Source organism: Parasteatoda tepidariorum, chromosome 9, assembly GCF_043381705.1.
Source record: "Parasteatoda tepidariorum isolate YZ-2023 chromosome 9, CAS_Ptep_4.0, whole genome shotgun sequence".
NCBI classification, from domain to species: Eukaryota; Metazoa; Arthropoda; class Arachnida; order Araneae; family Theridiidae; genus Parasteatoda; species Parasteatoda tepidariorum.
The window spans coordinates 2782570-2844061 of NC_092212.1; the positions used below are offsets into that span (position 1 = coordinate 2782570).

Here is a 61492-nt window from a genome sequence, read left to right on the forward strand (position 1 = left end):
ATACGATTATATATATATATAATCGTCTCAAGTGTGGCGCACTTAAGCTATTGCGTAGAATCGTACGAAACCTGCTGTATAAAAGAATCTTAAAAACAATCCAAACTCAACTATGAATTTAAAATCAAGCTGCAGACGATAAATATTTCGGTTCCATTTATGTCCTGCTTCTTAACAAGGAACAAAAAAATAAAAATCTGAATCACGTTTTATTATTACGTCCCATTATCTTTGATGACTGTTATCACGTTTATGACATTCATAAAATTTGAAGCTCCATTTCATTTACTTTTTTTTTTATTTCTTCTAAACAACCGGCGAATAAAGAATAAAAACCGCGTACGCCATTCGAAAGCGGAGAACGATTGTTTTTTATGGTAGCCTAGTAAATGATCGAGTCTAAACGCAACACTCGCGCAGAAATATATTTTATGTGATTAGGCTTAGTACGATGTTCAGAACAAAAGGTTTGACTAACTGATTATAATGGGTATATGCGTCACGCAATTCAGACACATACACAGATAGTTAGTTAAAAAAACTATTTTTGCTGTAAATAATCTTGCAAGCTACGCTATTTCCGTTTTATATATAAATCTTGGAATAACAAGGACACACTAGTTATACCCTTATTATGTAAAAATTTAAGCGATATTGGAATTCATTATTATTCTGAAACATTTTTAGTCAGTTATTGAAATTTTCAGCTCTCAACTTCTTTGGGAGTCCAACTCCAATTTATGCTCTATTAAAAATTTCACCGAAATTTTCACAGCAAAAATGCTAAATAAATGTTATTTTCAAATTATATGCTTCTTTGTTTTTCATGCATGATTAGAGTTAAAGATGTTTTATTTGCAATCTTATTATATACTACTACAAAATAGTTGAAGAAATGAGTGATTAAAATGTATTTATTTTAAATATTGAAATTGTGCAAAACTGTTGCAGGAAAAGAGTTACTATGAATTTATAAACATCTTAAGACAAGAAGATTTTTTAAATAATTAGATAATATTTAAAAACTGTCACAAATATGATACGTAGAATTCATTTGCATATATATATATATTGCAACTTCTTTTTCGAAGGAGCCGGCTGGACTCGCGTTCGTGAGAACGGGAGTTCGAATCCAGCAGGCAGAAGACTCCCCGTATAGTAAATGGTGACTAGTGCACGTTAAATATGCCAGGTCGCTAAGTCCTCCATGTTCCCATAACGAATTATGCCTCTAGGGGGTACTGAATTGCAGATTGATCTTTCTCTGGTTCAGGTCAAAATTACGATCTGTGGATGAATGAATGGGGCTGCCTTATAAACGGTTGTGACGTATGGGTGTGATGAAAGTCCAATTCTTGGCCATAGATGGCGCCACTAGAAAGCAAGAACAATTGCTCCTTCTCTGCTTTAATGGCTGACGATAACAGCATCAACAACTTTTTTGAAGGAGCTGAATAAATTTGTATTTGGAATTTATGTATCTTTTCAACAGTTCTTTCTATCAAACATAAACTCAAAAACGTTCTAATATTTTGTTCATATAATAATTATAAATATTTTTTTAAGTAATTTTCTTAAAATCAGTTTCTTCTTTTAACTGGACCTAAAGATTTCGGAGTCGGAAAAAAATCACTTCGATTCTTTACATAGCTCACAAATACATAGCTGTTTTCCCAAAAGATAACTATTTCTTTCATATTTATTTATTATATATGTTACTGTGAATGACCGAAGTTGATTTCCACCGGCGAAGGTTGACAATCACATATTCGCTTTGGTAAATGTCCTAAATATATACTAGGTCTAGTTAAGTGCCACTGCCCGGTATGCCCTACATCAATGTTTTTTTAAGACCGAGGGCCACTGCCCAGTATGCATTTAAACCGGTACACTGATGTTTCTCCTAATCTATCCTCACCTGATATTAAAATATCGAATCATAATAAGATCAACGAATAAATTAATATCAAATCGGAATTAACAAATATTTCGGACATTCATCAAACCGAGTGTGATTGTTGACATTCACCGGCGAAAGTCGACATTGTTTTTGTTTCGATCATTCATGTTAACATGATGAAACATGAGCGGAAACATTATTATAAAAAGAAAAGGTGTTTCACGACCCACGAGAAATCTGAAATCTTATGATAGATGACGATTTTTTTTTAAATCAAATTATCCGCATGAACAGATTCTTCGAATAACTCAGATAATGTAAGAATGATTCGGCAATTTTATCTTTGTTTAGTGCTTAAGCATATGTATGCGATTACTTGCATGTGTGTGTCGCTAATGACGGGACATGATTTTGCTGTATTTACATACAAATACATTGATAACATTATTTTATCTTAACTGTTTACATGACGTGAATCGTCACCAAAGAAAGCAGATCCAAAATGATGTGTGTTTGTTGAGGAATGAATGCACAAAATGAATGGATTCTAAAAAAACTGGAAAAAAAAAACTTTTAGCCTACCCTTAAAACGTTATTGAATCAATTATACATTTTTGAAAATTTGTCACGACTATACTTTTTTAATTTTTTGTTTTTGAGGTATTATTGTAATTCATATGTGACAATCAATAGAAAAACCAATTTGCTTCCTCGCTGTAAGGGAATTTTTTTTTTCTAGTGAAAACGGTAGTTTTCTAGTGGTGGAAGAAAGTTGCTCTAAAAAAGATATATTCGTAGAGAAATGATTGGACTAAATGAGCGGATTCTCAATTATTATTTTTTTGAACATCAAATGAAACGTAACTGTGTTAGGGACACATTCTTGAAATTATTTTAAAATATTATGGGTTGATATTAAGGGACAATACTGAGCCATTTCTACAATAAGTACAGCTCTTAAAGTGTCACACCCCTCTTTTTTATAACTATTTCCCGGGCTCAAAAATTTGCTTCATATTATTTCTTTAGGTATGGTATGCTATAATATAATACCTTACCGAGTTTGAATAGTACAGGGAGTCATGGGGCCATATATATATGTTTGGCCGATAGCTTGCGGGTGTATAAAAATCAAACGTGGACTGTAAACTATTTATTTTGCGGGTGCGCTGGTAGCGCTGCGGAGCGTGTATGCTCTTTTGTTGTTTCACATCAACTGGCTCTTGGCTGATAACAATGACGCCAAGAAGCCAACGGGCGTAGCAACATACCGGCTTCAACATACCGGGCCACCTTGAAACATAGTTTCAAAATTTGCACATAAATTGACAAAAAACAGAATTAAACTATACATCTAATAAAAAGATAATTATAAAAACTAATGCAACATACATAAAATTTAAATATATATAATTATAAACAGATGTATAGATTCCTTGGTATAAACCGGATAACTAACACAAAACAAAAGAAAAGTCTAAAATAAAATAAAGAAAGTTAATCAGTCAATAGGTAAAACTGACAGTTTGTGAATGGGTCTTTTATAAGTTCCAGTCTCAGTTTTGACACTGACCACTCTTACCTTAGCATCAGCACTAGGAAAAACTTCTTGTATACGCCCTAATTTCCACTTCAAAGGTGGAATATTGTCCTCTTTAATGAGAACTAAATCGTTAATTTTCAAATTAGGCTGTTCTCGCAACCATTTGGGGCGCTGCTGTAAGCTGGAAATATACTCGTTAACCCATCTTTTCCAAAAATTCTGGAAAAGTTTTTGAGTCAACTGCCAACGTTTTAATGGGGATATGTTTTCGCTTAGAAGGTTCTCTTCTGGTATAGAGGAAAGAGCGGTTCCCACAAGGAAATGTCCTGGGGTAAGTGCTGAAAGCTCAGCGGGATCGTCCGATACTGGACACAAAGGACGAGAGTTCAAGCAGGATTCAATTTGTGCAGTAAGAGTTAAAAACTCTTCAAGGGTCAATTTATGATCACCTATTGTTCTTTTCAAATGCGATTTTGCGGATTTCACAGCAGCTTCCCAAATTCCTCCAAAGTGAGGTGCTGAAGGTGGGTTAAAGTGCCATTTAATTTGCTCATCGGCAAAATACTGATGGATGGATTCTTCTTTTTGAAGAGATTTAACTACTCGATTAATTTCCTTATTTGCAGCAACAAAATTTGAACCACAGTCTGAAAATAATTCATTTGGTTTTCCTCTTCGCGCAACAAATCTTTTTAGAGCTGCAATAAATGATTCAGCGGTTAAATTTCCAACAACTTCGATGTGCACCGCCTTTGTCGCGAAACACACAAATATACAAATGTACATTTTAACTGATCTAACTCCACGTCCAGNTATATATATATATACAGTAAATAAATAACAATTTTTTCATTCTAATGGTATTTTACGCTTTTTGAAATGATGTATACATACATACTTAAACATTGTGGACCCCCTAATTTGTCTATAATAAATTCTTTTCGTATGGTACTATAGTATAACATAACACCTAACCGAGTTTGAATAGTTTACGTTAATACTAATGATATTGTATAGATATGAGACCATGCATATATACAGTATATGAGCAATAATTTCTCCATTTTTAAAGGTCACGTAAATAATACTAAGTTTGTTTTTGAAATTATTTTAAAAATGTATACATTTTTTTCTTGTTTTTTGTGCTATTATACTTCAGTTTTGATTATCATCTACCAAGTCAATTTGCTTCGCTATGAGAAAAAATTTTTTTCTAATGGTAGCAAAATTTCTGTTCTAATGGTAGCAAGCTTTACGAAATTAGATAGTTCGACACTACGTGTAAATAATTTAGAATTTCATTAACTCCCTTTTGTACCAGCCATTTCGTCAAGAACGTTGAAAAAAATCGGCCTACTCTAAATTCTGCTAATTTTGTTTTTTCTACCACTTGATAACATATGTTGCAAAACATCCATTATAATATTGGGACATAAAAAATAACGAAAATCTCTTTAAATTGGTGACATTGACTCACTCCAACAAACAAATGCTGACTATCGTATATTCACTAAACAGAGAAAGTATTCTCTCAGAATTTGCATTGGCCTTGTCGCTCACTAACAGTTTATTGTGGAGCAATATGTGATGAAATCTTAAAAACAAAAAAAATTTAAAAACATATTTGTTTTTTTCCAAAAGATGAAGTGGTAGTCTAAATGATCTATAATTTATTTTTCAAAAATAAAATTTCCATGATATATTAATAGTATGAATATTTATACTCGTATTTGAAACAAGGCAGTGTGTGCCTGTTTTTTGCCAAAAATATGCTATTTTCATAATTGCTGTGAGTTAGCGATAGTTACTCATGAATGTTAGAAGAAGCTTAGCCTATCTAAAGCTAGCGTTGTCTATTATTTAGAAAATGGAAGAAAACGTCAATATGAAGAAAAGCCAGAGTTTGGGGAAAATGAAAAATGTTTGTGGTCTAATTTTTTAGTAATTAAAACCTTACTCCAATGCTGCATTATCTGCAAGTTTGTAAAAACTAAGAATAAGGCAGTGAGTTTCATAATTTTTTATAATTTATAATGTTGCCAAGTTGGCTATTTTCAAGAAAAGTTAAACAACTCTTAAAGAGCTGCGGTGGTTCAGGGTATAGAGCGTTCACCTCCCAATGAGGTAGTCTTGGTTCGAATCCCAGCGATGGCTGGTCGATACGACTACCCCGGTTCACTTAAAATATCCTCAATAGTAAACGGATCATGGGTTAGAGTCCTCTTACCGTCAGGCTAACAGTGTTAGGTTTTCGTAGTTTTCCTCTCAATTCCCAACAAATTACCGAAGTCAGGCATCACTGGCTGATCAGCCTGCGTAAGGACCGAGGGTGAGCGGCATCGGTCCTCGTTAAACTGTTCTACCGTCAAGTGCTCAACTTCGCGCGCCAGTTGTCGGGCAACCAAAGCAGCGCAGCCATCTCTTCAAAATTGTGATGGCATGTCTTCGGATCATCCTCAAGGATGTTTCCCAGACCGTCGCCAATAGCCCGTTGTGCAGCTGTAGTGAGACGTAAATAAAGCTGGCCTATCAATTTTGATCCTCTGCAAAAAGGGGATGGCTTCCCTGCTTTGGTAGCTCGACGGCCTCCCCGCTAAGTTGTGCACTTTACGGGTAGAACAGTTTGACGAGGACCGGTACCGCACACCTTCGGTCACTGACAAAGTGTCACTGACAGCAGCCAGTGATGCTTGACTTCGGTGTTCTACTGGGAAGCGTGTCTTTACGATTAGTCTACTGCCGAACTGAAATGACAACAAAGCGTTTCTGAAAAGCAATATCAACAAATAATAGGCTTGTCTTGCTTATAGCTCTGATGTCATGAAAAGAATCTAGGATAGAAAACACAAATCGATATAATTTTATTTTATATTGTAAGAGGAACTGCTCACTACACAAGAATAAATGTACAACTGAATCGGAATGAATCTATGATTTAAATAAAGATTTGCAAATATTTAACACAAATATCAATAGAACATTCTTTTTTAGAAGTGATATGAAATTTCGTTTTAATACAGAAATAAGCTTTGGCGACAAGTGTGATATGCAATGCAGTTTTGAAATAAAAGCCTTTAAAATGAACACACACTAAGGAAGATCTAATGATTCAACGTGATAAGAAATTGTAGAGTCCTGCACAACCACGTGATTTGACATAACCATGTGACCAGTTGCAAGTATCCAATTCGTTCGGATAATTCGGGGATATCTTTATAAGTAAAATTTCGTTGTGATCTTTATTCAATTCGTTGTCTGAGACAGTAGTATTATTGGGAATGGCGATCGTCATAGTATGACTTTAAAAGTGCCAGTTAAAGAGTGTTTTTAACCAAAAATCATTTATTTTTAAGGAAATTTAATTGTAACTTATTTTAGGAATAACCGAAATCGAATCCATGTGAAAAAAAGGTTAACTTCTTTTATTTATGAACAAAGTTAAGCAACGTGAGATGCCGGCTCGTTTCAAATGCGCATAGATTATAAAGTGTTCTGCAAAAAAAGCCATTAATTTATCTTTTTAAAATCCTATTCAAAAGTGAAGATAACAGAGTAAATAATTCGAGGCCACAAATTAATGTTTAAGCTAATAGAAAGATCCAACACAATCTAACAAAAAACTACTGAGGAAATCATACTGAAAACAACCAACTTGATTTCCAACAAAAACAACGGAGTCGAAATTCGATAATTAGAACACCCTTAGAAGGGGTAGAACTTAAAAAAATTTAGTCACTAGTTCAAAAGACAAATAATTCAAACAAGCCATGGTGGTTCAGGGGATAGAGCGCTCGCCGCCCAATGAGGTGAACCGGGTTCGAACAGAGCAACAGCTGCTCGATTCGAACTTCGCACCGACCCTAGTGCTGACTTAAAATACCCTCAGTGGTTGACGGATCATGGGTTACAGTCCCCTTGCCGTCAGGTTCACCGTGGGAGGTTTTCCTCTCCATGTAACGCAAATACTAGTTAGTTCTGTCAAAAAGCCCTCCACGAAGGCAAATTTCTCCCAATACTCGATCCAGGAGTTCCCTTGTCCTCTGGATTGGGTTCAAAATGACACAGAGCTGAACATGAGTGGTCGTAAACCCCAAAGAATTGGGTCGGCTGTTCAACGGCGGTTATAAAATTAAAAACATATTTCAAACAGACAGTGACAGCCTATCATTAAAAGTGAGAAAAATAAAAAAGGAACTAAGTAAGAGTTTAAAAAAATCTTCAGAATTAGCTTTGGTTAACTGAGATTTTCGGATTAAAGCAATTCGGATAATTGAGATTCTACGCGATATCAGCCTTCTACATCGATTTCTGGGCTGAGGAGCATTATTAACTACTTTTTTAGTCCGAGTCAAATTTGTTGTAATGGACCATAGTTCATTTCGATTTTAGGTTTAATCAGGCAATCTGTTTTTTTGCACTTTCCTTGATTCGTTACATTTTTGCAGCGGATTTTCTTCTTGATGGCCAAAATATTGACGTCCGGCTGTTTTTAAAAAGTATATTAACAAATATATATATAATTGACGGTTTTTGAATACAGCGTTTATTCTTCCAAATGAGATGGAAGTAAAAATGTTTCAGTTGAGATTAAACGTACATTACTGATTTAGATATTAAATTACCAGAGTTTAATAAAGTCCGTTTTCTCAACTCTTTAAATGAATCATTATATATAAATATATTTTTTTACAAAGGGTTAGAAAATAATGATGAAGGGCATTCGCCACGGGATAGATGTAAAAAAAAAAATTTAAATAAACGTTGTTGAAAGATTCATTTTGTTCAGACTAAAAGTTTTTACTTCAAATAAGAACTGCAAAGAAAAGAAAATAATACAATGAAAGCAAAAATATAGGTATGCAAATAATACTGAACATTAAAGGCAGTGTGAATACACAATAATGTAAGTTTACACACAAACAATATAAACACATCATCATGAAAGTATAATTGTAGAGCCACATATGTGGATAACATGTGGGATCATAAAATTCATAAACATTGAAACAAAAAATTCATTAAGACATGACCGATTCTACCTTACAAAATATTGCTTTTTATTACTTCTTTTGAATATAATATATTTTTTATTTTACTTCATCATTTTTCAAATCTCCGTGAGTATTACTAAGTTATTATTTTGAATTTTCTAAAAAATATTTCCAACTTTTTTTTTTAATAGAAATGTTTTTATACCCCTCCCCCCAAAAAAATAATAATAAATGCAATAAATGTATAAACAAAACAACTTAAATAAGCTGCATTATTATTTGAATATTATTTTTTTAGTTTTTCAAGTGAAATAAACTAATATCTCTCGCTATTCCACTTTTCACTGTACTATAAAGAATAATTTTTACGAGTCCCACTTATTCTATTTTCTCCTATATAAAGCAGTATATAATGGATGGTACTAGATTCAAGTGATATGGGGATATTGTTTTAAAGTAAACTTACATCATATAGGATATGCAGAAGAGGAATGGGAACATATATAAAATTTTTAACCATACATAAAGCATGTACATTATATAAGTGACAAATAGTCTACATTGCATAGAACGTTCTATTTTTGCATCAAAATAGAACTTTTTTCTACATATGAATAAAAAAAGACGTACATCAACGTGAAAAAAGTGTGATGAGCATCGATACATACATACATTTGATTGCTAAACAATCACAGCATAAAAGTATAATAGCTATATAGATACACAATTATACTCTTTGTAAGATTACCCAAGGTTACGCCATTTCCTCCCTCAAGCGAAATTTCTCTCTCTTTTTTCCCTTATGGCAGCAAGAAGAGGAAGCCATGACAATGAGGAAAGTGTGAAGAGTGGGAAAATCGCGTAAACTTGGTGTTCTATTTGCAAAGAGTATAAAGAATAACCAATTGTAAAAATGAACAACAACAGACACAACCATTTTGCTTTGAAAATAAAATTTGTGACAACATTGAGCAAATAAAGAGACTAATATAATAATTCAAGATAAAACATGCAGAGTATTGCTTTTCTTTTTCTTTCTATATACAACGCAAAGCGCGTAATTAAAGTATGTATGCCAACTTAAAGTGTACGTTTCATAAAATAATAATAATTTGTAAAGAAATAAGTTACATAATTTTAGGTCTACAAAGTAATTCAAAGGCTTAATCATAAGCACAAGGTGTTCCCTAATAACTACCCTTATTATATAGTTTTGAGTCTTCGTAAAGAATTAAAGCAAAAATAAAATTATTAAAATGGGATTTATAAGTTAATATTTAAGTAAGAAAAAAATTGTTATTTAAGTGAAATAAAAAAAGCTATGTGTTTGGTCTTGACTTATATTATAGATATATACATGTTACCGTGAATGGCCAAAATCAGGAAAATGTCGACTTTCACCAGTAAAAGTCAACAATCACATAGTCGCTTTGGTGAATGTCTGAAATTATTTGTTATGCCCGTTTTGATAATAATTTATTCGTTGATATTATTATATTCATTCGATATTTTAATATCTGTTGAGAATAGATTAGGAGAAACATCAGTGTTCGGAGTACCGGTTAAATGCATACTGGTCAGTGGTACTTAACTAGACTTAGTATATATTTCGGACATTTACCAAAGAGATTATGTGATTGTTAACAACCAACAATTTCGGTCATCCACAGTAACACATATATATATNCACCAATTTTTCACAAATTTTTAGAAAGGGAGTATTTTATAATTAAATAAGTTTGTATTGGTTATTTTCAAATTTACATAAATTTTTTTTTAAAAATTTGAAAAAAAGATAATTTTTAAAAAAACTATATATAATTTCCTAAATTAATATAAGGTTAGAAAGAGAAAGAGTATAACACAACAAACAAAATGTTGATTCATTCATAGCATAGAAATGAGCTTCATAGTGAAAACAGAAACCAATAAAAAAAAAATTATATGAGATAATAAAATAGATGTAATAAAAAATATGATTAAATATTTTGTTCGCTGCAAACGACGCCATTATTGCATTATTTATTGTGTCATGTGACACAAGCATGTTAAAGAGCATTTAAACTGACTACTTTTAACATGCAAACCAAGTTTTCTTTTTTAAAGCTATCATATTTCTTGTAAAACTATTGGACAAACATGTTTGTACGCAACAGAAGCCAGGTTTATATATTTTATATAAACAAAGATTTTGTTCAAAAAACACAGTAGTACTATACTAGAGTATAGGTGATAAATATTATTTCATGTGAGCTGGTATTAAAGATAAAATTGCAGAATCTCGATTATCCAACCAAATTTTTTTGCATAACAAATGCTGCAGTGAAATAGATACTATTACCCTCAAAAACCTTTGATTCACACCCTGAAATTCAAATTGATGAATCACCAAATAAAGGAATCCCAGGGTTCCGTGAAAGAGTTAAAGGGAAAACTGTAATTAGATTTAGATCTAATCAATAATCCATTATTTTTATTGTCTTCATGAAGTTATATTTAAAGGTAATCAAAATAGTTATAAAGTAGTTGCAATAAATGAAGTTATATTCTATGCCAAAGAGAGATATAGAAATTTAAATTATATAAATATAATTTTAAATGTGTATAAATTTTTTTTTAGAAATATATAAAAAGAAATGTTTAGCTAGACTAGATTTATCTCCAAGATTGCGAATTCAATTGTCGAACATAAAACCTAATTTAAGAATATTAATAGTAAAACGATGAAAATATTTCATTTATTTTATTAAATATAAAAAAGGATATTAGTCAAAATAAAGTGTCTTTCGATAGTTAATCTGCACACAATTGTCTTTATTTACTTTAATTATGAAGTCAGGGTTCTGGGGGGAAGAAGCTCGATTATTTAGGATTCTGTAGCCGAAAAAAATTAGGACCCTCTGGCTTAGTTAGTGTTATCTTTCAATTAAGATGCATTTGGTCCTTAACTCTTAGCCCAACAACAATGTCCTCTCAAATGGGACATCGAAAGTATTCACTCAGAAATTAAAATTTTTTATAGATTTATAATTTGCAAAATACATTATTTTAGCTGGTTATTTAAAAAAAAAAAAAAAAAAAAAAAAAAAAAACTTATTTTTTATGATTTAGTCCTTACATTAGTTTAAATAGCATATTAAAGTAGTTAAGAGTGAAAATAATTGAACTAAAATGATTCAAATCAAGTCATCCTGACAGATTTAAATCAACTGATCATGATTCAAAAAATGCGTGTGAATAAATTAGAAGGCTCAAAGAGAACTTTTTTTCTCGAACAAGATACTTCTTATCAGCATTGATTTAACTTGCTAAATTGTGGGGATCTCAGACAATGTCTCAGATGGAATCATTTTAGAGTGGAAGAAGGTTCTAAGTGCATTTGGCATAAAACAATGGACCCCTTTTGACAGCATATAAATATGGCAATAGTGCAAACGCGAATGAGCGTTGGAGAGTTTAAAAATTTTGCCAGTATTTATCTTGCAGACAAGAAATAAAGGCAAGGCATTATTTCCTCAATCACAACTTGAAAGCTAATTAATTGAAATGTCAACTTAAGAGAATAATCGAGATTCTCGCATTTAACTAACGAATTTCCTCAAATGAATGAAGAATACTCCAGGAGCTCCTCAGAGAACGATTTCTTGAATAATCAACAACATGAGCACCCGGTACTCAAAAGGTAATAAGAACCCAGCTGAAAGTCTTTGAGTTCGATTCAGGCAGCAGCCGTTTCAGAGCTGTAGTCTGTTCCGATGGATTGTTCCGGTTGTTCCTCGGATGGTTCCAAAGTTGAAAAGAAGAGACCTCCCGATCGTCTGCTTTCAGGGTTGAAGGTTGAATAAGGAGTAGGTCGACGCCCTTTCCGCTTTTCTTTCAACAATGATTGGATGTGCTGGACTTTTTCCCGTAAAACTTTGTCTTCTTTCTCTCGAAGTACATCTTCTAAAATGAAAAAAGTAAATTTTTAAATAAAGTGACCATTTAAGAAATCCAACTAAACAAATAAACTGGTTTTGGATCATATTAATAACTTCCGAGAATAGGGTGAAACTAAAAAATTTTACTATTGGCCAATGGGAAGTTGTAGCCTTCTTATTTTTAACAGTGACCACTTTTTTTTTAAAAAAATGAAAATTTTAAACTATTAAAAAAACTATTAATCTTATTAAATGTCAGCTATTTATTTTGAAGTATTTATCTGGGTATAAGTAAGTATTTATCAAAACCTGGGGAATATTATTAGGTTCATTTTTATAATGAAAAAAAAAATATTAGAAACAACCCAGAAATAATGTTATTTTTAGAATAGTATAAAATATTTATAATAATTCCGTATTTATTTTATTTTATTTACGGTCATAGAAAATCGGATCAAATTTTTTGGGTTTACAATTAATAATGTTCAACTCCGTACCCTGTAATTTTGAACCCAATCCAGAAGACAAGGGAACTCCTGGAACAAGTATTAGGAGAAAATCTGCCTTTGTGAACTTTTTGAAGGAAGTAAGCTGCATTTGCACATTACATACAGAGGAAAACTACGAAAACCTTCCAGGATTAGCTGGACGGCAAGGGGGAATCTAACTCATGATCTGTCTACCACTGAGGATATTTTACATCAGCACTGTGGTCGGTGCGAGCCGGGTGCGGAAATCATATCGACCAGCCGATGCTGGTATTCGAACCCGGTTCACCTCATTGGAAGGGGAATGCTTTATTCCCTGAGCCATCGCGGCTCATTCCATATTTAACAAAAAAATAATAAAATGCACATGGAGTCTTAACAACAAAAATAAAGTGACAGACAATTTTTAATCTCTATCTGTTATACTAAGTCACCCTGCGGTCGTTAATTTCGTCACATACTACCTTAATTTTATATACTTCAATAGTGATTGATCAAAATTCAAAAATGTTCTTTAGCACTTAAATACAAATTTTTGATCCTCTTAGAGTGCATAGTTTTTGAAATGTAATTTTTTAAAGGATTCTAAAAGTAGTCATTAAAGAATCCTTATATGTAAATAGAGAAGCTTAAAATGTTTACTATGCCATAATCCTATTCTTGATCTAGTTTAACGATCTCCATTTCAAAATAATGCATTTTAAATGTGTTTATATCTATATTTGGAGTGTCTTCAAAGAAACGTTAAACTGGTTAAATGGTCATCTTTTATGCGTTTAGTGCAAGAAGATGAAATCAAATATCCAAAAAAGACTGATCTAAAAACTCCTGTCAATATTATGTGAGGTAACAATACTTATATAAATTACTCCACGCAATATCTTCCTGTACTCAGTTGTAAAAGTTTCAGAATGCTCTTTATTTCTGATGTTCTTGATTCTTTTGATACTCTTAAATCTTATTGCTAGTTTTTCAATTTCAAAAACAAAAAGTGTTCCAGAAATTTACCCAGGACAGGTCATGAAGAACAAGTCGGTGACATTAAGATAATATCATTTGCAATTGGAATTGTAAAAGCAACAAGTCACGAAAAACAAGTCGAATGCATTGAAAGAATATTATTTGTAACCAGAATCTGTAAACGCAACAAGTCACGAAGAACAAATCGAATACATTGAAAGAATATTATTCGCAACCAGAATCTTTAAACGCAACAAGTCACGAAGAACAAATTGAATACATTAAAAGAATATTATTTGTAACCAGAATCTTTAAACGCAACAAGTCACGAAGAACAAATTGAATAAATTGAAAGAATATTATTTATAACCAGAATCTGTAAATGCAACAAGTTACGAGGAACAAGTGGAAGACATTAAGAGAATACCAAAGTCAAAAAGGTGACTTTAAAAGTTGTTTCTGAAACATTTACACTTAAATATTGAAGTGAATTACAATAGGGAAAAGTTGTTTGAAACATATTAAATGCGTGTGTAATTCATATAATATTTTTAGGGAGTTATCAGATCAGTCCTGAAAATTAATCGTAGCTCCTTATAGTACAAAAGTAGAACACATGAGCACTATGCATCATTAAGAGCATATGATGAAAAAAAATGTGACCTATTCTCTTTCTGAAATAAACAATTGAACAACAGAGTTGCAAGATGGATAAAGGACTGACCTTTGAGCTCTTTGTGCGGAGTTTGTGTTCTGTGAGGGGTGCATTTAGGCGAAGGATTGCAGTGAGAAGAGGCTCCAAGGAGGTCGTTGAGAATGTGGACGATTGTGCAGATGTTTCTTCTTGGCCGGCCTTCTCTGTCCTGAAGTAAAGGGCTCAAAGTACCTGCACATCAACAACAAAAAAAATCCATTACATATTTTTTAATAAACAGAGCACTAAATAAAAAAGGACCACCTTGATTAACTTTTGATCTAATTATTGGATCTTCACGTTCTAGGATTCAATCTTTACGTTTCAAGGAGGTGTCTTCAAATATGTAAATTAATGAGTGCAGATGATACTTTCAGTTACAAAATCAGAGACAAAAACGTACTTTTCGAGAATAAACATATTTTTTTCGACGTTTTCAGTTTTCTGACCCTCAAAATATACCGGGTATCTACCCGCAGTCTGGGAAATATGGTTCCCACAGTTTGGTCATGAGAGATACAGACATCTTAATGTAAATTTTACTTTTCTCGTGTTTCGCCATATCTCGAGGGCGTTTCAAGAGAATTAATAAATGCTTCCACATAATTATAAAATTTCAAAAATAGATTCCATGCTAAAAAAATTTTTTTTAGTAATTATTATTTCTTTCATTAGTTTAATCAATAATAGTTGAAAAAATTTTAATTGCAAGGTATACAATTTTTATATCATTTTAAAGAATGCAATTTTAGATGGCAAAATACAATATTTAAGCAAAATCGGTTGAATCGCTCCTGATTAATCGAATTTTAAAAAAAGTCGTATACTTAAAATTCACTTTCTCAGGATCTATTTCACAGATTTTGCTCAAATTTGGCATTTTGTCAAGTAAAGTTCCATTTTTCAAAATGATGTAAAATATTGTATACCTTACAGCTCAAAATTTTTCCCACTACTATTAAATGAAATGCTAAAAAATGAGAAATACTCATGATCAAGTTATTTTTTGCATGAAATTATCTGTGAATAAATAAATGTTATCATTATGCGCATTTCGCTTATAAAGTTCTCTTGATATAGCGAAATAAGCAAAAAGTAAAATCAACATCTTAATTAATTATCATATTTGAGTAAAAGCGCTCTAACCATTAAGATTAAGTCCTAGAACTCCGATCATTAGATCCAAAGTTATTTAAGGTTTATTTATTAAGTATTAAGGTTTATTTATTTTGAGCACTTTAAAAGCGTGGACAACTTATTCAACGTTATTTTATTTCCATTTATAAAGATAATTTTAGGAGAAATATGAATCTGTTAACAGACGCTCCATAAAATATTTTGTTTAAACGGATCATTCACAAATTGACCATTAGCAATGTTTTTCACTTTCAAAACAGAGTTGATAACGTATTCAATTCATAATTTTAAATTTAAATCTCCTTGAAAAACACTGTTTTTGTATTTTTTTCCCTCTACAAAAATAAGACCTTATTTTTACATAGAGTCACACGAATATTCACAAATACAGTAGGAAACCGATTATCCGGAACGNACGGATCATTCACAAATTGACCATTAGCAATGTTTTTCACTTTCAAAACAGAGTTGATAACGTATTCAATTCATAATTTTAAATTTAAATCTCCTTGAAAAACACTGTTTCTGTATTTTTTTCCCTCCACAAAAATAAGACCTTATTTTTACATAGAGTCACACGAATATTCACAAATATAACATCCTGGCAGAAAAGAACAGTTCAACTACAGACAGTATGGTTTCAATAAATTATAAGTATATTTTCTCCAAAAACCTAAATTTTGTCAAAAATTTTGAACAAAACACCTTTTTTTTCTTCACAAAATTGTGTTTTTTTACACTGATTTTTTTCTTTACAAAATGACAAAAATATAACTCTCTTTAAAAGTAGATTATATAATGAGTCACAATTCACGAGGCTTTTTCACAAAAATAATTGGGACAACCTTATCGCTGGATGATAACTGTTGGGAGGACAGAAGAAAAAACCCTTCATGGCAAATTCTATTGAGAAAGTTATTTATTTTTTTTTCGAAATATCAAAATACAAACAAATTATGGCTGTATTACTTCCCCATGAGCGTAATCCTGCCGTAATTTTTTCTTCTTTTTTGCGTTCGATATTTAGAATTTTCTTTTTTTTTTAGCAATTAATGCTTTACAGTTTACTTTCAGTTTCCATAAACTCATTTTTTTCTATGTTTTAAATTTTTAAATGCTAATGTCAATTCAATATTAGCCCTCAAGGGCTTTGTTCCCGGTGGCGATTTTACAATTAAGCGGCTTTAAACAAACCGCTCTTCTGTTTGGCAAGAACATCTCCTTAAAAAAGAGCGTTAACATGGTTTTTCGAATCTCCGTCGACAAGGAAAATAAAAAAGGCCACAACACTTGAAGCAAAACGATGAATTTTAAACTATGTATATCATCTTACTGTAATATGTGCGCTATGTATATCTTGCCCTACATGGGTTTTATAACGGGCAAATAACTTAAATAATTTAAAAGTTAATAAACTTTTTCAAAAATCACTCATTTGGCGACATTTTCCATATTATTCGCAAAAAAGCATCATTTCATATCACAAAGAAGCCATCGAAAAATAACCTCAAGAGGACATAAAACCATGGGAGAAACTTTTCGTCACAAATTCTCTTTCACTCCAAAAGTGAGTTAGCTATAAGGAAAGCTTTATGATGCCTAAGGGCCTGTGTCTGTTTAATCTGTAACTTTGATCTAGTTCATAAAATTAAGTTGCTATGGTAACAGCAGTTTGTTTTGCTTTTTTGAGATTGTTCCTTCTTTTTTTGTGGTGAAGAAACAAAATGTCTGAGTTTATATTTATTTTATATTTACGCCATTTTTAATTTAAAGTGTTAAGAGTTTTATTAGTATTTTATATTTTCGTAAATAAAACTGTAAAATAAAACAATTTATGTGCTGTAAGCTGTTTATGGAATAATTAAGAACACTGACATCATTAACTAATTCTGATTCGAAGTACCAAACCGAATAACTCCACTTTTATAAATTTTGAATGATATGATTGAACGATTTAAATTAGCGATTCTTTGTCGATAAAGTAGAGTTATTTAGTAATAATAAATCCTGGTGGTAGTTGTGAAGGAACAATTGATACTAAATTGACTCTAGTTCAGTGTTTTGTACTTTGGCCTGGCGATAATGTGGTTATAAATTACAACAAATTTAACAAAATTACACTTGTCATTTGATCCAGAGCTGTAATTAAAATTTCAGAGATACAGATAGGAAGAATAGGGTCACAATTTAAATTGCACGATTTCACCCACACGAAAGCGATTTGATAAAAACGTGGTAAAAAGGTAAAAAACAATGTATTAAGACCAGGCTTACCAGAGAATGTCCCAGAAAAAACTCCTTTCCCATGATGATACATGCTTTCGATGACAGCCCCACCGTGCCGCCTTGCAATACAACATCTACCCTATAATAAAAATAACTCTTAGATTCATCTGTCAGGTTCACTAGCCAAAAGTGATGTATATGGATCATTTTTTTTTTTTAAAAAAAATGGTCTTAAAAAAAGGCTTCAATCAATTTGCTCTTTAAAATTTCAAAACTCGGTCCTTCGGTACATGTTTATACCACATTTAGAAATATAGCATAAACCAGAACTGCGTCCGATAGTTTCCAGCAATGATATTTATTTATTTTTGATATTTAGAAAATCCGAGGGAATGATTGTGAGGATATAATCCCTTTTATAATGGAATAACCATGTTTAGTTACATTTCCAAACTTAAAACAACTAGTATCTATACTCGCAGAAATATATTTTTATAATAAATGAAAAAATGACAGGCAATAAAATTATCGGCAATGATCCAATACTTAAATCAAAGCCATGTTCTATTTATTCCCTGTAGAATGTTCCATTAATACATTTTAAAAAAGACATTTTCTCTGATATACCAAAAAAACCGAGGGCCTCGGTAAGAGTCCTCATTATACTGTTCTATCATAAAGTGCTTAATTTTACTAGCAGGTCGACGGGGGCAATTGTGATGGCATGTGTTCAAAGCACTCTCAGTCATCGCCAATAGTCCATTATTCAGCTCTAGTGTGAAGTAAATAAGTACTGACTAAGAGATATAATTAAAAAGTTAAAGAAATACAACTAAGACTTACGTTGCAAGTTTCGTTCATTTTCTTCGTTAGTGTTTTGGAGGACAAATGCCGGAGTGTGTGCGCGAGATTACGGCTAGCCTCAGCCAGAAAATGATTACTGAATGAAGACTCTTCGCCACTGGTGCTGCCACCTGTAGGTGAAAAAGGCGACGGTGGAGTAATGGTGTGGGGCGATGGTGGTGGTGAAATGGGCGGCGATGTGACTGTTGTTGTGGAAGTGATGACGGTAGATGGGAGTGGGAATGGCGGTGGTGCAGTTGTGGTGGTGGGTGTCGTAGGAGGTGTAGGCGGTGGAGTCACTCCGGAGTTATTGCTGGATGAGGGATGTACCGTTGAAAGCTGGAGCTGAATGAACATCATGTGATCACCCATCCTCATGCTGAGATTGAGTGGAGATCGACCATTTAGGAAGCTATCCACCTAAAGAGAAATAAAATTCAAATCTATAGTATTAACTATAGTATGCTTACATAGTATAGTGTTAACTATAGCATGTTTATATAGTATAGTACAGTATTAACTACATGCTTATAAAGTATAGTATTAACTATATGCTTATATGGTAGAGTATTAACTATAGTATGCTTCCAATTATCTGCAAGTGGATTATACGATCCAAACACAAAAATAATCTTCTTAATAGAGCCTATTGTAAAAAAAAAAAAATATTGTTTATTCTGTAAACTCTTGACGGACTGGTTCTATGACAAAAGTTTTCCTGCACGAAACGTTAATGCAAGAGTACTTTCTTTAAATACTATGACGAGTCTTTTGTCGAAAAGAATTCTGTCATGATAATTTATTTGCGTGAAGTTATATTACTAAATGCTTGGTCCTCGTTGGTAACTCTACCAGATTCGGTTACAAGATACATTGTCCACGCGAGAGTCTGTTACATGATACTTTACCCACGGGAAATTCAGTTACAATTTATACTTTTTTGATGTGAGATTTTGCAACACGATACTTTACCCGTGTAAGATTCTGTTACATGAAACTTTGACCACGTGAGATCGTGCAGCATGATACTTTACACACATGAAATGCGGTTACAGGATTACCCAATACATTATCCCCGAGAGAGATTCGGTAACATGATCCTTTACCGACGTGAGATTCTGTTACAATATATTTTGTCAACGAAGTTCTGTAACATGATACTTTACCCACATGAGATTCGGTTACAGGATACTTTGCCTATGCGAGATTCTATTACACCTTACATTATCCCGCGAGTTACAGGACACTTTGACTGCGTGAGTAACGCACGATAATTTATCCACATGAGATTCTGTTACAAGATGCATTGTCTACGTGTGAATCTGTAATACGTTACTCTATCCAGGTGAGATTCTGTTACCAGATGCTTAGAACACCAGAGTTCAATGATGATAGTTAGTCGATATTTATGTTTTTAGCGATGAAAAATCCCTTAATTGTGTAAAACAATGAACTAATTTTAGCGTGATATTTTATTTCCTAATAATCCAAATTTAAGAATAGATACTGAAAATAATGCTTTTGTAGTTACCTGGGATTCGTTGAGCGTTTCTAGAGCTTGCATCACGTACTGCTCTGGATTTTGAGTCTGAAAAAACATAATTTACGTTTTTTGAAGAGATTAAACAACTTATGGATAACATTAGTAGGGAAAACAATTATTATTTCATCATTAATAGCTACCAATTTTTAAAATCAAAAATAATTTAGTAAATAATAATCAAGTCAGATCAGCAAACACTATAGACACTTGAGCTAAACACTTTAACCATAAATGTATTATTTTTATTTAAAGTGATTAATTTCATTGAAAGGGATTCCTTTTAGTGGTATTCCATAAACAAAGATTAAAAACTCTGTTAGTTACCATTGCGAAAAATTTTGCTAGGAACAACGCATTCACTTTTTTTTAAATATGAATTTATTAAAGTGAGCATTATTGTCCTAATTATCTTAAAAAATTCTAATAAATAAAATGTACCACATTTTTTACTCTTTTTATCATACTAACATACATACTTTAAAAGTACCATCACTAAGCAGAGAATGATTGGTAGGGGCCAGGACTCATGTCCGTGAGAATGGGAGTTTGACTCCAGCAAGCCGAAGACTCCCAGGGTAGTAAATGGTGACTGGTGCACGTTAAATCTGTCGGGTCACAAAGTCCTCTATACTCCCATACCAAATCTATACCTCTGAGGGTACTTAACTGGAGACTGATTGTTCTCCGGTTCAGGTCAAAACTACGATCTGTAGATAAATGAATGAATGTATGAATGAGTCCGCCCTATAAACGGGTGGGATGTAAGAGTATGGCAGAAGTCAAATTTTTAGACATAGATGGAACCACTGGAAAACAAGAATAATCGCACCCTACATGAATTAATGGCCTACAACAACAACAACAACAAAGTAGAGAATTAAATATGACAGGTTTTATTATCACTCCCAAAAAAAGTTTTAGAAATGCATATTTCATTAAAGAAATGCTGATTAATAAAATATGCATAAATTTTTAATCGCTGAACACGGTGCAATTGACAACCTAATATATTCAAATCACATTTTTAAAGTCAATACAATCAGGGTCAGAAGAAAAGAAGTTGTAATCAAACTATTTTGTTGTAGATTTATTTGTCCCAAAGAAGTGACCCGTGTTCGAATCTCAGCGATGGCTGATCGATATGAATTACGCACCGAACACAGTGCTCACGTGAAATATCCTCAGTAGTAGACGGATCAGGGGTTCAAGTACCCTTACCGTCAGGTTCCCGTCGTTTTCTTCTTCATGTAACGCCAATGCGGGTTAGTTCCCTCAAAAAGTCCTCCACGAAGGCAAATTTCTCCTTATATACTTGATCCAAGAGTTCGTTTGTCTTTTGGATTGGGCTCAAAATGACAAGGCTATGGCTAAGGAATTAAACATTTACAGTAAGATCAAAATTGGGTCGGTTGCTCAATTTCAATAAATAATAATAATTAATATAATTACTATTATCTATAATAACTTTTAGTAATTATAATTATTATTTACAAAAATTATATTAATAATATAATAGTATTATATAGATTTGTTAGTGTAGGGCTAAAATATTGTTAGTATTATGTTATTTACCTAATTTGAAACATTCCAACATACTCAATAATAGTGTGCATTAGTTACTTAAAAATTAAAGCGGAGGCAAAAAGAAACAGGTCGACCTACACTTGCTGAGAAAATTTCTTCAAGTGGCTATATTATTAAGTTTCAATGCATGATTCGTTGTTGATGTTGTCGTCGGAAACTTGTTTTTGTTTTACAGTGGCGCCATCTATGGCCAAGAATTCGACTTCTGCCACCCCCGTTTCATAAGACGCATTCACACTTCCATTATACCAAATACGATATATTCACACATCCAGAACCAGAGAACGATCCATCTCCAATTCAGTATGCTCAGAGGCATAATTTGTTATGGGAACGTGGAGGACTCTGTGACCAGACAGATTTAATGTGTACCAGTCACCATTTAGTACATAGAGAGCCTTCGGCCGGCTGGATTCTAACTCACATTCTCACGATTGTGAGTCCAGAGTCTTGCCAACCAGGCTATCCTGGCCCAAACAATTTGTTGTATAGTAAATTTAAATAAAGAAAAAAAATTTTCCACACCACTATTCATGTGAATGATGAAAAGGTACTTTGATCTCTCGTGGTGTGAAGATTATAAAATGTAGGCGAAATGCAGAAGTTTTTGTCTCTAAAATCTTTGGCACAAAGAGTCCTGCATTATACAACCCGATGCACTCCCACTTTATATTATTTCCCCCCATTAATAAAAACCCCTGTGAGTGCGCTCTTCAATTAAATAATAATTCTAAACTCTCAAAAATTAAACGCTATCTTAGTCATTTGATTTTTTTTCTTCTTACATTTTACTTTGTAACCGTCGCTGAACGGCCGACCCAATTTTGAGTTTGTCAATGTTCAATGTTCGGTAGCTTTATAATTTTGAACTCAATCAAGCAGACAAGAAAACTCATGGATCTAGCATTGCGAGAAAATTGGAATGGTAGCGAGCTTTTCGATGGAACTAACCCATATTTGCGTTGCACGGAGAGGAAAACCACAGAAACCTCCCAAGGTTAGTCTGACGGCAAAGAAACTCTAACCCATGATCCGTCTACCACTGAGGATATTTTTTTGTCAGCACTGTGGTCGGTGCAGAATTCGTATCGCTGATATTCAGGCGCGGCTCACCTCGTTGAAAAGTACCACTCTACAACCTGAATCTATCGCTCTACGACCTGGGCCACCACGGCTCAAATCACTTGATACTAACTCAATCAAATTCGTCAGAAATACTTTATCATCCTCATTACCCATCCAAGGCAAAGGATAAAGCCTATTTTTAGGTTTCTATCTATTAACTGCCATGGGAGGAATGCCACGTCATTTGGATCCTAGTCAGGCGACGTGAACAACGCCTTTCTCCAAACTCAGCCAACTAAACCAACTTTCAGATTTTACGTGCACCTTGCAGCATTTACACGCTGGTCGTTTTGTCGGCTGTCAGGATCGAACTCACTATACAACCAGCAAAAGACGCGAAATAGTTCATTCACACGAAAACTCATAAATCTAAATTTTTAAGTAAAAAACATAGACCATCTCAACGCAACATAAATGTCCCGTCCAACCAGAAATAAAATGTCCCGTCGCAAAACTTTTGAATTTCGTAAAAGGGCAGTTTTTAACCTGAAACGGTAAATGTTTAAATGAATAAATGAACTTACGACGAGTCCAGTTTCAACATTGGGCAGAAGAGTAAGCTTCGATCCCTCTGAAATGTTATTATCTTTTAGAGAACCTTCTGTCAACTGTCTAAAGAAAAAGAGAAAAGAAAATAAAGATTTTAACACAATCATCAAGCAATTCAACAAGATACAGGAAAGGAGTTTGTGAACCCGCCATCGCGACAGTCCTCCCTGGAAGACCGCAACCCGAACACAAAATACACGGAAAATTGTGATGGCATATCTTCGGATCATCCTCAGGGATGTTTCCCAGACCGTCGCCAATAGCCCATTGTGCAGCTCTAGTGCGACGTAAATGAACTACAACAACAACAAAATACACGGCCGACCGAAAAGATCGGCTAGGCCTTACACTTAATTTATTTTTTATAATCGTCGTTGATCCAATTTTTGGGGTTTGCAACTAGTAATATTCAACTCGGTAGCTTTGTAATTTTGAACCCAGTTCAGAAGATTCCATTCAAGCATTGAGACAAATTTGCCTACGTGGGGGACTTTTTGAAGAAACTAAATCGCATTTGAGTTACATGGAAATAGGAAAACCACAAAGACGTGCAAAGGGACTCTTAACCCATGATTCGTCTACTACTAAGGATATTTTACATCAGGACTGTGGTGGGTGCGAGCCGGCTGCGGAATTCGTATCGACCAGTTATCGCTGGGATTCGAACCCGGTTCACCTCATTGGAAGGCGAACGCTCTATCCTCTGAGCCACCACGGCTCCCGGGCTATTTATTAAAAAAATAATACAAAAGTCAAGGTGGCAACACCAACACATCAAACATGTTAAAACAATTTCAAAATCACTCCGGCACAGCTCACCTTATATTGCAAAAGCCGATGAGACTGTACCTTATAGTGAGTGAGCCTGATTCCGATCACACGAAGTTCTTACATAATAAAAATTATTAAAATAACCATAAAACATGGATGTAAAGCATCATAAAAAGAACGGGCAAAAGACCAGTGTAGGATTTAAAATAAGTCTATATTAAAAGGGCAAATAAAATCAAAACAGGCAACATCCATTAAAGTTAAGGTAGTTAAAAAGCACCCAAAAAAGATGGCATGAAAATTTAAACAAGATTAGTGTAAAATACGTTTTAAGGCTAAAATCAAAGGGCAATGGAACAGTCCAGGGGTCAAAATCATGGAATAGTGCACAGGAGATTCATGAAGTCGTCAACCATCATTCGCTCTTCAAGTGTCCGTTTAAAAATTGTTCAAATTTGTCTGTGTGTTATTCCACGGCTCCATGGTCCTCTGTTTGTTAAAAACGATTACACAGAGTGTTGAGAATTTTTCGCATTCGACAATCAGGCGGGCAATGGTTCGTATTTTCTACAAGGTGGCAGTTATACCAAATAGTTTCGCTTGATGTTCCCCAAACACTCCGTGGCCATCATAAAATTGAATAAGTCACTGACTGACATGTCTTCTTTCATTAACTTATGGGTAACTTACCCCTGGTCGAATGACTGCCGTTCATGCCAAAGTAATCTGTTGAGCAGTTTGTGCATCCTGACCGAGCCCTGTACCCTCTTTAACCAGTTCTTCTGCTTACTCGTTGCCAGTATCCCCCCCCCCCGAGTGCGGCTAGGCTATATTCTTTGCGGCTAGGCTATATTCTTTGACTGAAGGACCTTGCTGGCCCCCGCTACGTATCGGAGAAGCGAGACTTCTTCACCCTTATATATTCTTTGTAGGCTAGATCCCAGTATTCGGAAGTAAGATCAAAACTACTGTAGTCGCTACTTCTTTTCGTAGTTTGTAATGTTGTGCGCTACTTTTTCAAAAGAGTAGAGTAGTTTGTGACGCGCTACAAAAAAAAAAACAATAATTTGTAGCGATTTCGGGCGACTACTTTTAACGTTTAGTTAGTAAAACACGCTTTTAAATTTTGATTTGCAAATATTTTAAAATTTTAAATGAATTTTATAACATTTACGTCCCTTTTGGACGAATATATTTTAATGATTTTAATCTTAGGGTATATTTTATCTATACTTGTTATTTTATCAATTTTGTCTTTTTACATCTTTATCCTATCTTTTATCCACAAATAATTTTATATCTTGAAATTTTATGCATGTAAACGGCTTTGTACAGTCGATTTTTATTTTTAAACATAATGTTTTAAAATTGTAACGTTTTTAAAATTTTCATTTTACTGATTTATACAAATTTTATGTCCTTTAGGACAGGCTAGTACTAATGTGTACTTATATCTTGTGTGTAATTCTTAACTTTTTCCTATTACCCAGCAACTAGCTCTAGCTCTCAATTCGATCCTATTGATACCTTTATTCAACTGTAGTATCTAGTAAGTAAAAATGAGTTCGTGATGTTACAAACATTTCGTTAATATAAGGGTCTGTTGGCCTGAACGGTACAACACCAAGCACGATCAATATTGTTTTAATTTGTTTTTATGTTAAATTGTTGAACGATATGTTCAATTTTAAGGGTCCGTTGACCTTCTTTCTCATGTGTTTCAATGTTTTCGAGGCTTGTTGCCATCGCTGTTACTGTAAAATTTTTAACATTTTATTTCTATATAATTGCTGTCAAATTAAATTGTTGTTCCACTGCATTCGGCGAATGGGCCTATAGGCCTAGGCCGCTGTAAAATTTCCTTAACGTTTAGTAAAGAAACAAAGCTCAAAAGCAAAATATTTTTCGAGTGATACAATGAGAATGCCTCTTAGGCAAAGCGTTAATAAGGTCTATGTCTGATGCTCCAGAGCAGCAATTTCTTCATTTATTATTATTTGGGTTGGCAGCAGTTATTTCTCTCAGATTCTTAAGTGATTTAGTTCATTTCTTTCATTATCATTGGAAATTTTGTAAACAAAGGAATGATTAGATATAAAGTTATTCAGAGCACACGATGGCTCAGGGGGTAGAGCACTCGCCTTCCAATGAGGCGAACCGGGTTCGAATCCCAGTCGATACGAATTCCGCATCCGGCTTGCACCGACCACAGCGCTGAAGTGAAATATCCTCAGTGGTAGAAGGATCATGGGTTAGAGTCCCTTTGCTATCAGGCTAAAAGTGGGAGGTTCTCTTGGTCTTCCTCTCCATGTAACGCAAATGTGGGGTATCAAAAAGTCTTCCACGAAGGCAAATTTCTACCAATACTCGATCCAGGAGTTTCCTTGTCTTCTGGAAGGGGTTCAAAATGACAAGGCTACGGAGTTGAACAGTAGTAGTCGTAAACCCATAAAATTGAGTCGGCTGTTCAACAACGGTTAAAAAATATATAAAGTTATTCAGGGTGGTGGTATCATACTTTATTTCTTGCAGGAATTAAATTGAATATTCACTGTCGAGAAAATCATAGAATTTGAAGGTTAAAGGATCAAATTCGTAAAAAATGCTTTAGAATAAAAAAAACTGTAGATATGTAAACATGAGTTAACATTTTTTAATAACTTCTCATTTAACTAACTCAATTTTTTAGTTCAAAAACCATTTTGAAAATTGGTGTGAATTATGCTCTGCAGTATAGAATGTCTTCTAAAAGTAGTGAAGTAACAACTACATTTCGAAGGTAATGTAGTCGCTACATTTAAAAAAGAAGTAGTTGCAAGGAAAATATAGCTCTTACGGTCACTCTTTGATCCAATTTAATTTGTTTGATCAGGTCTTTGATATTTTCAACGAATTCGACGCTATGGCCCGGGTCATCGAGGGAGTGCAACGAGAATCTGGAGTCAGTAAAATTTTTCAAATCTTCCATGTTATTTGTATTGCATTTTTTTAAAAAAGCCTGCCCAGGTTGCATTTTTTTTAAAAAAAAGAAAGAAAAAAAAACACCTATAATATCCATAATCAAATAAGGATATACATAAATAATATACATTATTTTAATTAAGTAGAGCAGTCGTAATTCTTTAATTGAATATATAGGGTCCTTTTTACAAATCTTTTGCATACAACTAGCCATATCAGAAATCCAACAAGAATATCCTTAATCAAACAATAATAAGCTTCTAATACAATCCAGAATAAAATAATAATAGCTTTTAAATAATATTCAGAATCAAATAATTATAGCTTTTAAATAATATTCTGAATCAAATGATAATAATTATTAAAAAAAAATAATTAAAAAAATTAATTTTCAAATAACAACTAGAATCAAATAATAATTATCTTTAAACAAATTCCAAAAGTAAATAATAATCATATCAAAATAATACCCAGAATTAAAGAAAAAAACAATTTTTAAATAATTTTCAGAATGAAATAATAAAAATCTTTAAACAATATCAGAAATCAAATAATAATAATCTTAAAATATTGCATAGAATAAACTAACAAAAAAATTTTAATATCCAGAATCAAACAATAATCTTTAAATCGAATCCAAAATCGAATAATATCCAGAATTAAATAGTAATAATCTTTAAACAATATCTAGAATCAAATGATTATCTTTAAATAATACATCGAATAAAGTAATAAAAATCTTTAAATAATATCCAAAATCAAATAATAATAAGTTTCGAATAATATACGTAATATATTTTTTACTTGAAGTGTTTTATTTCGTATCCGTTTTTTTTTCTTCTTTTTTATTGCTTTTTACATTATTGCATTATTACATTAGTTTGAAAGCACTCTTTTTTTGCGGATATAATAGTGTGAGCTAATGAAGAGATTATATTTTTTCATTTTTTTTTTTTTGTTTTCTAGATTTTTAATATACTATTTTTTTTAAATAAATTTCCTTTTTCTCTTTTCATAATTCTCTAATATTTCCTATGGTTTCTCAATATTTTTAACTTATTTTATGACTCTCCGTTTGTGTTTAAGCTTTTTACAGTCATTTTAGAAAGGATCAAAAATAAAAATAAATAATGACTTCATAACTAAATTTCTATTTCTATAAAAAGACAAAATTACTCTAAATAAATACTTAACGTATAACTAACTATTCAACACTACTTAAATTTGAATCTAAGACAACCTAATAAAACGAATAATAAAGTGTTATCAATAGATAGAAAAAAAAACACTATTTGTGTTGCCACATAAGAGAAATATACATATCAATACGAAAAATTCGTTCATATTTTTACGCAAATAATAATTTAATTTATTAGGATGATCAGAAAAAAATTTTAAATTTTATGGTACAGTTGTATTTTTGAATCTTCTGAAACTACCTGAGTAGTTTTAAACTACAAATCCCAATTAGTCAAATAATTCATGAGCTATGAAAAATTAAACTTTTTTGAGTTTTTATTGTTTGAGCAATTTACTACAAAGTTTAATTTTAGATTTTTCTAATTATTAAAGTAAGGTAAACATTTGATTGTTGTTGTAGTTCATTTACGTCACACAATGGGCTATTGGCGACGGTCTGGGAAACATCCCTGAGGATGATCCGAAGACACACCATCACAATTTTGATCCTCTGCAGAGGGGATGGCTCCCCTGCTTTGGTAGCCCGACGACCTGCACGCGAAGTCGAGCACTCCGCACACTGACCGCCGCCAGTGATGCTTGACTCTGGCGGGAACCGTGTCTTAACGATCAGTCCACTACGGGACCGGTAAACATTTGAATAATATTTCACAATTCACAAAACCTTTCGACCTTAAAATCACCATTGTTATAAAAAAATATGTTTTGCATTAAACTCTCTTTACATACATACGTTTAATAATTGTAAGCGAAAAATTACTGATTTCGATTAAACAGTTCAACAGACATAGCCAAATATCTAATAATCAATCCAACAGGTACACATTAAAGAAAAATAAGTAATTTATGTAAGAAAATGAAAATAATTTATTTCAGATAAAGAGTTCTTTATTTGATTTTACGATCCCTGTGAACAGTTTTATATTGGTTGTTTCCTGTAAATACCTTTTTAATATGGAATTTTAGAATCGTTATCAGAAATGAAAACAAAGAACAACGAACATTGGGGATCGTGTATTATTATTTAATAATAATAAGAAAAAAAACAATCGAAATCTGACAAATTGCAGTACAGGAGGGTGGATGCAATAAAAAACTAGGCAGGTTTGATTGCTGGAAAAAAAAAACAATGATTATAAACATCTTCGAGTTTCAACCTCCATTTAAAATTGTTTTCATGTTTATTACGACCACATCCCTGTTCTGAGAATTGTCAGATTTCGATATCGTTTCTTCTTTTTTCTTAGTTTAATAATAAGTTGGGACCCTCAATGCGTAAATCTTTTTAATTTTCATGATGAGGATTCTATAAAAAAAAAAAAGAAGAAACATATTAAGGTGTTTTTAACGGATGACGTTGTATGCCGGATTCATTCCATACACTTTGTTTCCTAAAATCTGAACATTCCATGGTTATTAACTTTCACTATAGAATTATAAATTCTAATCTGACACATTGTGAATTTAAATATTTACCCTTAAAGTTCTTAAAACCTTTTTCTAGTAGTTCAAAACTTGTATTGAGATTTTTTTTTAAAAATAATACTTCAACTTCAATTTTTTAAGTTTTTCTAGGTTCGAAGGAATTCTTATTTAATTAGGATTTTAACTTTTGAAGCGCCATCTGTTGGCTGCGAAACGTGCGATGATGCAGAATTCCTCCGGGCATAAATAATGTAATGTTTGTAGTAAATTTAAGTTAAAGCTAATAAAACTAAGATTAAATAATAAATTAAGAAATAACATTTAAGATGTCATTTTAATATTCAGAGGTCTGGAAGAACAAAAATTTTTATAGTAAAAGATTCAATTAAAATAATAACTTATAGCTGTGAATAAAACTGCATTAAATGTTTTCGTCTTGTTCGTGGTGGTTAGTGGGAAATAAATAGAAAACATTCAGAAGTTTCAACTTGGCGTCCTTTGATCAAAGCGATTTTTTTTTAAAATAAAGGCGGTAACAAATAACAGAATCTAATATACATAATTCTCTTACGTGGCTCCCAAATTTTGGCTGTATTTCTTTTCCGCCGGTGGCAACGTTTGCTTTGTTTTGTTTACGTTACTATTTCTCTTACACGGCGAATCGACCAAAATACAGCGCTTTTAAAAACGGAAACGGAAATAACCAGAGAGCATCAGCTGCGGCAATCTCATACTATTAAGCTAGGCAGAAGTGAGTAGTCTTTGTCGATAGATCTCTATTTTAGTATTTTGTCGAAAGCGCTTTTTTTCACGAATTATACTATAGCACATTTCTAATAGGTTTAACGAATTACATGTCATTTATTTGAATTCAAATTTATTTTAATGACTTAGTATTTACCAAAAAGATGTAATTTTTTTAAAAAAAAAGTTTTTATATGGATTTGAATGATTGTTTTGAATTCTTAGAATTTTGTGCATTTGCAATGTAGCTAAGTTAGTAGCGAGCGAAGCCATATAAGATTGCTTAGCAATTTTCGGGGGTTGGTGAGCGTCAGCGAGCAGGGGGCGCAGCACACTAGTATATTCAGTTTCTTTAAGCAAAAAGTCCTTTTTTTTTAATATATAAAGACCGTTTCCTCGTTCGACGAAATGTCGCATTGCATTTTTCGGCAGATTTCGTTAACTGAAGTCATTCTTCCAAATAAAAATTGTTTTTAATAAATTTTAATTTTTTACGAGATAATAGTAATAAAATAAAATATATTAGGAAATTCGAAAAAAAAATATTTTACATCATTATTAAAATATTAATGGGTTAACTCATTTGCGTTCTTTACCGAAATAAAAGAAAAATTGCCCTACATTCCAGCAAACGCAGCGGAAGTTTCGTCGCCATTATTTATTACGACCCTGAAATATTTATAAACAATTAACAACTCTGCTGTTTACCTTTTCGATGAAAGCAGCCATCATGACGTCAGAGTTAAAAGTTCCCTGGGAGCATACGCATGCGCAGAGCTTTAATGGCAGAGGTCGGATTCCCGCTATGACGTCAGCATCAACATTTTCCCTGACCCGTAAAAATAGCGAAAAAGAATAACGAAATACCCAAACTTTCATGCGAGTATTTATCACAACCTCTGATATTTCACTCTATGAACCTTGACAATCAATGAACAAAATTTTTTTTCCCACCTGCTATGCTTATCTTTATTTTGTGTACTCTTAATTTAGAAACAAGCTTATGAATTTTAAAAAGATATGCATTAGTTTGAAGTTCAATATTCTAAAGTTCATCACAAGTAGTTCAAGGTCCATAATCGCCCTTTAAAAAGTGAAAGCTACTGATGACATTTAAAGTTAGACAATTCCTTTGTAACATTTGAATGTAAGACGTTTTTTGGAACATTGACGCTTTGCAAAAATGAAAGAAAAAAACTAGTTAAGTTAAAAAAAATTTAAAGAGATTTCAATATACTTTCACTAGTAAAAGAAATCGATTGAAATGGAAAAGAATCGTGTTTTTTTCTTATTGCCAATTTAAATATTTTATCAAAACAAAATGTATTAGAATTATTTTAGGAAAATAGTTACTCGGTTATGATAGAGTTCTTCTGCTGCGCATGTACAAAGAGAAGCCTATGAAAATAAGAGAAAAAACATCTTCGGTTCAAAAAAAATACTCTTTATTAAAGCTTGCATTTTAAATTAGGTTGTCCCTACTTCAATGTTTAGATGTCATATCTTTAAACGCCTGCTAATTCTGCAATACTTAGCCCATTGCATGCGAGCAATTTTTCCAAAAAACGTATTACAACTGTTAGAGAATAAAATTTTAAAAAAGTGGTACACAAGATTTCATAAAAGCTGGAGCAAGCTTGTCACTATAGCTAAAATTTCAATTTTTAAAAATAAAAAAAAATTAAGACGGATGATTGTAGTAGTGATTACATAAATACTGAATCATTTATGTTAGTGGTAATCACGAAGGGATGATTTCTTTGAAAAACCGTGTAGTTTTTGTTTCAACAACTTTTTAAACTTTCGTATGGAAGGCAGAAATTTTTTAAATTGTATTTTTGCGTGACTCACTTGCAAATGGGTTTATTGATTTACAGATACTTTAATCCTTTGCATTAACTTAAAATACAATATACTCTCGATAACTCGAACTTCGATGTCTCGAAAATCTTGTTATGTCAAAAAAAAAAAATTATTTTCCCCCCTGGCATTATATATATCCACCTATTCCTATGTCGAAGAGTTTCTTCTCAAAACCTTGCTGTGTCGAATTTTTTTAGAAATAAGAAAATGAATTTTTTTCAGAAAAATTACAATGTAAGTTCATTGTAAGGCAATTATTTTCTATTGAATGCATTATTGTTCTTGTCTTACTTTTAAAAATTAAACTATCATTGTTGTATTTACACCTATAATCAACTATCATTACATACATATTTAATAGTAGTTAATCTTACGTTTCATGACTCTACTTTTTAAAGTAATATTTTAAAATATATATATATTTTTTTAAACTTTTTATAATATATATCTTTTCAGAGCATATTTAGTTCTGAACTTGTTAGTATCTCGAAGTTTTTTCAGTGTCCCTTCAACTTTGAGATAAGGAGAGTATACTGTACTAAAATTCGAAGTTAGGAAAAGAACTTTCAACTGTAAAAGAAATCGATTCACATGAAATGGACATTTTTTCCCCCTGGTTATTGTCAAATTAAAATGTAATGATAATATTGTAAAAAAAAATTTTGTTTTACACTTATTCTTTTTAATTGATAAATAAAAGAAATCTCTGACGTAAGAGAAAAAATCCAAAGTAACCATTTTCTTTTTAGTTATGATATTATACCAAGTAGAGAGTGCAGAGGTCATTCAGCCATAGGTGGACCAAAAAACAATGCTAACCCTGTGCTAAATTATATTACTAATTTTAATATTTATGCATGCAATGAAGTCGGTGTACAATTAGACAGTGCGCAAAATAAAAAATTGACAACTCTAAACAACTTTTGATTTGATGATCGGATCTTCAAGTTCTAGGACTCAATCTTAAAGGATGGAAAAAGTAACCTCATATATGCTAATGAATTAGAGCGGGCGATAGTTAGAAGTTAATCATTCAGACACAAAAACGTACTTTCTTTGAATAAGTACACCCTATTTATTTATTTTTTTAGACAGATACAGATTTCTGAATCCCAAAATATAGGGGAGAGCCAAAGATCAAAATGACGAGTTTTCAAAATTCGATTTCTCGGTCACCATTCGACCGATTTCGCACACATTTTGTATCTTGCCATTTAAAATTGCAGTCTTTAAAATGAATTAAGAAATGGCATGCCTCACCATTCAAAAGTTGTTTGATTATTAATAAATAAAATAATAAATATTTATTAAAAGTTAAGACTTCGTATGGAATTATCTTTGGATAAACAATTACATAATTGTGTGCAAATTTTTTTGAATTCGCTTAAAAAGTTTACGCGATGAGTGAAATACGCAAAAAAGTAAAATTAACATTAAAGGGTCCAAATATTGGACCGACACCTCCTGATCCAATCGTTAGGCCCCTATATTTTGGAGTANATTAATAAATAAAATAATAAATATTTATTAAAAGTTAAGACTTCGTATGGAATTATCTTTGGATAAACAATTACATAATTGTGTGCAAATTTTTTTGAATTCGCTTAAAAAGTTTACGCGATGAGTGAAATACGCAAAAAAGTAAAATTAACATTTAAGGGTCCAAATATTGGACCGGCACCTCCTGATCCAGTCGTTAGGATCCTATTTTCCCAGATTGCGGCTAGCCCGTATATTTTGGAGTAAAAAATTTATATGTGGTCAAAAAAGGTATGTTTATTCAGAGAAAGTACGATTTTGTATCTGATTTCATACCTTAAAATATCGTGAGCACTGAACTCATTAGACTATTTGAGATCATCCTCTCAAACCATTAAGAATGAGAACGTGAAGATCCGATTATTAGATTTAAAAAATTTTCACAGTAGTTCGTTTATTTCTTTGCGCACTGCACATGCAACCACTTTTTACATTGCCAACCCATTTTTGAAATTTTTAAAAACTTACTTTTAAATATTTCATTTATAAATTTTTACGACATACATTCTTTTTTTCTTTTAATAATTTTTTTTGTAGTCGACTTATTTTATATAGATATAAAAAAAATAATAATAATTGGTTGCATTCAAAATTTATATATGCGTATTTTTATTGCTTTTAACAGCAAAACGGTTAATTAATTGCGATAACAAACAACTTTTATATAATTTCTGCTCTTTTTTAATGCAAAATAAAAAAAACATCAAAAATGAAAGCAAATGAGATAGCTGGAGATGAACGGCGAAAGGAAGAGAAAAGGGCATTGACAGTTGAAGAGTTGGTGTTTCTTGAATCTTAAGGCACTGCCATTTAAAAAAAGAAAGGATTCTAGAGAAGAAGGTAAAAGCGCGTGGGTTGGCAAGATTTCACCTTTCATTTCACTGAATGGAAACATTTACTTATTTTTTTTCTTTTTCTTTCCTCTTGGAAAAAAAGATCCGGATTTAATCAACAATGTGGAAGGACGTCGCTGCAATCAAACCTGCATTGGGTGAAATTGCCGTTCAGGAGATAAATGTTGCTTTGTTTGTTTACGTTCTTGTACAGTGATTCTCAATCATTTCAGCCACGGAACTCGAAACGATCTAACTTCTTTTGGTGGAACCCTGCCTTTAAAAAAAAAAAATGTTCGTTTAAAGGTGTAAATTTACATGAAATTTTTCATTGTTTCATCGATAAGCCTTAAAATTCGGTTTTATGTTCAATAGAATTCGCAAATCAACAGAGGTTACGTTTTGTGCAAGCTAATTCAAAAATTAGCTAAAATATAATTTTTGAAGAAAAAAAATTTCAATTGTGAGAAAGTTTAGCAGAGAAAGATATTCTTTATCTTTAAATTTGGTTATTTCATTTTGAATTGCTAAGTTCAATAAGAAATACTGATGCAGTAATTTATAAATGCATATAGTCTAGCAATTTATTCAATGTAGTGATATTGGGGGAAAAAAATATTTCTTAAAATTTCCTTGTTCAATTTTATATAAATAATTTCATAAAAAATAACCTTCATATTAAATAAATTTCGAATTATTTGTGAAATATAAACCAATTAAATATACAATCTTTCCTTCAGCGGAAAATGTTTTGGAAGATTTTACGTATCAAAACTGTTGGCAGAATTTGAAAGATCATGCTTGATGAAATTTGCATCAACCAAAATGACGTAGGGATTTAAAAACCGTTCCCCTTTTAACAATACCACTCTAATTAAAATATTTTCCTCATCCGAATCCTATAGAATGATTTTATCTCCTCTTTTCGGTCCTTCAATGGGTAAAAAACATGGTAAGAGAGTAACAATAAAGTGATCACCCAGACCCATAGCAAGTAAATACTATGAAAAATACTTTTGACAAGTACGTAACACAATGGTCTAACACACTATTGTCGGTGCATTTTTATAAGTCGAAAACTCGATCCAGTTTTCCAACATTGATTTCCATATTGTTTTGGTTGTCATCAGCATATTGGTTTTGGAATTACATACATTTGCAGGCTTGTACTCTCAATTCAGGCTTATAAACTTTAGTCAAATAGAAAAATAAATAGCACAATACAGAGAAGGACAACACGAAGATACATTCAGGGTAACAGCGGGATTCGAACCTGCTACCACCACGCTTTCCACAGAGTTTGCCGGGTGATACCGCTCGGCGTAAAATTAATACAAGTCATGAAGGTATTCTGCCGCGCAAAACAAAAATCAACGTAAGCGACGAATAATTCAAAACTGAGATTTATATTTAATGCATTTGGCATCCCTACATGATAAACTACATGTTACAAAAACATTTCTTAAGAATAATAAATTTTGCTCATCAGATTTCAGAAATTTTATTGTAGCGTTCAGAGAGTTAGCAATAAAAAGAAAAAAGTTATCAACCTATTTTTCTCTGAATCTATCAAAAGGCACTTACATTTCTTTTTCAATTGCACAGCAGTATAGTTTTCCTATAGTTATTTTTTGTATCCATAATTAAAAGTATAATTAACCAGCACCTAATTAACCAGTATACTGATATTATTAAGTTTTTGACTTCGATTGTTTTCTAAATTACAAATTTATAACTATAAGAATTGTTCTTTTCTTTATTGCAACATAATTCTACACTACAATATAAAGTTATTTAAATCAGTGTCTGATCTTATTAACAGTTTCACAATTATTATTTTTTGAGCAAATTACATCCATATACTTTTATAAATTACAGTTTAAAAGATTCGTTAAATGATTCCTCTTACACAATGTGATGCAAGCAAAATTTTTATTTAATGCATGCGTCCGTTTCGTAGGCAAAAATATTTGTCAACTCATCAAATTTACTATAACAATATAATTTTAATTTTAAATGCTATTTTTAAAAATTATTACTTAGAAAAATTATTAATGTTTATGATAGATTTCAATCGAAGGGAAATATTTGAACTTTGGAAGGAGGGCCTGTGCAAAAATAATTCTTTTAAGTACGTATATTTTAAGCGAATCATTTCAACTATCGTAAAAAAAAAATATACTGTTTAATGACAAGTAACAACAATTATTGCGAGGCAATCGTCAGGGTTAATGAGCGGCAGTGACAGGGGGCTGCTCAGCCCCCTTATACAAAAATAGAATTACCCCTTTTTAAATATCAAGGAATTTTTGCAGGTATCAAACGAATATAACAAACGATTTCGTCCTAAGTAAATATAATTACATTTTAATTTCTGGAAGACAATGTGATATTTCTAAATATCATAAGTATAAGGGTATTTAAAAATATCAGTTTTAACTTATATTTATTAAAAAATATGAATTTTAAAACGTGACAATGCATATATTTCAACATTTCGAAAGGACAAGTTAAAAATTTTTTAATGTGAATTATTACTATGATAAAAAATGTTTACTTTAAGCAACGAAAAAAGTTAGCTTCGTTTTGTAAAATGTACATATCATTTTATTCAAATCAAGACCTTTATGAATTTTTAGACATATATTACTGTGTTAGCTTGAAATTAGGGAGTTTTTTTGAAAAAGAAATGAAATAAAAAAATAGAAGATGTCACGTCAGAAAAATGCTTTTGACATCGATTGAGTTTTGACATTATGTGCGGGTCATTATTACGTAATGATGACGGCAGTAGAAATGACAAATTGAAATGCCGCCACAAGAGCGATCTATTCTGCCATTATAGCAACCTGTAAAAAACAATCAGCTGGCAGTGGATTGGAGTCTCACGTGACATAGTGACGTCAATTGTAAGGGATGACGTCGTTCTGACGTCAATTCCCGGAACATATCACATGTCGAGGAACATTTTGGAGATTTTGAAGGTTCGATTATAACTCCGCCTTCTATACTACCAGGTTCAAAAGGAATTTTTTTTAATGTTTCGAACTTTTATTAAATTTGCAATCCAGTGTTTTAACTATTTACTTTTCAAACACTTTGCAAATGCCGAAAACAATTTATGAAAAACATCAATTCGTGCAAAAATAAAGTTAGTGGTACATTACTGCGAAAACAACAAATCAATAAATACTGAAAATTCGTCTGAAATCAGTTAACTTTCGAATAGCTTGACCGAATTATTTAAAATAGTTTGAAGGAAAATAATGTTTCTAGGAATAATTTTAGTTAGAAATTATTCTAATTTTAAATTTGGAACCATTAGCATTTTTTCAATTGTGCACTTAAATGCCCTCTTTCACAAATGTACATGTTTTCATAGTTTTAAATTTTCAAAAAAATATTCATTTGTTATCGGTATATTTTGCAGTTTAATAAATAAAAAAATAAAAATCATTTAAGGGGTTTTCCTTAAAAAAAATGTAAACTATGTACTATTTGTCAGTCATTGTTGTTTCGAATACTGTTATATGGTGCGAAAACAAGTGCATCACGAACTAAAATAAATTATTTAACTTATTTATTGGTTAAGATTTTATTTATCAAGCAGTTTAGTCTAAAAATACACATAAAAAAAGTTATTTAACTTTTATAAAACCGTTTAATAAAATCCATTTCAGGAAATTTATTAAGAAAATTATTAAAACTTGTAAATAATGGAGCCAGCTTAAGAAGTTGATTACGGCGGAAAAAGAAATAGAAAAATTGAGGGGAAAAATCTTAACAATAGGACGGAGATTTCACGGCAGGATATATTAAAGGTTACACCATTCTAATATTATGACACGATTAATGATGTGTCACACAAATTATGACACAATATACATGAAATCAACCGATTCTCTCTTTCCTCCAAAGAAACGCGAAGAAAAAAAAAGCAGGTGGAAGTTGTTAACCTTCCCTGTGGTTTATCTGCAATGGAGCAGCTTATTTTGTTATACAAAACTACAAGAGGAAAAGTGGATGTAGTGCTGCTAACTTTGTAGGATTTCCTGGTAGACTACTGGATTTTGTCCATTTCCTTTGGTTTCTATACATTTTAGACAACTTCCTAAAATTGGCAAATTTCCCGGAGAAAATGGCTTTCTCATTTTAAATTTTATTAACTGCCATAGTTTATTTTTTATTGAGAGCCAAATATTCTTAAGACAATTCGAAAATACTTATTTGTTGTTTTGATTGACACTTTTAACCTACATATTATTCAATCGTAAGTTATAATTCCAAAACGAAATAACGGAAAATAGTGTAGCCAATTTAAATCTTCAGTTACTAATGGAATATAATAATTTTTTTTAATTTTTTTGAATAAAAATAAAGAAATAAATAAAAAATTCCATGCAAAATGCATGGGTCAACATGCATAGTATATGCTAGGATACGGGTGAATCGCTTGCTTCAGGGGTGGAAGTGTCCAAAATCACCGAAAATACGTTTTGTTAATATTTGAACGGCCATTTGCTTGCCATAAGTGGTCATTTAAAGAAAAGATCAATGCTTCCAAAATATTTATGTACTAGTACATATCAAACTAAAAAAAAAGTTCATTATTTTTTAAATAAAGATTTTTAACTATCCAGCATTTTCAGCATTAAATATGTAATACATTTTAAAATGCTTGCACTTAAAAAAAATCATAATTGTTTAATAAAATTTGCAAAAATATTTTAAAGCATAAATTAAAAAAATTACGAAAATAAATTTTAAATTTATTACTTAAATGTTAAACTTAAAAACAAGTGAAACTTGAAAACTTGATTACAAATCAACATTCTTTCGCCATTTACGATACTTTCTAATTACTTTAACTTCGAACAGTATACTTTCGGTGTCAGAGATAACGACATTTATTATAAATTTCACTTACCAAGTATTAAAAGAATCAATTTTTAGAATCGTAAAAATAATTTACTAAACTGTTACATTTAAACCTCTTTATTAATTTTTTTTTGTTTAATTTTTAAATTGAAAATTAGTTTCTTTTTGTTAAACATTTTTGTTCAATTTGAAAACAAATATTTATTTGTAACCATTATCATTATAAATTTTGTAAGATAAATACTTATTAATTTTCACATTATTTGGGTAAAGTGAAATTGATTTTGAGCTTATTATTATTAAATGTATTTATTTATTTTCATTGTTATTTTAATTCATTCAATTAAAAAAAGTAGCGTCATTTTAAAGGTAAAAGGTGAACAACATTATAATTCGATGAGCAAAAACAAAAACAAGATCAACAAAAACAAGATTTAATAAAGAATATTTAAGTAAGAAATAAATAAAAAACATCAGCGAAAAATAATTATATTTAGCAAGTCATAGGCCGAAAGACATTTAAACTTAAAAAATAAAATTAAAAAAATCTTTTCAATTTTGAAATAAACTTTCCAGAAATTATATTATCACAACAGGCATGTTAAAGTTGTTTACATAATTATGTGTTTTTTTCAGAATGCATATTTATGTTTATGTGTTGTTCAGTGAATATAGTTTTGTACGGACAAAGAGAAAATAATAATAAAAAAATTAAAAAAAAGGTCAATCCCCGGGCAAAAGCAATGAAGCTTACAAACAACTCGCAGGTCGTACTTTCTTTGACCTTGAACCCGAATTCGAAAACAAATTTGTTTTTCGAAATCATTGATGGTTTTCGTAGCTTTTCTTGATTCTCATGGATGGAAATAAAGAATGCTTTTTCCATGCTTCGAATGAAAGTTGTTGAAAAGCAGAGAATAATCGAAAATACTAAGAAGGGGCTCTTTTTTTCTCCTCCCCTACCCTCCGCCCTTCACACTTCCCGAGCAGCGGCAGGACGTAGATGGAATGTCCGTGGGCGGCGGACGCCCACGTCCCCTAACTGTGACCGCATTCTGAAAACAAAGAAGCATTTTCGTCCTACCTCTCTTTGAGTTTCCACTACTCGCGCCCCGGTCGCCCTTCGCATTACATTCGAATGAACAAAAGTTTAACAAAGTGACGATAAAGATTCTAATTCTTTCTTAAAATAACTATTGATCAGAAATGTTCGTCGGAACGGAACATCAATATCACTTAAAAAGTGTTTTACTTTCTTTACACAAGACATTAGGCTTTCTTTTTTTTTCTTCCTATTATATACTTCGAAGAGGCATTTAAAATTGATTTACTTGGGAATGACGTCGGAACTGCAACAGAGTGCCGATTTAAGTCCTACAACAAACCATAGGCGCCATAGTTTGGGGAGGGGGACCTAGAGAATAGGATCCCCTGTATATAGAAATCAGTACTAGTCCCCGTAAATAATTCCATAAAAAGAATAAAATCTTCGTGAAAATCTTCAGTTCTCTCTAGAAATGAAATAATTTATCTTTTTGCTGATATTAAGCACATTTAAGAATATTTTTTTTTATCTTATCAGTAAAGAACTATTTTGACTGTGTCATTTAATTTCGACCCCCTCAAAAATTGAACCCCTGCGACGCCTATGCATCAAGCATAAATCCAGTAAACGAGAAATAAAATTCGACGAGAAATTCGACGAGAAATAAGCATTATAGCATATGCAGAAGAAGAAATTTAACCGGTATAGACATAAAAAAAATTCGAATTTGTTCACACAATTTTAAAAATGACTTCAATTTGTTCACATAATTTAAATGACAGACTTAAAAAAAAAATGAATAAATTTCAGCTTTGACAAATGCACATTGAATCATAAAATCTGTTTAAATAAATTCACACATGAATATGTAAACGAACAACACATTATGTTATTACCAAACATGCATTTAACTGCAGCATTAAAAAACTTATGAAATCCAATAAATACACATTATATGAAGCTAATGATATCATCAAAATACTTCGCCTTTGATCTTTTAAAAATTAAATCTAAAAGTTTTCTTAAAGGTTTTTAAATATCATGCTTTCATAAGTTTGCTTTTCTTTATCTTTTCAATTCATATATTTTACATAAAAAAATCAAATGCTTTTTCGAAATTGAAAATTGTTATGGCATAGAAAGAACTAAAATATATAATAATTAAATTTAGAACACAAAACAGAGAATTTCTTTTCTTTGAATTTCCACCTTCTTCATCGTGTTCTATTTTAAGTAATATAATATTATACAAGAGCCAATTCAAAATTTGGCCAGAGTGAGATCAAGATGCATAAAAAACACCGAAAAAAACTTCTCTGTAAAAAGCAAAACATTCGTAAGAAAAGATAGTAAGTCGTGCGAGTTCTTTTTACAGACTTCTCAACCTTGTCATTTATTCACTGATTGCATTGGAGGTTTACAGAAAAACAAACTTACGCAGCGTCATATGCAAAGGTCGCAAATATTTTTACTCTCGTAGCAAGCATGGGCGTACTCCCAAGGTCCATTGATTCTTATCCATCTAGTGGTAAAAAATAATCTCTGTCTAATTCCTTTATTATCGTTTGCAGTTACTATTTTGAATCCTTATAGAATTCTATTATTATCGGTTTTACGTTGTTAAAAGTTATTAATATTTCAACATCCTTTACAAAAATATTCACTATTTTTTAAGACTCTATTGTTTGCAGGTTTTAACATTACGTCCTTGTTGACTTTTTCGAATAATTGCTTTTAATTTTAATCTCACTTAAGGTATCCGACTACCTTAAAAAAGAGGATTTTTACAAAAAATCACTTTTTTATTTTATTGCTTTATAATAATGCCCAATTTTTCTAGTTTTAAAAACTGTTTTGTTTTTGAATGCACGTCAAGCAGAACTTTAGTTATAGCTATTTTAGTAACAGATGACAGCTGTCCAACTTACCGGAAATTACAAAAATGAAGCCGGTAGTAGGTAATAGTTTCGGTTCCATTTCTATTTGTGTGTTTATTTTTCTTAGATATTTAATTTTTAAAAGCTCTTAAACTCACGGCTAATAATCTGANTAAATAAATATGTTATTATATTTTCGCATGTATTTTCCATTGATAAACTTATAATTAAAAAATTTTAAAAAAATAATAAATCTTAAAAATCATTTTTGAATCAAACAAAAAAAAAATTTTATATACAGAGGATAAAAAACAGTAAAACATTAAACATTGTTTTTATTTAAATTCAACTTATACAGTAAAAAAGAAATTTTTAGTTTAAAATAACTGTTGTAAAAAAAAAAAGAAAACAAAACGAACTTTATATTATTGGATAAATATTTCGTATACTTTCATGACAAGTAAAGCTTTCGAAGTAATAATAAGCATTCATTATATACATTATATTATAAGAAGGCAATAAGTAATAGTTTTCCTATTTCTTCAGCAAAAAAAAAAAAAGTTGAAAAAGCTCACCGCTTTTCCCTGCTATTACATTAAAAAAAAGAGAAAAAAAAAAAAAAAGAATTGGAATATAAACTTTTCGTCTAAAAGTCTTTAACTTTCATTTTAGTTTCTGTTTTCTGATAAATAGTTCCAGATGCGAGTCATGCTTAAAGCGCATGCGTCATTTACAGTGGGACATAACAAGAGAGATTTCCTAAAACTTCTCTAAGAATCAATACTTCTTCATAGACCACTTTTGCGCACATAACCCAGCCTTGTCAACCCCTGGACCACCCACACATTAACCTAATAGGGGGGTGCGCAAAAAAAATGATCTTTGGAAATGTTATTGCAACCCTATTCAAAGGTAAATTCTAGCACACACATTCAATGCAATTAACAAAAATTAAAAGCAACCCGAATAAAACTAAATTTTTAAATACGTCATAATAATTTTTCGCATAAGAAAACGCTTAAAAACCTGCGTATTAATAATATATTTACACGAACTTCAGTCACCTTAAAAAAAATTAATAATAAAAGTTTAAATTTAAGCGCTAATTATATGTTGCTTTCATTAAAAAAAACTTGGTAAAATTGAGTATTTAATTTTATACATACATTAAAATGAAAAGACAGGTTATAAACATAATTCTTAAAACTATTTCTCAAGACAAAAACAATGACCCAACAAAACAAGCATTTTAATTCTGTATTTAAGTGGTTTAACAAAAAATTAATTTTACATTTGCATTCAGTTTAATGCAATAGATATTTTTTTATGTTATTTGCTGAAGCTAAAACTTTCTTATATACATATATATATATTTAAAATTACAATTTCTTTAAAATAATGACTCATTAGGCGATGCTTTGTGTTGACATAGCTGCAAACAATTCATATAAATGAACTGCTGATCTTTAGCATTTAATTTGCTTATAAATCATGCAAATATAGGTTAATAGAAGAAAATAAATGGATGATTGAATTTTTCAAGCATTTAAAAAAATGTTTTTTAGCATAGAAACAGGAGAAAAAAATGTCTTACTTGTTTCGATGCAACAAAATAATTTTGTCTCTTGGAACTTTGAGTCTTTTTGCTAAAGCAAGTTTTAAATTGTTGACGGAACACTGTGAAGGCAAAGTCACTTCAATCCGTCCCCCTGTTGTTGGCTGAACATAAAAAGTTCTGTTATCGACTTCAGCCATTTGAAGGGAACACCTTTTGCACCCCCTTCTAAATCGAACGAAATCTTCTGGAGTACTGAAAGGGACGATTTTTGAAACCGGCGTTCCTCCACGTTTTTTCCTCGTTACGCGGTCACTCGTCACCCACACACACACCTCGTAGTAGCGTGATTACGTCATAAGCATCAGGTTTGCCTTCACCAAAACAATTACTAGGCGATCGCCAACTTCATGACTCGCCAAAAAACTCACCAACAATACCATCGCATATTTGATCTAGGGAACGCAATGTAAAATGAAAACGTTTGTTCGTACATCCTGAGAAAAGCAGAAAAAACTCGAAAGAAAAAATTCTTCTATAACTAGGTCAATAGAAAAAAGATATTTAAAAATAATAAGTAAAAAGATAGTTTATAATTAATTCATGGAATGAATGACATAATTTAAAACACATTTTGAACAAAAAAATGATATTGATTCTAAAATCATACAACCAATTTTTTTTATTTTTTTGAAATGTAAAGCCCAATTCAAAACGAGGCATTTTTTTAACCGTATTCATCTTATTGAATCAGAAAAATCGTAACTTGAAATGAATTATAAAGAGTCATAATAAATGTATTATATTTAACCGAATCGTATACTATAAATATTTATCCAAAATAGTTTCTAAATTAACTAGGAAGTGAATGTGAATTTATAGTTTTAACTATACCCATTTAGTTTAAAAAATAATTAACCAAAAAGCTAATTATCTGACAAATGCTCCACCCCTGTAGCGAAATGTGTGCTTCGTTGTTTCGCGCATGATTTATTTAATTTAATTCATTATTTATTTCATTTAATTGAAATTTGATTAAATTGATTTCGATCATTATTACGTATGCATGAAGATATAAAACTTATTATTCAAAGCGTTATTTAAAAATAAGGCAAGCAAGCAGAATTCTTTTCAGTACATATATGTTAAGTAAATAATTTTAACTTTAATAAAAAAAAAAAATTTAAAAAAACTGTTTTCTGCCAAGAAACGACAATTATTGCGAAGGATTGGTGAATGGTAGGGTGTTTAACTCATGTTGCTCAAGTGAGGGTAGATTTAATTTTTGCCACTTACTTGTTCGCACTTTCCGATTTTGGGCGCTTTGAGAAATTTTTCAGATTTGACGAAAATGTGTTTTCCATCACGGATTGGCTTTGTACAAATGTAAGGCAATAAAAGACAAAATGAACAAAAAATTGAGAAAATAATAAAAAATAAGTTTAAAAAAGTAGGAAAGCTAGAAAAAAAAAAAGAAATCTACTAAAAATGTAATTAATCCGCTTTCTATCACATTGAACAGAAGAATTAGAATGGTGTTCTAATTAGGAATTCTCGCAAAAAGAGATATTCCGCTCACTTCGCTTGTCTAACCTATGAAACACTTCTGGTAATCTTTTGCTCTAGACGCTAATTTATCGTGATTGAATAATATCGTGGTGAATTTGTCATTAAATGTTCAGTATAACATATGTTATACTTTTATGTAAACAAAATACATATGCTTATTAGTTCAATGACGTTTACAGATAATAAAACAAATTAGGAACATTTCTATCGTTGTGATAGTAGTTAGATTTTCTGTTGCGAGCAAATGAATTTTATTTGTAAGGATTTTTCTCCCGTCAAAACAAAACAAACTTTAACAGTTTCAAATTTCTTTAAGTTAAAACGATAGACAGATCTGAAAAATAATTTCGTTTGATGATGGAGGTGTTGAAAAACTAAAAGACAGCGTACCAACTACATGAGTATTTACGTTAAAAAAGTTAAAATCAGTTATTACATTCATATAATGCGTTTAGATGCCAATCAGTTTTATTTAACATTTTTTACACCTAGATGAAATAATTTTTGCAGTTAAAATTTTTTCTTTCCCTAATATTTAGATCCAGGATTTGAGACGCAACTGATCTAGGCCTTTACACGTGAGTGCACAAACATATAATTTCTGTACGTTATTGCATCTAGCCGTTGTGGCTGTCCCACAACTCATTTTAAAAATTTTACTTTTTATATAAATTTAGGACATTTCATTTATAGTATAACAATAAACAGTGAGAGAATTTAATAATTGACGTTAATAAAAATATAAAAAAATAATAATTATTATTAATATTTGGCAATAAAAAGTTTTAGTATTCGAGTTAAATAATGCAGAATACATTAAATTGAACTACCGTTTGAACAAATAAATAAATTATGTTATAGTTTATGTTTAAAATTATACAGTCAAACCCCGCTATAATAAACACGGCTTATAGTGAACTCCCGGATATAGTGAACGAAATGCTCGGTCCCGTGCCTTGCTATACACGTATGTTATTTTTAGTGCATATAGTGAACCAAAAAAGTGAGGAAGTTGGATATAATGAACTTTTTTCTGTCTTCGACTGATTCCCCCCCCCCTTCATTTTCTTTGTAATAATTTTGAAATTTCTACTTCAAAATAAATTCATTTACCGATTTTTAAAAGCATCTATAGAAACTACTTTTATGTGCTCGAATGGCAGGTTAGAAAAGCGGAATAACAGAAATTCAGGAAAAATTATTTGAGAGTCTGGAATTGTAACGTTTAAACTAAGAGCTTTAATAAAGCATTTTATTTTTCTTAAGAATTCTTCTGCTTTTTTATGAAAATTTGTAACGATGCTGTTTTTATGCAGCGTAATGTTGTAACAATAAAAAAAAACACGCACATGCGACAACTTAAAGCAGAAAAGATGGAAAATATTTCAAAATGTTCCAAGAAATATTAGCATTCTCTATCAAAAAACGCCGTTCTAATCAACGAATCAGGTCAGAAGATATTATGGAAAAATTAATCTCCAACAATGGATATCAGCAATAAAATTTCATATTTCCGATATAGTGGTTGAATTACACGAAGTCGGAAAGTGGGATTGATTAGAAACCCTCCCCATAAAAATTTGCAAATTGTAGGGGGGGAAAATCGAGTTGCTCTTGTTCTTGAGTTATTAGCGAACGAACATGTTAACTAACAGACAGACGCTTTTATATGACAGAAATGGGTGGTTGTCGACTTCATCCGGTGAATGTTGACGATCACATAGTCGCTTTGAAAAATGTCCGAAATATATACTAGGTGTACATTGCCCGGTATGCCCTGCATCAATGTATTTTTAAGGTTTAGTGCCACTGTCCAGTATGCATTTAGCCGGTTCTCCAAACACTGATGTTTCTCCTTATCTAGCCTCAACCGATATTAAAATATCGAATAAATGTAATTATATCAACGAATAAATCAATATCAAATAGGATCTAACAAATATTTCGGACATTCACCAGAGCGACTATGTGATTGTTGACATTCACCGGTGAAAGTCGACATTCTCTTGATTTCGGTCATTCATGGCAGGCCCGCAGCCAGGGGGGGGAACCGTCGGGACATTCTGGGATTCCCCCCGAAATTCTGGGATTCAAACTTTTTAGTCTTTCTTTGAGCTTCTCAGTAAAAAGAAAAACAAAAACTTTCGAATCAAACCTTTTATTAATTAACTTTATTAAGCATATTTCGGAATATTCCGGTTTGTCCTAAAAAAGTAATCGAAACATTTTCTTCAAATCCCCGTCGCATGTCTTTGTAAATTTCGCTTACAAATTGATTATAATTATTATGTAATATTAATTGTAAAATAATTATTATGTAATATTTTTTAATTACTAGTTTAACTTTTGCAAACAACAGAATAAACAATATTTGTTACAATGTTTTTACCCCTACTTTGCATGTCTGAGACTGTCCTTGCTTTTACCATATCCCCCCCCCCGAAAAAATATCCTGGTTACGGCCTTAATTCATGGTAACACAGAGAGGAAAATGGATGTCTGTAATGATATATTTGAAATAAACTTAGTGCAAATAATGATATGAACATGGCACAATTATCTAATGACCTCTTTATTTGTTTTTTTCCCCACTAATTTTATGTTATTATATCATAGATTCTCAACCTTTTTAACGTTGCCGCCCCCCTTAGGAGCAGAAAAAAAATTTCAACGCTCCCCTTTGTTAAAATCCAGTTATTTTGAGCTAGGGGGTGAAGGGGTGCTGAATTGTAAGAGGCATTACTCTTAAGCAATTTTTTTAGGCGTTAAATTTGTTTGGTTTAAAAAAAATTGATGTGCACGTTAACTTGATATTTTCCTCTCGGCAGGTAAGGGCAGTGTATTTGCTATAATCAAAATAAATACAGTATTGAACAAAATACAACAAAGAAACCTGTACTTAAAAAGAGTAATTTATTCTTAATTAGATAATGAAGAAAACATCTGTGACATTAGGTCACAGCCTAATTTTCTAAATATCCTGTTTTTTTTAATCAAAATACTAATTCTTTCGACTTAATTTATAATTTTGTAATACATTTATTTATTTCATCATCTTTCTTTAGCCCCTTAAGCGGTAGCGCAATTTGGACATTCTCCCCCTAAAATTCCTTACCAGCTCCTTAAAGAGCCCCTTACTAATTNTTTCTTTGAGCTTCTCAGTAAAAAGAAAAACAAAAACTTTCGAATCAAACCTTTTATTAATTAACTTTATTAAGCATATTTCGGAATATTCCGGTTTGTCCTAAAAAAGTAATCGAAACATTTTCTTCAAATCCCCGTCGCATGTCTTTGTAAATTTCGCTTACAAATTGATTATAATTATTATGTAATATTAATTGTAAAATAATTATTATGTAATATTCTTTAATTACTAGTTTAACTTTTGCAAACAACAGAATAAACAATATTTGTTACAATGTCTTACCCCTACTTAGTCTGAGACTGTCCTTGCTTTTTACCATATCCCCCCCCCCCGAAAAAATATCCTGGTTACGGCCTTGATTCATGGTAACATAGAGAGGAAGATGGATGTTTGTAATGATATATTTGAAATAAACTTAGTGCAAATAATGATATGAACATGGCACAATTATCTAATGACCTCTTTATTTGTTTTTTTTCCCCAGTAATTTTATGTTATTATATCATAGATTCTCAACCTTTTAACCCCCTAAGGAGCAGAAAAAAAATTTCAACGCTCCCCTTTGCTAAAATCCAGTTATTTTGAGCTAGGGGGTGAAGGGGTGCTGAATCGTAAGAGGCAACACTCTTAAGCAATTTTTTTAGGCGTTAAATTTGTTTGGTTTCTTAAAAAAAATTGATGCGCACGTTAACTTGATATTTTTCTCTCGGCAGGTAATCGCAGTCTATTTGCCATAATCAAAATAAATACAGTATTGAACAAAATACAACAAAGAAACCTATACTTAAAAAGAGTAATGTATTCTTAATTAGATAATGAAAAAAAACATCCATAAATGATTTTTTACTCTAAAAATTAGTATCAACGAAACAATCAAGTAACTATGTTAGTGGAATCATTGTGCAGAGCCAGTTTCTTAACATTCGGTTCAATATTTTTAGTGAGGTGAAGACGCAAGTGCCCTCGTTCTTTTTTCTTTTACTTTTTTGTGACTAGACTTAAACTTTTTTGACCATAGTCCATAGTCCAGGCGAGTGATGTTACCTTGAAGTCAAAATTCTGTGAGATGATCACCATTACAAAGTTTCATTCATTGAAAGTTCGACAGATTCCTCCTGAATCTGCTGTTTCAATATTCATAAAATGATTCATAACCCATTGAGGTACTTCCAGGTACAAAACATCTTTACAACGATCGGAAAAGTTCATGTGTAAAGACTCAAGGTTTTAGCAATATTCTTGTGTATCATCAGAGCGAATTTCAACATTATTTTTAAGATCCGATAAGATAGGAAATTGGCAAAACTCATTCCGATTAAAACTTTTGTTTCCACAAAATGATTTTTTCAGAAAAGTAGAAATAACTAATTTTGTAGTGATCAAATTGAGCTCGTGGCCTTGAAGTTGTAAATTAACACCAATAAATTTTGCAAATAAATTTATCATGTATTCAACTTTTATCTTAAATTCTAGCAATCTGTCTTTCAGAACTACATTTCTATCTTCGAGGAACTCAAGTACAAAGTCGAAAAGATTCTAAAACCTATTGAGACAGGTGCCTTTGGAAAGATAGCGAATCTCGGTGTGTGTGTGTAGTAGCAAACGATTGAATTCTTCATCGTTTTTCTTGAACAGCTGTCTTAATAAAAGATCATTGAGAGCATTACTGCGAATTTTGCTATCAACAGAGATCGACCTATTGCAACAACTGATGCAAACGACAGCGGGATTTTTTTCCAACTAAATGCTGTCTGTGAATCACGCAGGGAAGAGCTAAAATACCTGGTACCTCTCTCTTTAAAAGGGCGATGAGCCCACAGTGTCGACCCACCATTGCTGGAGTTTCATCAGTGGCAACAGACATAATGTTCGAAAGAGGAATGTTTTTCTCTTTAAAATAATCTTTGATAGTATTAAAAATAGATTCACATTTGGTTTCCACAATCAAGCTTCTTGCTAAACGCATCTCTTGAATAATTTTTCTTTCCTTAACAAACCGGACTAACGCCAACATTTAAGTCTCATTACTTGGCAAGGTTGTCTTGTGGGGATTTTATTATCGACTATGTCAACCTTCATCTATCAAAAGGTACCTCGTGATAGAATCAAGTTAACATGTCTTATATACTAGTGAATTGGTATTTAATATTTATAGTGGTAGTTACGCCACTTTACGGAAGGGGAGTAATATGGCGTAACTACCATTACAAATATTAAATACCAATGTGGGGATTTTATTATCGACTATGTCAACCTTCATCTATCAAGAGGTACCTTTTGATAGATAAAAGTTACGTGTTTATAATTAAATCCCCCACAGTCTCATAAACTTGAGGGGAAAATGCGTAGGATATCAAAAGTTTGCATAAAGAAACTTCAACGTCTTCAGCCATCTCATCATTTCGCCGGCGTCGCTGAACTTTATCGTTGCTTAATAGGATATTTTTGATTACATTGGATGCAGCAAAACTGTTTCTAAAACTGCCTTGACAGCCGGCAGTATCAACACTTCGCCGATGGTCTTTTTGTTAACCGACATTTTTGGTAGCAGCAAAATATAAACGTTGAAAGAAAATCAACTATTCTTCAAAATTAATAAATAATTTACGATAAAGAACTAATTCGCGCATAATTGAATTGAAACTGGGGGGGATGAGCTAAAAGGAACCTAACGAAAACCTTCATAAGAATAAGAAACATATGTCAAACCAAGCACTCATATTGAAAGCAATAGTAATTTAATAATTTTATTTGGAAGTTTCAAAATTAAATTTGAATGACAAAATATGCTCATCGCTCCCCTAACTCCCAAAACATACCCACTGCCCAAAACAAGTTCACCACCCCTCGGCATACTCCTACATCCCCTTTTGAGAAACAATGATCTAAAGCAACTGGCTCTTGAATTTATTCACTCTATTCCGAAACAAGACACAAAAATTTTGACGGCAGCAAAATTGATAGTCATGCTGGTAGCGGAGTGTACATCGAGACTCCTGATGATAAATTTTCTCTCTGGCAGGGTAACCCAGACTTCTGCTCTGTTTTCAGAAGTGAACTTCTTGCTATCAACAGGGGTCTGTAATTTGTTATGCAAAATGACCTTTGTTTTAAAGACCTTTGGATACTCTGATAGCCACAGCTCCCTGCCACAACTGGAAGCGAATTGGCGACAAAGCCAGTATTTCCATCCTAAACAAACTAAAACTCTTGTCCCTTCAACATAATATTCACCTACAGTGGATTCCTTCTCACGTCGGTCTCTATGGTAACGACTTAGCGGACAGCCTAGCTAAAGAGGATTGTAGCCAACTGCACTTCTGATCTTACCTATCTTGAACTCTATTCCCTGAAGAAGTCCCTGCTTCTCAGAGACTGGCTGATTCCCCCCACCCACCATTGGTACAAGGGAAACAAGCCTGTAGTTTCTTTGACTCTTCCCTTTGAAAGGAGAGTCTGCACCACCATCTCCCTCCTAGCTACCGGCCATCTTAAAGGTTTTCTATTTTCCGAAGGTACTAAAGCCTACCCCCTTTTGCCCAAAATGCCATCTACACAGGGCTTCAGCCGATCACATCCTGGACTGTCTTGGTCTTCTCTGGGAAGACATTTACTCTACTCCTCTTTTGGTTTTCGATTTTATTCAGGTCAACGAGTTCATAGATCTGGTCTGACTTCGTCAGGCCAGGAAGAGGATATGCAACAACAACATTTCTTTAGATTCATTTTGTAAGATAGTGTCAAGCGATAGTTAATGTAGTATAGATTAGTAACACGTTATGTATTTATTTAGAATATTTTTTTATTGAAATAAGAACTTAAAATGGCTGAAGAAATTCAAAATATAAAAGATGCTTTGGTTCCGCAGACTGTCATAACAATTATCGGTGACGGAGCTTGACTTTTTGGAGCAATAGTATATATCTTATATAATTGGGTATTTGCACTACAAAAAGAAGACAACCAATAACCACACATGTGACTTATGAAGTCAACACCAGCTAATCTTTATCGGCAATATGGAGTATTAAAGTTGAGCTAAGTTTCTCAATATAACTTAAAATGTTAATTAACGTTAAGTTAGTTAAATACAGAGCCTAATAGGAAATCGAATTTGTTGAAATTTAATTCTTTATAGCCTATTTCTTCTACTTAACTTACATTTATTATTCGCTTATGCATTTTATTGTAACCGTGATTTATATTTTTGTTTTGTGTACCTGGCAACTTCGAAGCAGCATTCATTTGTTTATGTTCTGCATGGCATCGTGCCTGTCTTAACACAAAGGTGTTAAGACTTTGTGTAATGATATATAGTAAAAGAGATAATCTTTGTGAAAGAATTTAGAATGCGTCACTTAAGAGAATTGATGTTTGACGGGCTTGGCTTACTCGAAATGGAATGAAAAGAACAGTGGCTAATGTAAACAAATGCACACATTTCAACAACCTATCAGGATGGAGATACCCATACTACGTCACTTGCAGGTGTCCCATTCTCGAGTTATGTATGGTGCTTGAGGAAATAGAGTGCAGCGCTTAATGGAATCTTGGGGATGAGTTTTCTCTCACGACAGGAGAAGGAAATCATTTTAATGCTGAAATGTTCAAAATTCATACTTATTGTGGTTTTGTGTAATTTAAAGGTTTAAAGGTCAACGGACAAATTTTTTATTGTTACTAAAATTCAGTACTTTGAGAATATCACGGACATCTTTTGAAAATAGTTAAAAATGATATAAAAGTACTTCTGAGCGGGTCAAAAATAATTAAAATTATGTGGAATGAGTTTTTATATCACTATATTTTTATAATATAATAACAGTATGAAATCCTAACCTTAAAACAGGGCACGAAATTTGAATTCTAATGTAACTGATGCCATTTAATAGTTTAAATCGAATTTAACATGTTTTGAGCTTCTTCGTCTTCTAAGTTTAAATTTAAACATAAATTATACTATTAATTCAACTTTAGTTTGCATGTTTATGTGTGAATTTATTTATAATGTAAAGTTAATTAATTACTTTAATCTATTTCTTTAGAAGTTTTTTGATAACAATACAATGCTATAAATAAATATGCATTTGAATATGATAAATCGGAATAGGGATTTGAGGTATTTTAGAATTCAAGTTTTCCATTTGTGTTTGGAGTGCAGACGATAAGAAAGATATGCAAATCAGATCTTTTGCCATCTTGGATGAAATTCGGAAAAGTCAAACGTTTGCTCACTTTTCGGTCATAATTTAGAACTCCCCTGGAGATTTGTGGAGGCGTCCGAGGTTCTCGAAATTCATTTAGAAAGAAGAAGAAAAAAGGACTGCCTGTTAAAATGATTGGAATTTCTGGCGTGGGCGTTAAGGAAAACTTTATTTCAACGCCTGTGGAATGTGAGCATCGGTTCCATGTGGGGTCTTGTGGTGGATATCTTTATTAAATTGGTTTAGTGGGTATTTGCGGTGAAACGGAACCATGAAAGCTTATTCGAAAAATCGAACAACCAAATTTATTCCTCTCGCATAGTTTGATATAGTGTGTGGGTTAAGTTGAGTTGTAACTTTTTAAAAATGTTTTCTTTCGTGAATAAGTCGTGGTCATTAGAGAACTTAATACGTCATGTATTCGAATTTTGGATTTTTTTCTTTAGATTCGCCATTTAATGTGGGTGGTTAGTAGTGGAACAATTAATTATTCATGATAGGTTTTTTTATGACAAAATGGTTCCGCTACCAATTAAGCATTTAACACGGATGCCAATCGTAATTTATTTTTATTTATCTTTAATTTCCCTCAGTGTTTTTTTTTTCATGTATAATACAGTTTCTTTTTTATTCTTTAGGTGAGAAAAAGAGAAGAAAAAAAGCCCTGAAAAAAAGAACCTATCGAATTCTATGAAAAAAATTTTAAAAAAAAATAATTAAATTGCAGAGACTGATTATAAATTAAATGTAATAGAGACTTCTCTCATTTCATACTTATTAAATAACTAATTAGAACTCTTGAAAAGCTCTAAATACATTCATAATTCCAATCGTTACACTCATTCACCGGTGGAAGTCAACAACCGCCGATTTCGGCTATTCATAGTAACATATTCAAAACAAGAACATTTTAAAGCAAATAGTTTGTTAATTCGTACACTTCAACTTAATTCAATTTCAACTCAAATTTATTTAAATTATCCGATTTTTGTTTATTTTAGATTTTCTCTCTCTCTCTTTTTTTTTTTNTTTTTTTTTTTTTTTTTTTGGTGCACGATTAGAATAAAATTTCGAAAAACTTGTATCAATGGAAAAATTTATTAGAATTATACAACAGGGTTTCATACATAATTTTTTATAATTCGAAAAAATCATAACACAGTCATGGTTAAAACGCATGATTCAGTTTTTTTAAGAAAAAAAAAGTCTAAGCAAATGGTTGATTAATTAACTTCTTTGGAGGTGGCTTGAAACTTCTTAAACCCTTTTTTTTTCTTAGAGTTGCACAAGACTTTGCAAAATGATTCACACAAATCAAAAATCGAAACTAGACTTATACCGAGCCAGAGTCCCAAATAACCTCCTACGTAGCTGAATAGTTCAACACTCTATAGAAAATAAAGCAACACTCTATATAAAATGCATAACTGAACACTAGAAAGACTGAAACTTAGTATATTTGTCCAAAAGCAGTCAGTAAGACTGGATTGTGAAAGAATAACTAATGTGTCAAGAAATTTGCTTAAAATTAATTTTTAATATTTTTTTTATATTATTTACAGTTATATAACAAGTTATTAGTAAATAATAACAATAAAAAAAATTATATGTTGTACAAAAAGTCACAAAATTCTAAGAAATTGTGTCATTATACACATCATTGTTTTTCTAATTGAAATTAAAAGGCAGTCAAAATGACTTCCTTTTAGAATATAAGACACTCTACAATCAGAATGCCTCTTTACATTCGTTTACATTCGTGGACGGGATAGCCTGGTTTTTAGATGATTTCGCGGTCATTCATGGCAAGCCACGGCCATGCTTCCTACTATATACATTTGAAAACCTTTCGGAACTGATTGTGAAATTATTTTCATCTCGTCAAGATTCACATTGCCGTCAAGCGTGACAATTTTCAATAAATTGTTTTTCAATTTATAGTGGACGTCATTCATCATTCCAAATTTAAATTGACGAGAGTTCATAAAGAAATTATAATGACACTGATAATTTTCTAGAAATATAATCGTAATCTTTATAATTATTCTTATATGGCGCCCCTGGCTCTGAGAGAGCATTCGTAAAATTTATTGACACGTCGAGTCATTGACACTCCGTCGCAGAATGAAGACGAAGCTATTCAATGGACCCAAGGCACAAGGCCCCGAGTCACGCGTGAGAAGAACTTCACTAATGAGCAACTATTTAATTTTTTATTTTGGGACGCAACCAAGTTAATGGTTAACTAAGCTTAAGGCCAAAATGTACATATTATTAATAATAAATATCCTAATAATAATAAATAAAGTAAATATCCTCAGAGGTAGATGAATCATGGATTAGAGCCCCCTCGCCGTCAGGCTAGCCATAGGAGATTTTCGTTGTTTTCCTCTCCATCTAACGCAAATGCGGCTTAGTTTCCTCAAAAATCCCTCCACGAAAACACATTTCTCCCACTACTAGATCCAGGAGTTCCCTTGTCTTCTGGATTGGGTTCAAAATGAGAAGGCTACAGAGTTGAACACTAGTAGTCGTGAACTCAAAATCGGGTCAACTTATCAATGAGGTATATAAAATATAAAAGAAAAATAACAATCAAAGTAATCTGAATTAATTATATAAAAATAGTAATTACAGCAGATTGGAGATAGCCAGGACTATCGCAGTATTTATAAAACAAATTTCAATATTTTAAAAAAATACGTTTTAAATATTTTTCAAATTTTAATACTTACATTATATTTAGCTTGGTATGTCTGTCGTTTCAATCGAAACTTTCTAAAGGAATATTCAATATGCACAGTTTTAACTCTAAAACAAAACAAACAAAAGAATGTCTCAATGATTTTTCCGGGTGTTCTTCGTTTAACACTTACCCGAAATTGAAATATTTCGTTTAAAAAAAAATAATAAGTTTGATGTAAAAATTGATAGCTCGTCGATCTAGAAATTAATTTCCATCATTTTATTTCATTAAACTGGGACAGATGATAATGTGTGGATGTCTGATGGGGTTTTATTTCCTCTGATTGTGTCTCAGTGCTTTCGAAATCTACTCTAATGCAATATTTCCGGTAATTTTAGGTGAATCGGATGGTTGGGGAGCGAGGTGTGGAGATCGGGTGATGAATATCACCACCTCGTCTAAATTATGTGTATTTAGTTCGTACATGTACTAATTTTGTCTTTAGATTAAGGATCCAACCCAGTCCATCTCTAATAATCTATTAGTGATGAAACGTTTAACATCCGACTAAACGTTTTCTCTAGAATTACGCGCAAAATGAAAGCATAACTGTAGTAATTCATTATTAATGTTTTCATTAGTAATTCATTATTAATCCACTGAAAGAGTAATAAAGTAAAAAATTCATAAGAAATCCATTCACATTGGATCTTTTCTCTCACTTATACCATTTACTAGGATAACTTACATTTTTAAAAACAACGCGTATAAAGTATTTTCGAATATAAAACATTAAAAAAAAAAAAAAAAACTTTAAATTACAATTCCTAGTAAATGTAGAACAGGGGTTTCCAACTGGCGGCCATCGAAGCCTTTTTTTGTGGCCCGCGAATTAAAATAGATTATTTGTCATTTTTTTGCGGACGATTTTGGTAAAAAATCTATATGGGTTTGAAATACTTTTTTCGTTAATAAAAACCTAATTTCTTTGTTTCTGTGAAATTTAACACGCCAACGATGCAAAGAAATTTATTTCTCAGGTATTGCATCCAAGAAAATATTTATTCAAATACAAAAATTATCGTGTATGTTGCTCTTTTTTATTTCATTTTTTTTTTTGTATTTTGGGAATATAATTTAGCATGTGGGTATTAGAAATTTTCTCGAAGAAATTCTCCGATTTAACTTTTTGAAACCACTAATTTTGGACGAAAATATTTACACACACATTTGTAAATTTTAAATTTAAGTATCTATTCTCTGGTGGTTGCAGCAGACAAACCTGAATTTTCTCATTGAATATTTTGTGTGCTACTAGGTAAGTTTTAATACCAACTTTTTAGAGTTTTATATCATAACAATTAGATATCTGTCGCACATTAAGTGTTTGATACATAGGTGCATATTAAAGTTATTGTAGCCCGAATTTTTATTATCTATTTAATATTTTTAAAAATATTATTAATATGCAACTAAATATTTTTAAAAAACTACTTCTTATTTTAATTTGTAATTCAGTACTTTTGTTTTGTACAGCTTGGCAAAAATCAGACAGTAATATTTAATGTTCCTTCAAACATAAAAGAGTCCTACATAAAATTATGATAAAGTTACGGCCCGCCATTTGATTTGTGTTTTTAATTGTGACCCCCGGTCTCGTGTAAGTTGGAAACCCCTGATGGAGAACAACGGTTCAATACACTACCAAAAATTTCTCCTCCCCGAAAAGGTTTTCTAGAATTTGGAATAACAGAGTTTCGACACACTGTGGTAGATTTTCTTACAAATGTGTCATTGGGTACTTACCCATCAAGAAGAAAATCTCGGATACCCACATATGTGACTTATGATGGCTTGTTAAAGTTGGGCTAAGTTTCTCTATCTAGGTCAGAATGCTAATTAACGTTGAGTTATTTAAATACAGTGTGCAGTATCGCACATCGAATGTGTTGAATCATAATTCTTTCTCGTCAACATCTTTTACTTAGCTTAGATTTGTTTTTAAATTTTATTGTAACCGTGATATATTTTTGTTTTGTCTACACGGCAAATTCGATCCATAATTAGTCTGTTTATGCTCTACATGACTTCGTGTCTGCCTTTATGTTAAGTAAGAAGTGTATAGTAAAAGAATTGAAATCTTTGTGAAAGAATATAGAATGTGTCATTTAAGAGAATTGATACTTGACGGGCTTGGCTTACTCGAAATAGAATGGATAAAGGTGTTGCTAAAGTAATCTACAAATTGGCGAAATCCCTAACACTCATATAGGACATTCNATATCATAACAATTAGATATCTGTCGCACATTAAGTGTTTGATACATAGGTGCATATTAAAGTTATTGTAGCCCGAATTTTTATTGTCTATTTAATATTTTTAAAAATATTATTAATATGCAACTAAATATTTTTAAAAATCTACTTCTTATTTTAATTTGTAATTCAGTACTTTTGTTTTGTACAGTTTGGTAAAAATCTGACAGTAATATTTAATGTTCCTTCAAACATAAAATAGTCCTACATAAAATTATGATAAAGTTACGGCCCGCCATTTGATTTGTGTTTTTAATTGTGGCCCCCGGCCTCGTGTAAGTTGGAAACCCCTGATGGAGAACAACGGTTCAATACACTACCAAAAATTTCTCCTCCCCGAAAAGGTTTTCTAGAATTTGGAATAACAGAATTTCGACACACTGTGGTAGATTTTCTTACAAATGTGTCATTGGGTACATACCCATCAAGAAGAAAATCTCGGATACCCACATATGTGACTTATGATGGCTTGTTGAAGTTGGGCTAAGTTTCTCTATCTAGGTCAGAATGCTAATTAACGTGGAGTTATTTAAATACAGTGCAGTATCGCACATCGAATGTGTTGAATTATAATTCTTTCTCGTCAACTTCTTTTACTTAGCTTAGATTTGTTATTAAATTTTATTGTAACCGTGATATATTTTTGTTTTGTCTACACGGCAAATTCGATCCATAATTAGTCTGTTTATGTTCTACATGACATCGTGTCTGCCTTTATGTTAAGTAAGAAGTGTATAGTAAAAGAATTGAAATCTTTGTGAAAGAATACAGAATGTGTCATTTAAGAGAATTGATACTTGTCTGGCTTGGCTTACTCGAAATAGAATGGGTAAAGCTGTTGCTAAAGTAATCTTTTTTCTACAAATTGGCGAAATCCCTAACACTCATGTAGGACATTCAGATATCGTTCTAATTTGCAGGTCTTCGAACAAAACTCGACGATTTTTAAATCTTCTCTTATATCATTATTACGCTCTATAAACAGTTTTGTTCCTTGGATCCTTCATCCAATGAAATCTCTGGAATGAAAAGACAAATTAATGTTGCAGTCCTAATTATGAATTTTTTTTCGATTCATTTTCTTTTCTTTTTTGTCTCCTGCAATCGATCATTTCTTCAATAGTCTCTGACAGCTCCCTGAGAATTCTAACAAACATGAACCTCTATGACGTGGTCTTTACTGACAAGGTAGGTTCAGTTCATTTTAGTCTCGCTTCAAAATGTTCGAAATGAAAATTTTACGCTAACATTAGGCTGACCAGCGTCCTCCCAAATCTAAAAAAAACTGGTTGTAAAAATTTTAAACGGATATTTGAAAACGCACTGTTTATCTTTCTGATTCAATATTTTGAGAACAGAAATCCCTCACACAGATTCTCTAACAGAAATAATTTATTTTTCAAATAATTGGAAATAAAAAAGTGAGTTTTCAAATATGTATTTAGAAATGTTTCAGATTTGGGCTTTGAGGTCAGCTTACTAATGTGCTAAACTAGATACCATGCTTAAATTATATCTAGAGGACAGTGCAAGTTGAATTTGGTTCTTTGATCATTACAATCAGAATTTAACTCACTATTTAATCACCCAATAAAAAAATAATTGTCAATTTTAGCCACTTTTCTTGTAATTAAACCTCTGTGCTTCAAATGTTACGATTATTTTCTAAACTGTGCCAGAAAAACGTTTTTGTCAATCGAAATTTCAAACACATAAAAAAAATTTCTTATCTTAGAGCTAAAAAGGTGACAAAAAATAAAATAAAAATTTTAAGAACAAAATTCTTAAATGAAGTAACCAGGAAAAAATAATTTTATTTGTCAGACAAAAAAGCGTAAAGTCAAGGATGCGTGACTTAAATACTTTACGAAAAACCACCTCCCCCGCCATTTAAAAGTCATTTTCACTAAAAGTTTTTTGTTTTTGATCTGACAAAAAATAAAATTATCTTCCTTTTTCATTCATTTTTTCTCCCATTAGTTTTAATTGATGGAATAGATACAATTTATGCAAATAACTATCGGGATACGTCAAAAAAAAATATGCTTGTTTAACGTTGTGTAAACAAAAGAAAAAATTGTATATATTTCGGAATACTTACTTGCAATGCTCTAAAAAACTCGTATTATATTTCAAATCACACTGAAAGAAGGAAAAATAAGTTTATTCTTGATAAACATTGCAATCATGTAGTTAAATTTTCCCTTTTAAGTTTTTTTATCAGACACGTTAACAAAAACAACAGAGAACCTTAATATTTTTGATGAGATTCTCTATGAACGAGTGATTAGGCTGATTATTTATATCTCTCTGCTCTAATTTACGCCGTACGTGTATATATATATATATATATATATATATATATATATATATATATA

The 61492-nt window shown here is 31.6% G+C and overlaps 3 protein-coding genes across 3 annotated transcripts in view; all 3 read right to left on the reverse strand.

The window, feature by feature from the left end:
* Positions 1-3401: 3401 nt before the first annotated feature.
* LOC122269439 (uncharacterized) lies at positions 3402-4229 on the reverse strand. The gene has a single exon (XM_043042617.1). It carries the CDS (start codon positions 4227-4229, stop codon positions 3402-3404), a length of 828 nt encoding a protein of 275 aa, XP_042898551.1.
* A 7289-nt stretch (positions 4230-11518) lies between these two features.
* On the reverse strand, positions 11519-44572 carry LOC107453822 (ubiquitin-like domain-containing protein stuxnet). The gene is made up of 7 exons (XM_016070783.3): positions 44234-44572; positions 23479-23566; positions 20234-20290; positions 18703-19122; positions 17908-17998; positions 14527-14688; positions 11519-12379 (listed from the first exon to the last, which is right to left on the reverse strand). The coding sequence occupies exons 1-7, from the start codon at positions 44392-44394 to the stop codon at positions 12153-12155; spliced, it is 1206 nt and encodes a 401-aa protein (XP_015926269.2). The 5' UTR covers positions 44395-44572; the 3' UTR covers positions 11519-12152.
* Positions 44573-55200: 10628 nt separating this feature from the next.
* LOC107453819 (degenerin mec-4-like) overlaps positions 55201-61492 on the reverse strand; it is a 44136-nt gene continuing 37844 nt past the window's right edge. The window contains exons 11-13 of the mRNA XM_071185296.1: positions 61216-61256; positions 56848-56923; positions 55201-55500 (exon numbers count right to left, since the gene is read on the reverse strand). Of these exons, the coding sequence (XP_071041397.1) occupies positions 55336-55500; positions 56848-56923; positions 61216-61256 (282 nt within the window). The 3' untranslated portion in view covers positions 55201-55335. The remainder of the gene's footprint in view (positions 55501-56847; positions 56924-61215; positions 61257-61492) is intronic.

What these genes read in the sequence shown, in the direction of transcription:
- LOC122269439 (XM_043042617.1), bottom strand. Translation starts at nt 4,229, where the DNA reads ATGTACATTTGTATATTTGTGTGTTTCGCGACAAAGGCGGTGCACATC.
- LOC107453822 (XM_016070783.3), bottom strand. Translation starts at nt 44,394, where the DNA reads ATGGCTGAAGTCGATAACAGAACTTTTTATGTTCAGCCAACAACAGGG. An exon ending in AAACGCTCAACGAATCCCAG is followed by an intron (nt 19,123 to 20,233) that starts GTAACTACAAAA and finishes ATTTCTCTTTAG; the next exon opens with GTGGATAGCTTCCTAAATGG. An exon ending in AAATGAACGAAACTTGCAAC is followed by an intron (nt 17,999 to 18,702) that starts GTAAGTCTTAGT and finishes TTTTTATTATAG; the next exon opens with GGTAGATGTTGTATTGCAAG.